General features: G+C 33.1%; 5 protein-coding genes across 6 annotated transcripts; 3 read left to right on the top strand and 2 right to left on the bottom strand.

Moving 5' to 3' along the window:
- Nucleotides 1-16,472: 16,472 nt before the first annotated feature.
- Nucleotides 16,473-17,679, bottom strand: LOC107632512 (uncharacterized). The gene is made up of 2 exons (XM_016336184.1): nt 16,951-17,679; nt 16,473-16,892 (listed from the first exon to the last, which is right to left on the bottom strand). Exons 1-2 carry the CDS (start codon nt 17,677-17,679, stop codon nt 16,473-16,475), a joined length of 1,149 nt encoding a protein of 382 aa, XP_016191670.1.
- A 4,654-nt stretch (nt 17,680-22,333) lies between these two features.
- On the top strand, nt 22,334-25,265 carry LOC107629616 (prohibitin-1, mitochondrial). Of its 2 annotated transcripts, none has more exons than XM_016332439.3 (6): nt 22,334-22,431; nt 22,643-22,821; nt 23,422-23,538; nt 23,833-24,003; nt 24,190-24,402; nt 24,641-25,265. In XM_016332439.3, exons 2-6 carry the CDS (start codon nt 22,654-22,656, stop codon nt 24,833-24,835), a joined length of 864 nt encoding a protein of 287 aa, XP_016187925.1. In that variant the 5' UTR covers nt 22,334-22,431; nt 22,643-22,653; the 3' UTR covers nt 24,836-25,265. The 2 variants fall into 2 exon arrangements, with proteins under 2 accessions (XP_016187925.1, XP_016187924.1); XM_016332438.3 differs by having other exon boundaries at nt 22,375-22,431; nt 22,648-22,821.
- A 296-nt stretch (nt 25,266-25,561) lies between these two features.
- On the top strand, nt 25,562-27,795 carry LOC107634184 (tRNA dimethylallyltransferase). The gene is made up of 5 exons (XM_016337755.3): nt 25,562-26,012; nt 26,102-26,256; nt 26,951-27,043; nt 27,202-27,314; nt 27,475-27,795. Exons 1-5 carry the CDS (start codon nt 25,767-25,769, stop codon nt 27,603-27,605), a joined length of 738 nt encoding a protein of 245 aa, XP_016193241.1. The 5' UTR covers nt 25,562-25,766; the 3' UTR covers nt 27,606-27,795.
- A 5,122-nt stretch (nt 27,796-32,917) lies between these two features.
- Nucleotides 32,918-35,745, top strand: LOC107629615 (protein RGF1 INDUCIBLE TRANSCRIPTION FACTOR 1). The gene is made up of 4 exons (XM_016332437.2): nt 32,918-33,189; nt 33,395-33,622; nt 34,136-34,351; nt 34,958-35,745. The coding sequence occupies exons 1-4, from the start codon at nt 33,187-33,189 to the stop codon at nt 35,195-35,197; spliced, it is 687 nt and encodes a 228-aa protein (XP_016187923.1). The 5' UTR covers nt 32,918-33,186; the 3' UTR covers nt 35,198-35,745.
- Nucleotides 35,746-50,179: 14,434 nt separating this feature from the next.
- LOC107634183 (glutathione gamma-glutamylcysteinyltransferase 1-like) lies at nt 50,180-53,391 on the bottom strand. Its single transcript, XM_016337753.3, has 7 exons — nt 53,211-53,391; nt 52,416-52,575; nt 51,702-51,858; nt 51,272-51,510; nt 50,949-51,112; nt 50,747-50,799; nt 50,180-50,456 (listed from the first exon to the last, which is right to left on the bottom strand). The coding sequence occupies exons 2-6, from the start codon at nt 52,485-52,487 to the stop codon at nt 50,751-50,753; spliced, it is 681 nt and encodes a 226-aa protein (XP_016193239.1). The 5' UTR covers nt 52,488-52,575; nt 53,211-53,391; the 3' UTR covers nt 50,180-50,456; nt 50,747-50,750.
- Nucleotides 53,392-72,089: the final 18,698 nt, after the last annotated feature.

The raw sequence follows: 72,089 nt of genomic DNA, 5'->3' as shown, positions 1-72,089 counted from the left end.
CACTGCCTGCAAGGGTAATCTTTTATGTATTTTTCAAGCCAATTGTAGCTAATTTCTAATCCTGCAATGAATTGAAAAGAGATATGGCTTGGCAGTACAGTCATATCCCGTATGTCACTATACTCTTGTCACTTCAGAATTATAGCACCTGAGCTTAGCCATTTTAGTTGGACACATTGGATTTCTATTAAAATAGTTCTAATGATGTTCATCGGTAATTCGAATGGTACCTGGGGAGCTAACATCAGATGTTAAAAGATGATCATATAGGTATATGGTGGGAATTAAGTACTTAAATCAGTCTGTTTTCCAATTAGCTGTGAGCCTGTGATGTCAGTTCATATGGACATATTTATTCAAATTTTGTTTTGGATATACATCTAAAGTTAGACTAATTAACCTAAGGTTAGAGGGGATATCGCAAGGGCTTTAATGTACATGGCAGTCGCTTATGGGTTTCAACAACTAGGGAAAAATCCAAGTCTTTGCCTTTCAGATACTCCAAATGTTGGTAGGTTGGGTTATTGTTTTCAACTTTTCATTTCACTGCAATGCTTAGACTGCTGATAAAAGTTTCCCAGGGAGAATGTATATGCTTTGCTCATTTCTCAAAATTTCAGTGTCGTTTATCTTGCTTCTTGTGTGTTTGGTTTTGTCAACCCAGGATATTCATTTCATTAGATAGTGATTTTATCATCTCTTATTTATCCGTGAGTGTAATAAAAAACTTGGCATCTGATATGACAAGCAATACAATTCGATTTTCATTTCTCGAATTGTTTTTACTTCTTTTATAATACGTTAAAATAAAAATAGTAACTTTTGAAAGAAAATATCTTCTCAATCTGTTTAATTATATCTTGTGTTGTCATTTTGTCAAATTGATGCTTAAGTATTTCAAGAAAGAAAATTGATGGTCTCTAGCTTTCATTACTTTTTTGAGCAAGGTAAATTTATGCTATACCTTAAAGTTGAAAGGAAAGTAACAATTGTGTGTTTTGTGTAGAGAACAAGGAGATGGGGTTGCTTTTCGCTCTATTACCACATGAAGTTTGCATTTCTTATTTGGCTACAGCATAAAACACACGAATATTGTAATATGTGTGTAATTTTGTCTTAGTTCTGAGCTTTAAATTTTCTGTTTTCTTTCATTTTTCCTATGTTTCCATCATTGTACATAGGAAATTTACATATTGTATCCAATAAGAACAATGTTCTTGGCTATTAGTTGTACCTGGGAGTGAGATAGAAATATAATTAACAAAAGTAACATACATGCATCATTAGTACCTCACCTAGTTCATATTTAGATTCATAATGTGTTATAAAAGTATGGGAGGGTATATATAAAGCCTGTGTGATGCATCTGATTGAGGGTAACTAAGCATGCTTCACATGGCTTATGCTTGCGGTTTTACTTCATTAGTTCTTAGCAAGAGATTTACTATATTAATATTTTTATAAATATATTATTTTATTTTTCAGTTAATTTTGTTGTTTTTGCCACAAGTTTAGATTTAATGGATGAAAAAATTAAGATTCATATTATTAAAAAATATATCTTTAAAATTAAACAAAAAAAATCAGCATTTTTTAAAAGGAAAATCCAATTTTTTTTAAATTTGTATTGAAATTAGCGGTGGCTTTATAACCGCCGCAACCAGTCCTAAATTAAAAAGCGTAAGAACATTGCGGCGGTTTGTAACCGCCGGTAAAAATCATCTAAATCCTAATACTCATATATCGTGGCGGTTTAAAACCGCCACTAAATTCGTGGCCACAAAATATTGATTCAGCGGCGGTTATACCAACGGTTGCTGGATAATCCCCGCGCCCATAACTAGGGCAGTTTAGTAAGCCGCCGGCTTTTGATTTTGCGGAGGTTTAAAATCACCGCCAATCATAAAAAAAACCGCCGGTAAGTAGCGCATCTCTTGTAATGTAATATTACACTAAATACTAATAAAATAATATTGCTTTTCTATTCGTCTAATAAAAATAGATGTGACATCGTTTTGATATATGTAAATATCTAAATGACATCACATCCGTTTTCATTAAACACAAAAAATATACGACATTGGTTTACTAGTATCTAACGTCGTATTAGAGTGTCAGTTCATTATTTTATTTGCAAAGCCACGATAAAAAAAAGAGTTGATGGACCACTTTAATATCCGAAAATCAATCTTAGAGACAATAATAGTATAATTAAAATTTTAGAAACTAAATTAATGTACAATATAAATCTCAAAAACAACTTTAGAGATGTAATCCTAACAACAAACATGAAATTAAAGGGTTAATAGTCAAATTCGTTCTTGAAAGATCACTCATTTTTAAAATTAGTCCTCAAATTATTTTTTTTGTTATATTAGTCCTTGAAAGATAAAACGTAAATCAAATTGATCTTTCCGTCAGTTAGATGATGACATGTCACGTTAAGTACCACGTGGCATAATGACATCGTAGGTTAATGCTACGTGTCACAAAATGATTGGTTAACGTGTTATGTTTTATATTTTAAGAACTAATATGATTAAAAAATTTATTTGTGAAATAATTTAAAAAATGAGTGATATTTCAATAACGAATTTGACTATTAACCTGAAATTAAATGATAGAAATCTTATATGGGACTCATTTGTTGGGTTATAAAAAAATTAATTAAAAAGCACATTTGGAACTGAGTAATGAATTCAAGTTATTATATTATTGTGTTTAGAATTTATATTAGCTTAATTGTGATCATAAACATGAGTGTTGGATTATTAAAAAATGTTAAACTTGTTCTTCTTCTTCTTCTTCTTCTTCTTCTTCTTCTTCTTCTTCTTCTTCTTCTTCTTCTTCTTCTTCTTCTCCCGCGCTTCTTTCCACGCCAGTTTACGCACGGAGCGTCTTCTTCTTCTTCGCCTTCTTCTTTCGCATTCCTCTTCCTCCTCATTCTCCTCCTCCTTTTTTCGCGTTCATTCTTCTTCACATGTTTTCTCCTTATCGTCATTCTTTTGTTGTTGTTGCTGCTATATTTTTTTTGTCTTTTCCTCATTCTCTCCCTGGTGAAGAAGCAGTAGAAGGTGAGGAGGAAGAGTTTTAAATTGTGCAGAACAGAAATGAACCGAACATGTTATTATGATAAAACAATTGTATAGTACTAAATGAATGGAACATTATCTATTATATAAATTCAAATTTGAACAGCTTTCTACATAATGAACCGAACACGTACTCATGGTGAAACAATTGTATAGTACTGAATGAACGAAACATAATCCATTATATAAAATCAAATTCAAATTGCTTTCTGCATAATGAACCGAACACGTACTCATGGTGAAACAATTGTAAAGTACTGAATGAACGAAACATAATCCATTATATAAAATCAAATTCAAACAACTTTCTTCATAATGAACCGAACATGTACTCATGGTGAAACTATTGTATAGTACTGAATGAACGAAACATAATCTATTATATAAAATCAAATTCAAACAGCTTTCTGCATAATGAACCGAACACGTAATCATGGTGAAACAATTGAATAATATTGAATGAAAGAAACATAATCCATTATATAAAATCGAATTCAAATAGCTTTTTGCATAATGAACCGAACACGTACTCATGGTGAAACAATTGTATAGTACTGAATGAACGAAATATAATCCATTATATAAAATCAAATTCGAAACACATCTGTCTACAATTTAGAGATTATCAATTGAATTCAATTCAATTCAATTCAGATTCAGAACACTTGCGTCCATTCAATTCAATTCAATTTAGTAATTGCATTCCATTCAATTCGATTGAAAAAATAATCTATTAGCAAAATATTGGTGTTGTTGGTGATGACGATAATAAAAGAGGAGAAGAAGAAGAAGAGGAGGAGGAGGAGGAGGAGGTATATGTAAATTTGAAAGAAGAAGATGACGTATGTGTGTATTTGAAAGAAGAAGAAGATAAAACACGTGTAGTGACGCTCTTTTAATGACTGTGGTTTTTATTTGTTGGTGTTGAACCTACTTAAATGAAACTTAGACGAAAAAATACTTAGATATGTAATATAGCCCATGTATCAAATATGACAAAAAGTTCAAGTATAGAAATTTGGTCTATTTACCGATTGATTTTGTTATTTCGGTTAGATAAACTATTAAAAAGAACTTTGAAATTCATAATCTTAGAAGATATAAACAACAGTAAATCCTGAAATATTAATAATGTGAAAAAAAATAAGATATTTGATATATGTTTTAAAAGGCTTTAAAAAAAGATTGTGATATAATTTTTCACAAACGTAATTAGAAAATAATATATTTTTCTATTTAAAATTTGATAAATTTATGCCAAAGAGTCTTTTATTATTAATTTAAATAAAAAAAGAGTTTAGTGATTAAATCTTATTTCAATTTTTTGCATATATCTTATAAATACTTATACATTATTTCTAAAAAAATCGAATCAAATGTATAAGTCATTTTCAAAATACAAAATTTGTTTATTATTTATAAAAAGATACATTTTTATGGTAAAATATCACATGTAATTGTCTTCAAAAAAAAATTGATAGTTGAAAATTATTAAATAATAATATAGTTAAATTTGTCAAATCATTTAATAATTTTAGCTATTAATTTTATATAAAAATAACTACATCTGAAATTTTTTTATTATTACATTTTTAAACTTTTCAAAAACTTATGTTTATCGGTATGAACTTTTAGATATTATATTGACCTTTAACTTTTTGGTTAAATATCATGCCGATGTGGGGATGTTAACTACTGATCAAGGGACATGATTCCATCATTTGTAGCTTAATGAGAAAGAATAGAAAAATGATAACATTTCAAATCTATCACTTGTCAAGGAGAACGAAGGAATCAAGATAACACACTTTGTACAAATCAAGAGAAACAAGAATTGATTTTGGAACTAGTAGCAACAACAGGAAATTAAAGGACAACAAATCTAATTTCAGAATTGTTGAGAATTTCAGGAAAAAGTCACAAGATAAAAACCAAGAGAGACTAAGAAGAAAAAACAATGAATTAGTTTGTTTATGTTTTGCTTAGGTTTTGGTTTGTAAACTTAGGTTAGAGTTCTTTAGTTTGGGGGTTCTAAAGAGAGCTAGGTTTAAATCTCTCTATATTGGCATATAGGAACTTAATTTAAGTTCCATTTTATTTGGAATTTGTACAAGAATTTGATTAGACTCCATTGTGTTTAAAAGTTAAAACAGAATATATGGTTGTATCATTTCCTTTACTTTCTCTGTCTTATTTCGGACTTTCTTAAATTCACGAAACAAAAACAAAAAAATTATACACAACTAAAAGACTTATATCTGATTTTGAATTTAAGAAAAAAAGTAGTTTTGATTCACACGAAGTTTTTTGAACTATACTATATATTTCTTTAGTCCCAAATCAGAGGGACTAGTTTACTAATAATTACTATAATAAATAATTAAACAATACATATATAATTGGCAAGCCATATCTTAAAGCAGGTAATTAGCCCATTTTTTTGTTTATTAGTTCAACTAGTTAGTTACTCATTAAACCGTTTAAATTATAATTAATAAATATAATTTTTAAAAGTATAATTTAATTCATTATTTAAAAAAACTAAATGTAATGAAATGTAGTTTGTTCTAGTGATAGACAGATGCTGCACATACAAAAAGATCTAAAGAAGAGTTTTTTTTGTTAATTTTAACAATCTGTACGCGCAGCGCGCAGGTTGACTTACAATTTAACTCCATTCACATCGATTTTGACTAATTTAATTCAATTTTCACCAATTTTTTTTAACAGTTGAAATATTAGATCAGACTAATTTAATATCTGATTCACTGATTTTTCGGTCAAAGTAATCAATCTAATCCGATTTTAACAATTATGCATGTGACCATATTATTTATTTACAAAATCAGGGTTTGAACAAGCTCTTTTGTTATTCTAAGTTTTGCAATATTAAGCTTAAACCACCGAAAAAAAGATAAAAGATTTACAAATTACAATATTAAGCTTAAATTAAAAATTATTAGTGAATGTTGAATGTTTATCGCCACAAGTCAATTTTCTAGATATGTAACAAATTCAAGGGATTATAATCTTGACAGGGGAAGAGTTTGTTTTATAGTCATGGAGATTATTGATATCCTTTCAGGATTTCCACCATGTTATGAGATATCCGTTGCAATGATTTATCACGTGCACCACACTTGTCTAATATCCGCGTACCCTTTTGTGGATCTGAACATACAAAATCAATGTATACGAATTATGAAGGCATTTCATTAAATTTAAATAACTAGAGGTTGAATCAACTTGGATCGGTCAAGTGGTCAGCTCACTTATCCGCTTAAAATCATGCTAGGTTGTGTTAGACTTGCGACAACCGACGTAAAACAAAATTGTTAAACACGATACAATAACATCTTTAATCTATGTAGTTGATCCCATTTAGTAGAAATAACCTTTGCTGAAGAAGATACTTGAATTTAGTATTGTGACTAGCAAATTACATTCTCTGTTTAGACTGTTAATTGATGCTATGCTCCTTTTTTTTTTTAAATGGGAAACGGGCTTAACGGCCCAAGAACAACAAAAATGAAACAACAATAGATCTTAGGAACTTGACTCCAGCTTCATCAGCCCTTGCATACGGCAGCAGCAGTGGTAAAACAATTTGGAAAATGATTGCAAATATTTTTTTAGGAATAAAGAATGCATTTGACCTTTAAAGTTATTTGTTTAATTCGTAGAATCAATCAATCATAGTTGCATTAAGATAAATTGTAAAACCACCTTTTGTTGAACATCGCATGAGGTGAGATACATTAAACTGTGCTACCTTTTTAAAGATTCATGTGATTAAATGTGGAGAGTGATCAGTGCATGCATGTGGTAAGCTAATAAGTAAAGGCAAAACATTTTTTTTTTGGATGACAAGCTGAAGAAATGGTCATGCATGGTCAACACAGGCTAATAGAGGTTTTCATTTCAGTTAGACAAAAACATAGCACACTGAAAGGGAACATTTAAATGAGAGAAACACCACTGGTATCATATATTGAACGTATGTCCTATTTCGAATTTGGATTTTTTTTTTTTTTTTTTTTTTTTTTTTTACGAAAAAGATAGGAGACTCGAACTTGCAGCTTCTTAGTTGAGTATTAGAAGAATATGCCATTTGAACTATTACTCATTGGCTTCGAATTTGGACCTATTAAAGGAATTTAAAATTTACATGTAATTCGTTTTAGTATGCAGAGAGTTATTTTTGTGTAATTAAGTAAACCTAATTAAAGCTTATAAAAACCTTCCTCTTCTCTTTCACATTAACCTACCCACCTCTAAGAACCTCCACAAGAATTTGTGTCCATTCAATTCCAATCCAAATGCTATCTCATTCACTTGCTCTTGAGAGAGTGTTCCACCACTCCCGAAACATATATACAACACAGATTTTGATGGCTGATGGTTCAACCATGCAACACATTCATGAATCTTCTCATTTTGGTTTTGGTTGGGTTGAGCAACGATGGATCCAACCGAAAAAAATAGAACGAAAAGGATAAGAATCGTTGTGTAAAGCTCTCATGGCCTCTGGTTCCAAATCATTGAAGGTATTCACTATGATACCATCAACCAAAGAGGCTTTCTGGCACAGACTGAGAAATAGTGTATAGATTTCACCTTATCGACGAAACAGAATCAGATTTGGAAGGTCCTTCACCTTGAAAGAAGCATAATCACAACCAGGAACAGCCATTGTTCGTTCCAAGTCAAGAAACTCGGGTTTGGATTCGAATTCGGAGGAGAAGCTTTCATCAAACTTTGGAAAGGAAAGAACGAAGGAGAGGAATTCTTAAAAAACTATGAAATTCTTAAAAAATAAAGATATTCACATTTGCAATACAAAAATATTCAAAAAATATATAAAAAAACATCCATTTAGTATGAAAAAGAAACATTCTAATACTTAGCAGAAGAAACATTCATATATATTAACTTATTTATTTATGATTTAAAATATTGGTTATTAAATGTTTCACCACATTCAAATTAGGAGGAGATACGTTCAATATCATTGCAACGTGAATCACGAAAACTGATTCAATTAGCTTCCGTCTCTTCACCTTCTTTCCCTCTCCAAATGCCTAAAATATGATAAATAAAAAAATAGATTCAGAACCATCCAATTTACAAAGAAAAGAAACATCCTAATACCTAGCATAAGCACCATCTATATAGAAGTTTTAGATTCACCCAGAGACATTTGACTGATTTTTGGCTGATACCCTCTTAATTCCCTAACATTGTTGATATTTTATATACATAAATTATCCAACACCATTTGCACAAATAAAACAAGAAAAATTTGGAAAGCAGGTAAACTCAATTGATTGATGCTGAAGATGACACAGGAAATTGAGTGATGATGAAGTGATTGGTTTCATATAAGACGGGCAATACTAATTTTATGTGTGAGTATTCAATCTAATCTGTTCAAGTAGAGTTGACAACTTAATTAGTAGTCGTAGTTGGTTTGAGAACGAAGTAGAGTGAGTGCGGACATGATATATTATAATATGTAATTAAAAATTATTATACATATACAATGAAGTTAATAGAGATCAAACTTACATCTTCTCACTTTTGTAATTTAATTTTAACATGAATTTTATTATGATTTTGTTACTTTTAATTTTAATATGAGCTTAATTTTGTATTTTCTATTTGGAAAAATAACCATTTGTACTCATGAACTTTACGAACACTGACAAAAGTACCCATTAAAGAAGAAAACTAACGTTGTATCCATCAAAGATGGATTCCGTACGACAAAAGTACCCAAATCCTAAATTTATGTTGACTTTTTAATAAAATTCCAGAATTATCCCCACCATTATCTTCAACCTCTCCTCTCTTCTTTCCCAAATCTCAAACACCTCCATTACCTAAAAACCCTAATCTCAATACCTAAAAATCCAAAATTATCATTTTCCTAACCCTAATCTCAATACCCCTTTCAACAAATTTCAACCCTCTCTTTATTCAATAATTTAACCTTTCTTCTTCTATGGTTTTAATGAACTTGCTGGATTTCTCTCTCTCCCCTCAAGAACAACACACTACTACTACTCATCATCATCAAACTCGTTTTGGGCTATTCAATTCCACTGCACAAGATGATGTAACTCTGCTGATGATGGAAATTGCTTCGATCTCACTCCTTCCACTCATGTCGCTACTACTCTCAACCTTCCTCCGTTTCCCATCTATCAAGAACCCTTCAACAATCATCATCACCTTTCTACTCATCAAGGTTTAATAATTTCTTTTCTCTTTTAATTTCTCTATTATTATTACAAATTACTCTTTTTTTTTTAATTTTCCTTTATTATCATAGATTGGAAGGAGAATAACTACATCAACCAAAACCTGCTATTGGAAACTTCATGCAACAACAATAACAATGTCGACAACAACTACCACCATCATCACCAACAACCCAAGCTGGAGAACTTCCTCGGTGGACACTCCTTCGCCGATCATCATCATGATTACGGTGCCAACTCATCGGGAGACTACCTCTTCCAAAACTGCTCTCAGCTAGAAGTTATAGCATGAGGAAGAGAAGGCTCCGCCAGCGGCAATGGTAGAAGCACAAACTCAATACACCATCAACACGTGTTGGTGAAAGAGATGGTAAAATTGATGAAAAGAATAAAGAGATGGTTGAAATTTGTTGAAATGGGTATTGAGATTAGAGTTAGGAAAATGATAATTTGGGGTTTTTAGGTATTGGGATTAGGGTTTTTAGGCAATTGAAGTATTTGAGATTTGGGAAAGAAGAGAGGAGGGGTTGAAGATAATGGTGGGGATAATTCTGGAATTTTATTAAAAAGTCAACATAAATTTAGGATTTGGCTACTTTTGTCGTACGGAATCCATCTTTGATGGATACAACGTTAGTTTTATTCTTTAATAGGTACTTTTGTGAGCGTTCGTAAAGTTTATGGGTACAAATAATTGTTTTTCCTTTCTATTTTATTAGTATGTTTATAAATTATAAAATGATTAAATAATATGTTTAATTGAAAAAAATAATAATTTATTGTGGATCAAGTCAGATATAGTCGAACCTGAAATTTTAGAATGTGTAAGGTTAGTGTTGATAAATTTTCAACATGTCAAAATAGAATAGAATTAAGTTTTAAAGAGAATTTAAACATTAAAGTAGAATTAAAATAGAATATAAATTTTACCTTACACTTACACTATCCATTCCCAATTCTAATTTCATGACAAATTGATAATACAGTTGTGTTCATCTTCATGCAAGGATCCCAAAAATCAAAGTAACTTTTAATAATAATAATAATAATAATAATAATAATAATAATAATAATAATAATATATGGTTAAAAAAATTATCAAAATAATGACTTATTTGTTTTGAATGATATTGTTAACAATAAAAATAGAGAAAATTCAACTTACATTTATTCAGTTGATTTTGTTGACCTTTGGCATAGTTGGTTTTGACGTGCTAATCTACGTTATATTTTTAATTAAAAAAGCGTTTAATTAATAATTGAATGATTCTAATTTAAATAAAAATATAATATTTGTGTCAAAATTGTTTGTTTCGTTGGGTAACGAACGGGTTGGGTGAACGAAATGGGTAAGAGAGATGAGGGAAATTGGACCTAGTTGTTGACAAATGGACGGACCTCTTGAGTTCGTGTTGAAAAGTGGAAGGCTGGAATATCACGACTTCTCGAGTTATGGTGTTGGAGAGGGGGAGTCACCTGCAAAAAGGATTCCGACGCTCAAGTTAGAATCCGTACAGATGGCAATAAAAGTGAGGAAATTGTGACGTACTTCGGGGAGGGGTAGGACTCTCCCCCTATATACTCTGTACCTAGGGCGGGTCCCACAGGAGAAGACCCGCCTTCCAGGAAGTTTCCTTCCCCCCAGTTGTCAGGTAGGGATGTTCAGATCCAAACCGGTCCAAAAAAACTACGAAATCAGACCGATCCAAACCGAAAACCGAATTAAACCACTCTATTTTGGATTTTTTTGGATTTTGGATCGGTTTTATTACGGTTCGGTTTGGTTTGCGGTTCCACTCTACACAACCGAACCGAACCGAACTGCATATAATAATAATAATAATAATAATAATAATAATAATAATAATAATAATAATAATAATAATAATAATAATAATAATAATAATAATACTCTTACGGTAGCACACTAGCGCCGCTTCCCCAAATGTTTGAAACCCTAATCTAAAGAAAGAAACCCCTCTGCCCTCTCTCACTCTCTTAGTCTTCGTTCTTCACTCTCACCATCATAGCATCACTCACTCTCACCATCACAGCATCACTCACTCTTAGTCACTCTCACTGACACATGTCGACGCCGTCCGCCGCTCCTCTTCTGAATGATGCCCTTCGTCGCCTCCTCTTCTCAGTGACGCTGCTGCCGCCTCCTCTCCTCGGTGATGCTGCTGCCGCCTTCTCTCCTCGGTGGCGCCGCTGCCGCCTCTTCTTCAAGGTATATTTTTACTTGCTTTTGTTTATTTTGTTTTGTTCTGTTGTTTTAAGATTTTGTTTAATTTTAATTTTTACTTGTTAATCTGTGTTAAATTGTGTTAAATTGTTCAAGGTATATTTTTACTTGCTTTTGTTTATTTTGTTTTGTTCTGTTGTTTTAAGATTTTGTTTAATTTTAATTTTTACTTGTTAATTTGTGTTAAACTGTTCAAGGTATATTTTTACTTGCTTTTGTTTATTTTGTTTTGTTCTGTTGTTTTAAGATTTTGTTTAATTTTAATTTTTACTTGTTAATCTGTGTTAAACTGTGTTATTCTTGTTATTAGCACTGGAGGTAGAGTGCTTAATCAATATAGGAGCTCTCTTACTCCAAAAACTGTTGAAGCTTTGATTTGTGCACAAAATTAGTTTCGAGCCAATTCATTGCCAATTGACCTTGAGGAGTATTTTGAAGAATTTGAAAAACTTGATAAAGGTAATGTTCTTTAATATTATGTTTTATTTAATCTTCACATAGTGATTAACTTTACTATTTGATAATATGTTTAAATTACTAATATTTATTTTATTACATTTTATTGTAGAACTTGAGCCAATTCCTCAACTAATAGATGAAGAAGACTCTGGTGATGAATCTGATTAGTGATCAGTGCTTCAACTTTTAGTTTGGAGTTTTTTATGTTATGTTTTTATTAAAACTTTGCTATGTTATTTAATTTTGTGTTGTTGAGACTTGTTTAGTTGTTTTGATGCTGAAGAATTATTATTTTATCAAGACTTGTTGAATATGTTGGATTGTTGGACAATTGGACATGTCGGTTTATAATGTTTTATGAAATTTTTGTTTTATTATTATTATTTAGATTGTGTTTTATTATTATGATGGATTGTTGGACAGGTTATATAACTTTATAAATTAAGTTATTATTTTGTATTTAAAAAACCACAGATCCAAATCGATTGTAATCGGATCGGATCGGATCGGATTTCCAAAAAAAGTTCATCCAATCCAAACCGCACCGCACATAAGTTAAGCGTTCGGATCGGATGACTTTTTCCTTCAAAACCGAAGAAAACCGCACCGCGAACACCCCTATTGTCAGGTGCCTTGCTGGAGGGGTGGAGGTGTCGGGTCGGCCTCCTGGTTTGGGTACTACGTGCCTGTCGGGTCGGACGCCCGGGTCGGGGCATTGCGCCAGCTGGGTCAGACCAGAACAGTGCCCCCAACGTGCCAGCTATGGTGGCTAGCGCCGTTGTTGGCACGTTCTGATCTCCTTCAGCCATATCGTCGTTGGGTCAGTCGCTCGTGATTGGGGAGTGCCTTCTACGCGCGAGTGGGTTTCATCGTTTCGAAGGATTGTCATTCGTCGCCTCGTTCTTTGCGCCCGTAATTAAGTGCCATTATGACTGATTTGAAAGCTTGGGGAAAGGTCCATTTTACCCCTGACCTTCGCGCTTCTCCATGGCAGTTACTCTTTTATCTTTTGGTTTTCTTCTCTTTCCCTGGCGCTTCCCTTCTTAGTTTCCAAATCATTATTGCACTGCATCCTCCATCTCCCCTTGAGCTTTCTGGATTTCACTGTCTTGGTCTGCTTCCTATCCAACTGTGATTGCCTTCCTTCAAATTTTCCAATACTCCTTTGAAAGTAATCTTTCTGGTAAGCGCGTTTCTCTTACTGAACATTTTTTCTTTTTCCAGATTGGATGACTGCCACTATTTCTGCTTCTTGTGTGTTGTGTAGTGCCTAGGCTATTAATGCGTATTGTTTCATGCTGCCATTAGTTAGGTTATAGAGGGGGTTACCATTTAGATTTCTGGTATTTAGCCTTTATTTTGACTGTAGATAGGCTTGTTGTGGCACTTAGTGTTAGTTTCCTGCGTTTGTAGTATTAGTTCGGGTTTTTCCGGCTTTCCGACCTTGTAGTCTGACTTTGAGTGGTGCCCCCACTGTAGGTATGGCGCAACTTTCCCTTCCGAGGCTCTGTGTTGACAAATATGCCTGGGTCACCTCAGATGTGAAGGATACGCCTTCGCAAATAACCCTAGAGGAGCTCACGGAGTTCCTCCTTCGCAACTAACTGTGCAGGGGTGGTGACGAGGAGGGACGCTATGAGGTGTTCGTCCCTGCCAACCATGAGCGTATATGCCAGCTTAACCTTAACACCCCCGAATTGCCGACTGAATTTGGATGTATAAAGCGATGTTCACCGTCCTGGGGGTTCGCATCCCCTTCTATCCTTTTCAAATGGTGCTCCTTAATCGGTGTGACGTGGCTCCATCACAACTACACCCGAACAGTTGGGCCGCCATCCGGTGTTTTGAGATAGTATGCGAATACCTGGACCTGCCGACCTCTGTGGAGGTATTTCTATAGTTGTTTGTCTTGACCAACCCTTCCAAAAAAGGGAGGCACAAAAAAGGGTTTATGTCCTTCTGGGCTGCTCAGGAACGACGAATCTTCGGGACATTCGAAGATTTGTTTCACGGTTTCAAGGACAAGTTTTTTAAAGTCCGACCTGCCAAGGGACACCATCCTTTCTGGTTAACCTTAGAGGGGGAACGGCGGATTCTGACCTATTGGAGCTTCGGGGCCGGGTCCAATGCTTTCACGAAAGTAACCTATAAGGGTTTGACCCAGTGGGACAAGAACATTGATGATGTGTTGCTGGCCATTTTTAACAAGAATAACATCAACCCTCATCTTTTGATGGGTGATCGGGAGATGGGTAGGAGTTACATAGGTGAGTGGTCGGTTGGTTGTAGTGTTACCCTCCCCCCCTTTTTTTGAGCTAACGAGTTGTTGTGTGTTGCAGTGGACATGGCCGCCGAGCACACTAGTCTTGAAGACTTGATGGCCCAATTTCTCCCTGGCCACAGCGAGGATAGCTCTGCAACTCATTCTGCCGAGCACCCTGCCTCACCTACTCTCAAGGTGGAGTCGGCTCCACGCACCCCTCTGGGACCAACTGGTCCTGTCGAAAAGGATGTCCCGGGTAGTAGTGGTGTAGTTCCTCCTGAGATAGAGTCGGCCGGGGGGTCCCGACGTGGCGATAGTCGATAACCCTTGCAAGCAGAAACCGTCCTCCAGTCCTGAGGAGTCGTTGACTGTTATGGAGAAAAACTTTGATGCTTGGGGTTTTATTGACTCGCAGCTCATGCTCGGTACTGAGGAATTTTTCTATGGTGGGGACCTCGGCGCCCAGGCTCGATGGATCTACCGATGTATGCTAAGGGCTGCGACTATCGCTAGGAGAACCGAGCCCATCTTGACTCGGGCTGGGGCGTTGGACGGGAAGTACCGTCAATCGCTTCGGGAGGTTGATAACCTGAGGTTGGAGGTCGGGGTTTTTAAGGAGAAACTAGCTGACTCGGAGGGGAAGTTGAAGACCTCCGATGAGGCAATAGCTCGGCTTACGGAGCAGGAGATGAGCTTAGAGTCTCAGCTCAACACTGCCCGTGGTGAAACTGCCACAGCCCAGGCCAAAATCACTGCTTTGGAGGCCAAGCTTGAAGAGGCCGAGTGGTTGGTAAAGAGCGCCAAGGATGAGGTCGCCGGGCTTAAGGGAGAGGTTGCCGGCCTGAAGAAGAAAAACAAGGACACAGTGAAGAAGGCAACGGAGGTGATCAATGGGACCGAGGAGGCGATTAAAGCCCAAGTCAAACTGCTTATCCCGACTTTGACACTTCTGCAATTGGAGCTTTCAAGACTATCCGGGATGGTCAAATTTTTGACATCCCGAAGAAGTGATGTACTTTTACTTGTATGTTATTTTGAACTGTGTAATGGTTATATGTAGATCTGTGGATCTTCGAACTCTTGTGTAATTTCCCCAACTCGTTTACCGTTTTGCTATTGGTAGTTGATAATTTGTCTATCGTTTTGGTAATTGGTGGCTTGTTTACCGTTTATTTGTTTACCGTTTTGTCTCGTCATTGATAATCGAGGAAGCCGGCTTGTGGCTTTGTATTAAAATTCGAATTTTGGCTTATCTTTGCAGCCGCGGCGTGATGTTAACGACTTCGCAGGCTCCCATGGTGATCAGTCCCGGGAAGCCGTAATCGCTGTAGATCGGTTAATTGGCAAGTCAAAATAGAAATAAAATTAGAAATAGAAATGGAATGAAGTGAAACAGTAGCATACTAAGTAATGACGAAAATTAAAGATTAACAATAATTCAACACAAGGCGATACAGGTGTTACTGAATCGGTGGGACGAGTGGTCGCCCTGGTCTCTAGGGGTAGAACCTTGTCAAGTTTGCCACGTTCCATGTTCAGGGTACCTCCTTCCCATCTAAGCGTTCCAGCTTGTATGCCCCGTTACCGACCACTTCTTTCACTCTGTATGGGCCTTCCCAATTAGCCGCCAGCTTCCCTTCCCCGGGGGTGGGTAGACCTATGTCATTGCGTCGTAGGACTAGGTCGTCTGGCTCAAAGCTCCTCCTTAGCACTCTGGCGTTGTAGCGAAGTGCTATTCTTTGATTCAGCGCCGTTTCCGACAAGTGTGTCATTTCCCTGGTTTCATCTACCAAGTCTTTTTCCACGGCCTCCTCTACTCCACCCAGGAGTAACCGTGGACTTGGCTCCCCGATCTCTACAGGGATCACTGCATCCACCCCGTAGGTAAGTCAGAAAGGAGTTTTTTTAGTGGAGGATTGAGGTGTTGTTCTATACGACCATAGGACCGACACTAGTTCGTCTGCCCACGCTCCCTTCTTCTGGTCGAGTCATTTTTTCAGGCCCTGGAGGATGACTTTGTTTACGGCTTTGACTTGGCCGTTGGTCTAGGGGTGTTCTACTAACGAGAACCTCTGTTTTATCCCCAGGCCCACGAGGAACTCCCTAAATTTCTTGTCCACAAACTGTGTCCCGTTGTCCGATATCATGGACTACGAGATTCCGAACTTGGAAATTACCTGTCTCCATACGAAGTTGCGGAAATTATCTGATGAAATACTAGCCAGTGGCTTTGCTTCAACCCACTTTGTGTAGTAATCAATGGCCACGATAAGGTATTTGACCTGTCCAGGGCCAACTGGGAAAGGTCCTAGGAGGTCAATCCCCCACTGGCTAAAAAGTCGGGAGGCCATTAGTAGACTAAGCTCAGATGCCGGGGTCTTGTGGAAGTTAGCATTTTCCTGACACTTCTTGCATCTATTGATGAATTCTTGGGAATCTGTCATCATCGAGGGCCAAAAGTACCCTGCTCTCACGAGCTTCCGGGCCAAAGCCTTTCCCCTGATGTGATGGCCGCAACAACCCTTGTGGACTTCCCTAAGGACGTAGTCCGTTTGGTCGGTTTGTAGGCACTTCAACAGGGATTGATTCAGTCCTCTCTTAAATAGCTGGCCTTACACTATTACATACTTGGCTGCCTCCCTTCTCAACGCCTTCGCCGCTTTCTAAGAAGTCAATGATTGGGTCGATCCATGAGGGATCGATGTCTGCTCGGGACGCGCACAAGGCGACTGTTGGCTCTTTCACTAAGCCCTGAATCAAGGAATGGTTTCCCGTTCCAGGCTTTGTACTGGCCAGGTTGGATAGGAGGTCAGCTTGTGTGTTCCTTTCCTTTGGGACATGCTGTACCACGACCTCTTCAAAGTCCTTGCTCAAACCCTTAACCTTTTCCAGGTATTTTTGTAGCAGAGGGTCCTTAGCTTGATACATTCTGTTGATCTGGGAGGTGACAACCTGAGAGTCGTTGTTCACCTTTACCCTTGTCACCCACACTTCTTTTGACAATAGCAGGCCGCCGATAAGGGCCTTGTATTCCGCCTGGTTATTGGAGATCGGAAACTCGAACTTGATGGATTGTTCGTATACCATCCCCGTCGGGCTCTCTAGAATTATCCCTCCTCCCCCAGATGTTTGGTTGGAGGCTCCGTCAACGTGGAGTTTCCACCGTGTGCCCGGGGATTCGTGAGGGTCTCCTGTGACCTCCACGAGGAAGTCGGCCATGGCCTGGGCCTTGATCGCATGTCTGGGCTCATACTGCAGGTTGTATTGAGATAGCTCGATTGCCCAGGTTTTTGCAAGATCTGACGTATCGCTTGATCTGTCCTGACGACAACGCGATGACCTTGGAAGTATTGTCATAGCCTTCTGGATGAGGTTAATAGTGCATATGCTAATTTTTCCAACTTACTGTATCTCAGCTCCACCCCCTTGTAGTGCCTTGCTAACAAAATATGCCGGTTGTTGGGTCTTTCCTTCTTCCCGTATCAAGACGGCCGCCAAGGCTTCGTCGGTTACAACCAGGTACAGACAGCGTCTCAGAGTCCTTGGGTTTGCCGAGAACTGGGGGTGCCGACAGTATTCTTTTGAAACGGTGGAATGCCTCTTCGCATGCTGGGGTCCATTCGAACGCTATTCCTTTTTTCATCAAGTTGAAGAACGGGAGGGCCTTAGCTGCTGATGCGCCGAGGAAGCGGGATAGGGCAGTAAGCCTTTCGGTTAACCTCTGTATGTCCTTGACGCATCTTAGGCTCTTCATTTGCAGAATTGCTTCGCACTTCTTAGGGTTGGCTTTCACTCCTCTCTGAGTTATCATGAATCCCAGGAACTTTCCGGCTTCCATGGCAAAGGCACACTTGAGAGGGTTAAGTCTCATGTTGTGTCGCCGGAGGGACGCGAAAATAGTCTCTAGGTCACTGATGAGGTCTTCCGACTGGGTGGTCTTCACCAGGATGTCGTCTACGTACACCTCTACCGACCTGCCAATAAGACTGCTAAAAACCTTATTCATCAGTCTTTGATAAGTAGCTCTTGCGTTTTTTAGTCCAAACGGCATCACCTTATAGCAGTACGTACTCCCTGGCATTATGAACGCCGTTTTTTCCTCGTCTGGCCGGTGCATCAGTATCTGATTATAGCCAGAGTATGCGTCCATGCAACTCAGAAACTGATACCCTGCAGCCGCGTCCACTAGAGCATCAATGTTAGGGCGGGAGAAGGAGTCCTTAGGGCATGCCTTGTTGAGTTTAGAGTAGTCTACACACATCCTTCACTTCCTATTGGCCTTCCTAACCAGGACTACGTTTGACAGCCAGGTCAAGTAGTCCAGTTCTCGGATGAACCCCGCTTCTAGCAAGCTGGCCGTTTGCCTGGCCACCTCGTCAGCTCTCTCCTGTGACATCTTTCTTCTTCTTTGTGCTACGGGCTTGGCCTCTGCCTTCACAACCAGGTGGTGTGACATGAATTGGGGGTCAATTCTCGGCATGTCAGTTGGGGTCCAGGCGAACAGATCGCCGTTTGCTCGTATCATCTCCACCAACGGCTCTTTCAAGTTGTGGGGGAGGTTTCTGTTCATAAAGGTGAACTTGTCTTCCGAGTTGCCAACCCTGAACTTCTCGAGGTCTCCTTCAGGCTCTGGTCTCGGCTTGTCGTCGACCCTAGCATCCAGATCAGCTAGGAACACGCCGGGTGCCTCCTTTAACTTCTTCCTTAGGGAGAGGCTAGCATTGTCGTGCGCGACCGCCATTTCTAGATCTCCCCTGATGGATCCCACCGACCCATCGTCAGCCACAAACTTCGTCATTAGTAGCTTGGTACATATTACCACTCTAAACTTGTTGATTGGTTTCCTTCCCAAGATAAGGTTGTAGGCCGTGGAGTCCTTTAGAACAACGAACTCCGCCATTAACGACCTCTTTCCTTGACCTCCTCCTATGGAGATCGATAGGGAAATTGTTCCATCAGGCTTGATAAATTTATCCCCCAAGCCGACCACGCCGTGCTGGTGGGTTTTCAGGTCGGCTTCTCAGAGGCCCAGAGCGTCAAACACATTTCCGAACATGATGTTTAAGTCGGCTCCGGTATCAACGAGGATTCGCCTGACCAAATCAGTTCCCACTCTTGCTGTGATTACCATGGGAGGGTTGTCCGATACGTCGTGGAACCATTGGTCCTCTGGTCTGAATGATATTGTCGGGACTCTCCTGGGGGAAGGCGCAGGACTAGACAATGACACGGCCAAGATTTTGGTGTCTTTCTTGTATGCCGACTTCGACCTTGGTGCAGCGTCTCTCCCAACTACGACGTTCACGATGGTGAGGCCGCGTTCACTGTGCTCTTTGGGCTCTTGCCTTGGTTTCACGACGCGGCCCCTATCATCGCCAAATCGGTCGCGATCTCGCCTCTTGGGTTCTCTTATGAGGTGAGAGAACTCCGCTAGCTTACCTTTTCGGATCGCCTGCTCCAGAGCGTCCTTCAGGTCAAAACAATCTTGGGTTTTATGGCCGTAACCCTTGTGGTAATCGCAGTAGAGGTTCTTGTTCCCTCCAGTTATATCCTTGAGCTGGCGAGGCTTCGACAAGATGTCTTTGTCGGCTATCTGCTGGTACACCTCGACGATCGGGGCCATCAATGGAGTGTAGTTAGTGAACTTCCCTACCCGGGAGAACGGCTTGAAGGTTTTAGCTGGCCTTCCGTCCTTGGAGCGCTCCTTAGGCCTTTCCCTGTTACTGGGCTGATGAGCAGGGTGATAGGTGGGCTGCCGTTTGTTGGCTGCCACGACTTGGCTGACCTCCTCTTTGTTTACGTACTCTCTAGCCATATTTTGGATTTCTTGCATTGTCCACACGGGCTTGGTGGTAAAGTGTTTTCTGAAGTCTTCATTCAACAGCCCGTTTGTCAGACACAAGCTGGCCACCGAGTCGGTCAGGCCGTCAATCTCCAGGCATTCATCATTGAACCTGTCCAGATATTTCCTAGTCGGTTCCCCACTTCTTTACGTCACCCCTAGCAAGTTGATCGGGTGCTTAGCTTTGGCAATGTGCGTGGTAAACTGAGCCAGAAAAGCGCGAGTTATGTCAGCAAAGGTTGTCACGGAGCCTTGGGGGAGGGCGTTGAACCAACAGATTGCCGGTCTTGCCAAGGTCACGGGGAAGGCGCGGCATCTCACTTCATCACCCACACCTTTCAGATTCATCATGGCCTCAAAGGCTGTTAGATGTTCCTGAGGGTCTTGGGTTCCATCGTATCTCATGTGCGTTGGCTTATCGAAATATTTCGGTAGTCGGACCTCGAGAATAGTGTGATGAAAAGGGGTTGCCTCCATGATTACAGGGTGTCGCCGCCTCCTTGGTCTTTCTCTGCTATCTTCTCGCTCGGTATGCCTCGCTGGAGATCGAGTGTAGATTATGGGGTCTTGCCGTCTCCTCGGCACCTCCCTACTTTTCCCTTGGCTTTCTGGATCGGACCGGGGTGTCGGTGTGCGCCTGGAGCGGTCTCTTCGGGGGCTTCTTCCTCTGGTTTCCCCCTCCTTTGAGGAGACTGGGAACGAGGTGGCCTCGGGGTGGGCTGGTAGCGCTCCCTGTTCGCTAGCTCCCGCTCCAGGTTCTGCACCCTGTGGCGCAGCTCCTGCATTATTCTAGTGTTGTCGATCCCCGTTCCTCCGAAGGGACGCCTTTCCTGGGAACGAGAGGGAGGCTCATCTCGCCGAGGGGGAGATCTTGTGCATTCGCGGGAGGAAGCCAAAGAGGCTTCCCTACTGGTTCGGTGAACCAGTTCCTCCACACGTGGCTCGCCTCCATCCTCTCCTTCCACAGGACCCAACAGAAAATTCATTCAGGCCAGAGTCCCCATAGACGGCGCCAATGTTCGTTTCGTCGGGTAACGAACGGGTCGGGTGAACGGAATGGGTAAGAGAGACGAGGGGAATCTGGATCCGATTGTTGATGAATGGACTGACCTCCTGAGTTCGTGCTGAAAAGTGGAAGGCTGGAATATCGCGACTTCCCGAGTTATGGTGTTGGAGAGGGGGAGCCACCATCAAAAAGGACTCCGACGCTCAAGTCAGAATCCGTACAGATGGCAGTAAAAGTGAGAAAATCGTGACGTACCTCAGAGAGGGATAGGACCCTCCCCTTATATACTCTGTACCTAGGGCGGGTCCCACAAGAGCAAACCCGCCTTCTAGAAAGTTTCCTTCCCCCCAGCTGTCAGGTGCCTTACTGGAGGGGTGGAAGTGTCGGGTCGACCTCCTGATTCGGATACTATGCGCCCGTCGGGTCGGACGCTCGGGTCGGGACATTGCGCTAACTGCGTCGGACCGGAACAAAAATAAAAAAAATTAAAAGACTTTTTAAACAGGTGACTAAATAAAGTAAATTATTAAAACTTGTCTATTATAGTGAATTTAGTGATATGTTTAACTTTCAAATATCTTCCTCCTATTATTTTTGTTGAATAATTATTTTAGATATCTGAAGTTGGATGTGTTGAGAATCAAGGATGAGACATGTGAAATATTTATATTATTAAATATAAAATTTGAATCTTGCTAAAATGTATTTTAAAGATATATTTTAAAAATATTATAAAAATATTTTAGCAAAAATTATTAAATACATAAAAAATTAATAAATTATTATTAAACTCATAAATTAGCTAAATCCATATAATTAAAGTAGATAACTAATTTAATAAGAAAATTGACTAAGCTTCATAATAACATAGATTAATTACCATATTTGGCAGTAAATACTCCAATTCCTAACAATTTTTCTTCAAACAAATTAGTTTTCTAACAAAAAGAATTTCATAAATTGTTATGTTAATCTTTTAGAATATTAAGAAAATTAATTCCTAATAAAATGAAAGAATAATTTAGTCTCTTTTTTAAAAATGTTTGGCAATTTAATTTCTCAACTATATTAATTTTTAGAAAAATAAAAAAGGCAATTTATAATATGTTTTTTTGGTCGCTCCATCTCTTTCTTGAGGGAAAAGAAAAAAATTCCAAGAAACTATCGGGTACCCGACCCGGACAAGATAAGACCCCCCATAAACCCTAAAACCCTACAAACTGAAACTGCACACCTTCCCCTGACTACTCATTACGAGACGGTATGCGTTTTTCTCTCAATTTTCTTTTCGATTCCTTTCTCTCTTGTCTTTTGATCTAACTCATTGTTGTTTTGCTTTTATGCCCGTTACATACTTGTACTTTTTCTCCATCTGAATCTGATTTTTTCTTTTTGTTATTTTAAAACCCTTTTTGATTGATGTAGTTCTATGTATTGGTTAATTTCTTAGCTAATTGGTGTTTGTGTGTTAGGGTAGATCAATATGAATAACATGAGGGTTCCAAATGTTCCTGGTGGAGGGCTTTCTGCTCTGCTCAAAGTTAGCATCTTTGGTGGTCTTGCTGTGTATGGAGCTGCAAACAGCTTGTACAATGTTGAGGGAGGGCACCGAGCTATCGTCTTCAATCGCATTGTTGGTGTCAAAGATAAGGTTTGTTTCATCTTCAATCACTGTTCAATTGAAATGTTTGTGATGTGTTTTGCAACTTGCAGCACTTGTTCCATTCTGAAAGGGTATTCTGTGGAAGTATTTTGTTATGAATTTCTGGCTTGATGTAAAGTTTTTGTTTTGGGAACATTGGGAATGAACTTGAAGCTGTTTTGCTTGTCTTTCATGTTTTATGTATCATCTCTAGAGTCATATAGGTTCAAGGAAAGATTACAACCTGGGTTTGATCTAGCAACATAGTATTTTACTATTTGTCGATGTTGAGCTGGGATAACAGGTCGATTCAGTTCATGATAAGTATAAATATTTGGCTCGGCTAGTCCTTAAATGCTTGCTTCTGAGTGAAGCACGGAATTGTTGGAACCCTGTCTCTCTTTACTGTATGCTTCTGTTCAGTTTTCATGTCACATTCAACCTTCTAGGGTTGAAGGTGAAAAGCCTTATGGTAGACTAACAGTCTTCTTGTGAAGCATGAGTCAAAAACAGTGTCAATGTGCTTCTGTATATCTGAATCAGTGTATTTAAAAGTCCTGCATATGGTAAACTGGTTGTTATGTATCAACAAACTATGCTTGTCTGTAGGTCTATCCTGAAGGAACACATTTTATGATTCCTTGGTTCGAGAGGCCTGTGATCTATGATGTCCGTGCACGACCTCATTTAGTGGAGAGTACATCAGGAAGTCGTGATCTCCAAATGGTAAGTCTTTTCCTTTGCCCTCCTTATTTGGTGTTTCATGAACATGATCCTGCAGTGTGCTTGAATATAGATGTGGTTGTAATTAACCCTGTTTTGCCCTTTTCACATGGTACACTTTGCTCAGATTCCTTTTTTTTGAACTAATTAAGTTCTTACTTCATTAGTTTATGCCTTAATGGAGGGTTCTTTTATTTTCCCCTCCAAGGCCTCCCTATATTTTGTGTAGCATACTCCACAATTTTTTGTACTTTGTGTTCCTTGTTTCATGCATATTTATCTTCCTTTTTTCGCCAGGTGAGAATTGGACTTAGGGTCCTTACCCGTCCTCTACCAAGTCATTTACCAACAATTTACCGAACCCTGGGTGAGAATTATAACGAGAGGGTCTTGCCTTCTATTATACATGAAACTCTGAAAGCTGTGGTTGCACAGTACAATGCCAGTCAGCTCATTACTCAGAGAGAGGTGAGTATTTGTACACATTCTCTTCTCTTTTCTGATTTATATCTGATGCACTGATTGTTAGTTATATGATCTTCACTTCTCAGTTGCAATTTGTATTCTCGGGAATTAAGTAAAGTAAATTTACTTTTGATTTAATACCAAAGTGATAGTACTATCTGATTATTAATAAAACATACTATTTTACAGAATGTCAGTAGAGAAATAAGGAAGATCTTGACTGAAAGGGCCTCCCATTTCAATATTGCATTGGATGATGTGTCAATCACAAGCTTGACATTCGGTAAGGAATTTACAGCTGCAATTGAAGCTAAGCAGGTTGCTGCTCAAGAAGCTGAGAGGGCTAAGTTTGTGGTAGAAAAAGCTGAACAGGACAAAAGAAGTGCTGTTATTAGAGCACAGGTAAAATAGTTGGCGCAATCTTATGTTGGGACTGTTCTTACTTAGTATAATAGTTGGCTTCCATGCTTTAGTATTTCTGAATTGCCAGTTATTATACGGCTATACCAAACCATACAAAGTCTGAATATCATGAAAATTAAACAACAGAGAAGTAGTCCTTTTCAACTTGATTCTTAGTCCTTTTTAACTTGATTCTTTTGTACATTTTAAAGGCTTATTTTATTTTTTCCTTAAACAGGGAGAAGCCAAGAGTGCACAATTGATTGGTCAAGCTATTGCCAATAATCCTGCATTTATCACCTTGAGGAAAATTGAAGCTGCAAGGGAAATCGCTCATACAATTTCAAATGCTGCTAACAAGGTTTACTTGAATTCAGATGACCTCTTGCTGAATCTTCAAGAGATGAATTTGGAGCCAGCGGGGAAGAGATAGTTGTGAGGTTGAGTTCACTTTTTCTCGTCTATCCTTTTTTCTTTGCGGCTTCATTAAACCAAGCTGTTAGGGGAAAAAATTGTGATCATAAAGTGTACCATGTGAAACAAAGGATGTTCTCTCAGGTTTTCAGTACCTGTATTCTTGAACTGTCTCTATCTTGTGTTGGATGTCAAGGAATTACTTTTTGTTTATTGTGGGATAATGATTATGCTGTTACTTGGTAATTGGCATGGTCCTGTGTTTGACATTTGCCTTTTGACCAGAGTGGTTGGCTTTATATTTAGGATGCTTATTGAGGCTAAAACTACAAGTACCAATAATTGGTTTCATCTACACCATTGAGATAGTAATAGTTAGTTGCCTAATCCTCAATTGTGGTAATATAGAGAATGGTGCAAAGTATTCTGTAATAAGTAATCTAGTTTCGGCATTCATTTCTCTTAATTTTGCATGCTTATTTGACATTCTTTTTTGGGAGGGACAATTATACATATTTCTGTCAAATCAAATCCTGCTATTAAGGTAATTCCGAATTTTGTTTTTCTTAAAATATTTTATATTCGAGTTAACTACGAAGGGAATTAGTAAGTCAAACACTTATACTGGGTTAAATTCAGTTCCAGTCAAATTTAGTTAGAGCGTGCTTACTTTAAATAGTTAATAGAAGACAAAATAGAGTAATATCAAAAGTATTTATTTAAAATCAGAAATTGCTTCATAAATACAGTGAATAATTATCTCAAAGAAAATTGAGTGCAAGGAGTTCATTCTTTGTTAACTATATCATCGTGTGAAATTAAATAATTGGGCGAGTTTCACCAAATCTGTTAGGAACAGTAATGCACAAGAAAATAATAGGAAATTTGATTGGAGTCCAATCAATGGTTTAACAAAAGCAAACGGTAGATGAATGAATGGATAAAGAAGAATGAGCAGTGAGATGGTTGAGATGTTCTTCTGGAGCGAAAGCAGCAGTAACCCTAATTCGATTCAATTTCTGCAAAACCAATCCAATAATAATAATCTGGTACTCCTTTCTGGCCCTCCTTCAAGTGGGAAAACCTCTTTGATTTTCCAGTTTGCATTCAACGTCGCATTACACTCTTCCAATTCAAATGTCATCTTCATTTGCAACGGCCACAGGTTCGATTCCAAACCCCCTTTTCTCTCTCAGGTAAACTACTCACAACTAACAACTACCAACTCTCTTTAATTTGAAACCCAAATCCACCTCCTTCATGCATTCTTTTTCTTGAATTTCAGGGCATTGATTCATCTTCTGATGTCTTCCACCGTATTCAAATGAAGTATGTGAATGATGATCAGGACATCAGGAACTTCTTTGCTGCCTTCCACCTGTTTGATACTTTGCCTGCTGCTCTTGTTATCGACGATTTCGGACATTTCTTTGACAACAAGTAAAGCTCCCTCTTTCTCTTTCATGTTTCCCATGCACAATGCCCTATGGATTTAATTTCTATGGATTTGACCTTAAAAACATGTTTTATGCATACATCCAATCATGTATTACCGCGATAACGAAAGTGTTCAACACGAAGATGTTAATAGCCAAAAACTATTAGGTAGCATTTGGTGGAGAGACAGAGACGGAAAGATCGAGACGGAGAGACAAAGACTAAGAGACAGAGATTAAAATAAATCTCAGTATTCTGTTTGGTGTAAAGTGGGAGATAGAAATTGAAACAAGAATAAAACTCTAATTTAATTTGTACAAAGGGTAAAATTGGAATTAATTAATTGAAATGAGGATATTTTAGGTATAAAATGTTATTAAAGTTTCAGTCTTCATCCCTAAAAATTTTAGGGACAGAGACAAAAATTTTAGTATCAGTCTCTGAATCAACAAACATGATACTGAGTCTCAGTCTCCCAATCTCTGTTTCAATACCTCAAAACAAACGCTACCTTAGATAACTTGATAGTTGATATGTTTGACTAAACTACTTAACATAATACTTGTCGAATCTTAAGAGTCACACGAACGCAAACATCTGAATCGACAATGTCTATTTGGTGTACTGTGTAACAAATTTAGTAACTGATATAGTTAATATTTTCCATTATTTTGGTTTGGTTTTAAATTATGTGAAGGAGTTGCCAACAGCGTTATTCTAATCCTCGAGGAAGAGAATTAGCAATGGTCAAGACTCTAGCCTTATGCCACAATGCAATCACTTATGCAAAGTAAGTATTGTTATTAGTATATGCTGCCATCACTATAATGTTGTTGGAACAGCAGGGAATGTTACAACTGAATAGAATAAGGTTGTTTTTTCATTTTGACAATTGAACAAGGAGTAACAAGATATGGATGAATGATATGCTTCTTTTTCTTCTGGCAGTCAAAAAAGTTCTTGCAAGCTTGTCCTATCTGATACTCTTACACACCATGGTGATTCCCCAAGGTTTCAATTCATCTACAACAAATGGGTACACACCACTTTTACCATTAAAGGTTGTTGGTTATCCATTACTCCCTTACCTACATTTAGATTCCATATCATTGTTTTTTTTTAAATGTCATCTTTCTTTTCATGTGTGTTTATCAGCTGATACACGAGTGTACTAACTAGTTGTCATTGGTATTTTTAATTATTTGTTATTTGGTGTTGCAGAAGGGGATGTATGTGGATCATTTATTCTGAAAGAGAAGAATAGCAACACAGGTAAGAATAAAGCTGCAAAATATTCCATAGCTCTTCAGTATCTGGCCTTAGATGAAATTGTAGAAGATCAAATAGAATAGCACATAGGTTACGTTATTCGTATTCATTTTTGTTTAAAAATTATTAAATGGATTGTAGGATCATATGAGATGGGTCTTATACCCATTCAACAGTTAAAAAAAATGTTAACTGTGTGTACGAGATAAAATGAGTATATTTTTCCAAGTAATAAATTTACCTGTTCAACAGTTACAAGTGATTGATGAGCTATGCTGTGTCAATACAGTTATGTCTATAATTCGTTACACTGAACTTGGATATCCTGCATGTTCAATGAAACCCTGTGAGTGTGAAACTCTGTTTTCAAATATTGGTACCTTAAAAGGGGACCTCTGCTTCTAAATTATGAATTAAAATGCTATTATTGTGTTTCTGAAATGTGACACTTGGTAAAAGAAACAACAATAGTAGGTGTTTAAGCAGTACTTATCAGATTAGCAATTTTGATTAATTCTTCAATTTGATCAACAGAATTTCTACGAAAATCTTAGGATTTGCTAAGAGTGTGCTACACTGCCCAGATTTTAGTTACTAGAGAGTTTTCAGACACAATTGGCAAGTGACAACTTTAGGTCAACCTGTTTTAATGTCTCCGTTGGATTTCTTATTTCTCAAACTCAGGGGCCATGCTAAGAATGAACTAATTAATATGGGTTTTGCAGCTCAATAATTTTTGGGCACTTATTAAGATTTCTAAAGTGAAAATTAAAATAATACAAACCAACTTAGGTTGATCGAGTAAATAGCTTGCTCGTTTGGTTAAGCAAGTGTCAGAAGTTTGAATCCTGCTTTGTACATATAATAATTCATTGGCTAACGACAAACCCTTAAAAATATTAGTGTAATGAAAATATTTAGTTTGAAACATGTGATTAGACTAGATGCTTTAAATCTAATCTTAGGGTTCCACACTAAGTAAGTAGTACATTTAGTTTGAACAAGCTAGGCTGAACTATAGGGCAGGTAAAGTGATTAGCATTTAGCAGCATCTATAAAGAAAGATTAGCTTCTTGTAGAACCCTGCATAGATAGGTATTCCCCTAGTGCTAGTGTTTTTATTGTTTTACTTTTAAAAAATTATGTGGTTGAAATTTGAAGGTAGTGACACTAGAGTAGAACTGGTGGCAAGTGGCAATTACTAATAATATATGTTGGGCCATTGGAATCATATTTATGTTCATAGCTCCGTCATGTCTATGATTTTGATGATCAGCATTCAGCAGCAGTGGCACCACTGCATTCAATACCCTAATATTTTGGTTTGTGTAAGTGTCAATTTCAATTCAATGAGTGTAATTTTGGTATCCATCTTTCTTGGGAATAAATCAGCTACTGTTTGACAATTGTATGAGCCGTTCTTAGGAAGGAAATTGAATAATGTCTATAAGCTAATCATATTTCTACCTCTCCCATTTCTAATGAAACATATAGCTTATTACTAGCTACTTTCAAGTTTTGACAAAATCCATTATTGGCGGTTGGTTTATACCAATAATTTAAACATTTAAGTAACAAGATTTTGGGCAACACAATGTATCTTATTTATTTATTGGTATTATGTAGTTGTATCATATTTTTAAGAATAAAAATGTTATCTTCGCATAAAAATCAATTACTAAATCAGTTACTATATATTTATATATATTTAAATATATTAATTTATATATTTTTTAACTAAATAATTAACTGTTAAAATAATTAAATCTTCCATTGTAATATAATTAAACCTGTAATGATAAATAATCAAACTTATTTATCATAGTATAATAATTTTTTTTATAAAATATCAAATATGTATTATATATATAATAACTGATTAGTTGTTAATTTTTAGTGTATTTGTAATATGATTGTTTTAAGAATGTATTTTGGTATATTATTAGACTATCAAAAATTCTAGATTAAATTATTCTATTAGTTTTTATAGTTTTTTTTTGTAATTAAGTTTATATATTTTTAAAAAAAAATTAATTAGATTTTTATACTAATTTTGAATTTGTAATTATATCTTTTTTAATAGTAAATGTTATAATTCATCTTACACTATTATTAAACATGTTTCAAAATATTTAAACGTTTTGGGAACAGCAATAATATGATTATAAATTTAAAATTAATATAAATACTCAATTAAAAATTTTAAGGTATAAAAATTCAATTTCAAAATTATTAAAATGATAGGAAGTAATTTAACCTAAAATCTAAGGATGCACAAATATTATGACATGGACAATATAGTAACATAATTGTTTTCAATGAAGCTTTTGTGTGACTGAATCACTTGTAAAAGCATATAAATTTGCTTGGAATTGGAAGAAGCAATGGAAGAATCTAACAGATGGCAAACCCCATTTTTCTGATATTCCATCAAATAGGTGACTCATCTTGTCCTCTACATGTCACAATCTCAACCTCCTAAGTGTCAATCAAGAAAAAAAAAAAACGGACATTGTTGCCAAACTCAACCTACCCTAGTAAGTAGTAACCCAAAATTTTTCCTTCTAACTAGTCATCTAGTTTAGTTTACTTAACAAACGTTTGCAGAAGATGACAACATGCGAATTTTAATTTGCTGTCTTTTTCGAGGTTCTTCTACTTTATCAGAGGATAAATTAAAACTAATCTTCATATACACTATTCAGAAGATTATTTAAAAAAAAAAAAAAAAAACAAAAAATTGATCATTATTACATTATATGGAGTACAGTACCAACTCGGTCCCTGTGCATTTCCCAAAATGACAAGACGACCCTTAACCAAAAACACGTTTCATTACGGTCCCTGACCCTGTACTCCGTCTGCCAACCTGGTCTTTCTGTCAGTTTTCTGGCGAAAACTCGACGAAATTGCTGACGTGTCAGGTTAAAAAAATGGACAGGGACCTAGTTGTCTCTAAATTTAAATTGGTTAGGGGTTTATTTGTCCTTATTATTCTTTAAACAATATTTTTAATTATATTTTTATTCATTATATTAATAATCTTTTTTTAATAAAGAAGTACAAACTAATTAATAAATTATTTAAATTTAAAAATATCATTTATTATGAAACCAAATAAATAATTTTTAAATATATAAATAATAAACATTAAAATTCAGTTAATATATTAATAATAAGGGTAAAGTATATTTTTTGTCCCTGAAGTTTGATAAAAGTTTCAAAAATACTCCTAAGTTTTATTTTGTTTCAATTTTGTCCCAAAAGTTTTCGATTTGCATCAAATATACCCCTGACGGCTAATTTTTCAAAAAATTTAAGACCAATTCAACAACAATTTCATAAGAACAACCCTCAACACAAACAAATCAAGCATAATTTTCATGCATTATTGTTAGATTGGTTTTAAATTTTTTAAAAATTTAGCCGTCGAGGGTATATTTGATGCAAATCGAAAACTTCTGGGACAAAATTGAAATAAAATAAAATTTAGGGGTATTTTTAAAATTTTTGCCAAACTTTAGGGACAAAAAGTATACTTTACCCTAATAATAATAATCCTATGATATACTATTAGTATTATAACTAATGAACACATTATTTGATATATAGTAAATTTTTTTTTTAGAAGTAACAAATTTAATTTTTTATCTCTTTAAACTAAATTAATAATTCTATTATGTTTTATTTCATTTAGTATTAGTAGCCTACTCATAGTGTATTTTAGTGTAAAGATATCAAATAGAATTATTAATTTAGTTTAAAGAGATAAAATTAAATTTGTTATTAGTCAAAAAAAATTTACTATATATTAAATAATGTGTTCATTAGTTTTCACTTTATTGTAAAAATTAGCTAGATCATAATACTAATAGTATATCATAGGGTTATTATTATTAATGTATTAACTGAATTTTAATGTTTATTATTTATATATTTAAAAATTATTTATTTGGTTTCATAATAAATGATATTTTTAAATTTGAATAATTTATTAATTATTTTGTATTTATTTATTAAAAAAAGAATATTAATATAATGAATAAAAAAAATTAAAAAATATTGTTTAAAGAATAATACGGACAAATAAACCCCTAACCAATTTAAATTTAGAGACAAATAGGTCCCTGTCCATTTTTTAACCTGACACGTCAGCAATTTCCGTCGAGTTTTCGCCGGAAAACTGACAGAAGGACCGGGTTGGCAGACGGAGTTCAGGGTCAGGGACCGTAATGGAACGTGTTTTTGGTTAAGGATCGTCTTGACATTTTGGGAAATGAACAGGGACCGGGTTGGTACTTTATTCCATTATATGATCAAGCTTTTAATGACCAAATTCAAATTTACTTAATATTTTAGTTAAGTTTTATTAGCATTTAATAATTTTTTAGAATAGATAAATAGATCATTTAATAAAGTTTAATTGTATGTATTATCAAATGAAATACATTTCATTACCATAAAAAAAGTTTAGAAATATTCAATTATATATTAAAAGTATTTAATCCGAATTCTTCAAAATCTTATATACTCCATACTATTCTAAGATTAAATAATAGAATGAGGCTATTTTAAGATTCAAACTTGAAAGTATGTCAAAACTGATTTCATTAGTAATTTTTTTGGTGTCTTTTCATTTAGTAATATGATTATTAAGAGTTTAGCAATTGAGTTTAAATTAGATGCATTCCATTCATTTAAACGCATTCATAACCACAATACATTGAAAAGAATTTACCCAAAATTCTAAAATTTTATTTTAAAAATATCAAAACTCAATTACAGTTATTTTTATATAAAATTATTAAAATTATTAATTAAAAATTATTAAATAATTTAATATATTTAATTAAATTATTATTTAATAATTTTCAATTATTACTTTCACATTAACATAAGTTTTCAACCCAAAAAATATGCATTGAAGTTAATTCACTGAATCTAACCTAAGTTCAAATACAGATGCATATTTGTATTAATTACTTTCTAATGAAATATGGTTGACAGACACTTAATGACAACAAATTAAATAAATCAAACTTCAATATCAATCAAATGTATGTGTACACAATTCATACACAACTCAACAAATAAATAACCTCATAAAACTAGTTTTATCCATAAAAAAAATGTTTATCACTAAAAGTGCAAACAGTCATCACAAAAAATTAGCAGATATAAACAAAATAGCGAACGAATATAAGTGATTTATATGAACAAAAAAATTATAAATAAAAACAGAAAGGTCACACACACACCACATCAGTTCCTTGTAAAAAACGCATCCTTTTGTGTGTGTGTGTTTTTGGTTTGGGTTCGGAGTGAGGCTCGGTTGTGGACTTTTAGAAGATCAAAGATAATATAAGTACTTTGACCTTTTTACCCTTTTACCCTTGTTCTACCCTCCATCACCCGCCACTACAAAAGTGTAGCCCCCACTTCCCAAGTTCCAACCTTTTCCTCTTCTTCTTTCTCTCTCTCTACCATAGTTTGAGAAAGTTCTCTTTTTTTCTCTTTGGGTGTGTTCTTTCTGCCACCAAATTAAAAGTCCAAAGTGTTATATAGCACTTAGTTCCTATATGATAGAGCAGGATCAATAGCTCACAAAAAACACAAAGAAGAAATTTTGCAAAAAGAAAAAGAAACAACTAGAATCTCATCATCATGGTTAGTACTTTATTTGCAGTACAATAGAATTTACATATATAGTACTATCAACAATCAATGCAAAAGTATACAATTTAAAAATGGGTTTTTTCTTTAAAAAAAAAAAATCAACCTTTTTTTATTAAATTTTGGGTTTTGATGAATCTATTGAATTATTCACTGACTTTGCATTTTTTTTTGTAAATGGGTATAATATGGAATTTAGGGGGGTGGATTCAATGAAGAATATGGAAGAATAACAATGGAAGAAGAAGAAGAGAAGAATAAGTGGCCACCATGGTTGAAACCACTTCTGAAAACAAGCTTCTTTGTTCAATGCAAAGTCCATCAAGATTCTCATAAGAGTGAATGCAACATGTATTGTTTGGATTGTGTTAATGGTGCCCTTTGTTCTGCATGTTTGGCTTCACACAAAGATCATAGAACAATTCAGGTAATTAGAAAATTTTGGTCAAACCCAAAAAAAAATTGGTCAATGAATCTACCATGACTCAATCTGATTCAATTCTCAAAATATTTAAAGTATTTTGGTGTTTGTTAATCTGATGTAGTTTCTTGTTCTTGCATTGTTATAAGATCCAGTTCCCTTTTGATATGCACAAAATAAAATAAAATAAAATAAATCTGTCTTGGTTTCATCGTTACCCGCACGTGCCATTTAATGCTGAGTATGTTGCAAACTCCACAAAAGTCAGAGTTTTAGTTGCAAAATTTTGCACTTTAGATTTTGATTTTTTTTTTTCCATAATTCCCAATTGAATAATTGTTTATATTGCTCAATTTTGTTGTCCACTGGTTCAGCTTGGTATAGATAATAGCTTGATTTATTTTTATTTTATTTTTTTGGTATTATTTTCTTTGAGCTAGAATAAATAAAAAATGTGGATAATATCCTCTGATGTAGATTTTTTTTTTCAATTTGTTTTTTCATATTTAATTTTGAAAGATAAGGAGGTCTTCATACCATGATGTGATAAGAGTGTCTGAGATTCAGAAATTTCTGGACATAACAGGGGTCCAAACCTACATTATTAACAGTGCCAAGATTGTGTTCTTGAATGAGAGGCCTCAACCTAGGCCTGGAAAAGGTGTCACCAATACCTGCCAAGTTTGTGAGCGCAGCCTCCTTGATTCCTTCAATTTCTGCTCACTTGGTTGTAAGGTACAATCCGATCTTATCGTAACTGATCCAAAATATTTCTCATTTTAATGTTTGATATATTCGATATATATTCATAACTTAACGTGTATTTAGATGTACTGTGTGTTTTGAAGATGGTGAAAACTCAGGTACAGTCGACTTTGCGTGAAGTTGATACTTGAGAGCCGTTAGATGATTTGACTAAATTTTCATCTAACAACTCTCAGATATTAACTTCACGTGAAGTCAATTTCATCTGAGTTTTCAAAGTTTTAATACATTAGTTAATTCAATGTATCCGAATGTAAATTCAAGATACATATTGAGTTAAGGATATATCAGATTTTGAAAATGATCGATATTACAAAATAAAGTGAACAGCTTTTTTAGTTTCTGAATACTGTTGATTTATTTTTAGTTTCAAACATTTTTGTTATTTGAATTTAGTGGGAAAAAAAAAATTCACCAACCAAACCAGTGTTAATATTTTGTTGTAACATAGTTGGTGAGCATGATTTCCTAAATCTTTGGAAATGTTGCATGTAAAGTCACATAAGAATATGAAGATGATGAGCATTGGTGGACATAATAAAAAAACCTCTTCAAGTTTTCAATTTTTTTATTTAGATTGTTGGAACCTCCAAGAAATTCAGGAAGAAGAGAATGTTGGGGGAGACAGATGGTTCTTCAGATGGAGAAGGGTCAATGAATGGCATTGGCAATGGAAGTGCTAGGAACAAAATAATCCAAAGTTTTACGCCGTCGACGCCACCGCCGACGGCGGTCAACTACAGAACTTCTTCCAAGAGAAGAAAAGGAGTTCCACATAGATCTCCAATGGGGGGAGGACTTCTAATAGAATACTAAAAATGTTACACTACATTATTATTATTATTATTATACTTGACATGTTTGGTTTTTCTTTTAGGAAGCTCTCAAATCATGGTTCTGTTCGAACCATGTTTTGGAGCTAAAAAATGAAAAACCAAACATTCTTTATACTGAAAAGAAAAGATATAGCATGTGGTGTCCTAAGAAAATATGCTTTGAATTTTTACATAGTTTTACAATGCCTGAGCCTTGATCCATGAGGCCGGTGATGGGAACTATTATTTTATCTTTTGTATAGAACAAGAAATAGGATGAAAAAAATGAAAATTACCCCAAGAAAAAAGGAAAAAAAGAGAGGGAAATTATGTGTTAGAAAGGAAATAATGATATATAGTATATAGTGTAGAGTAGGGAGTATTTTCATGTTGATATATAAGAATGGGATTATTGATGCATATATGTTTTAATAATGTATTATATGGTTAATGTAAATAGTGGCTTGTAGAAAGGAATTTGTATAGCATCAAAATTAGACAAATAATAAAAGGGTTATGATGATGATGATGATGATATTCCTTAGCTTATTGGGTTTTGTCTTTTTTATCCTAAAAGTTGAAAGTATATTTGTTTGTGTGGTGTTCTGGTGGATGGATGAGTGGTTAAACTTTTAATTTTGATAATCAATTAGCTTTTGATATTTTTATCTTTTTTTTCTGCTTTTGAAGCTTCATGACCTTCTCATGAAGTTAATGGAATAAATCAAGTGTGATGCATATAAAGTGCATTCGTGTGTTTGCTTCTTTTCCAAATCGAAGATTGAATTATGAACACAATGTACTTTTAGATTAATTAAAAAAATAATAATAAATTACTATTTCCATAAAAATATTTTCATGTGATTTTTGAAAAAAAAAAAAAGAAAGATGGTTCTTTTTATAAAAGAAAATATCACACAAAAAAATTATGTACAAAATATTCTCTACAGATTTAATAAAAAATTTTATTTTTTATTGATTTATCCTTAAATTTTTTTACTTTAGAGTTTATGATTAAGACTTTATAATTTGAAGAAAATGTTAGCATTAATTAAGCTTATCCTATTGTTTAAGTTTCCTTTCCTTTTTTTTTTCTTTTTTTTTTCCCTTTTAACTTCTAGGTTAGGCTTCCATTTTCCTGCTTTCCATGGGTCAAATGTATTAGGTTTGGATTAAAAATCTTTTAAGGCGGTTCAGTTAGATACGTACATTTTTTTTTATTAATGTGACCTTTTTCTTATATTTATGTGATCTTAATTATTGAAGAAGTTTGGAAATTTTCATTTGACATTTTTCCCCATCTTTTAGGCTGGTTTAATTTGTGCGTCGTTTTATTGGAATGTTTGAATCCATGTAAACGTTAATATGTTTCGGGAAAAAAAAAGGATATTGTTATTTTTTAAAAATTAATTTGCTATTAAAAATGAAAAAAATAAAAGATAAAAAATAAAATATTCTAAATTTTAAATTATCAATTCTATTTTTAAACTCTAAATTTTAAATTTAAATTAATGATATAAAATATAATAAATAATAGATAAATAAAATTTATTTAATTAATAAAGAATAATGCAACACTTCTTATTTAGCAAAAATATTTAAGACTGAACTATGAAAGTGAGTGGAGTTAGAAAATTTTTTTAGGAAGGTCAATACTTCCGAGCTAATTTTAAGAAAAAATATTTCTTTAACTTATAAAATATTATTTAAACATCAATAATTTAGTGTGGTGTGGTGTAATTATTCATGCATGAAAAATGACGATGTTAAAAATATCATGCAATACAGATACATCTAAAAATACGTTGAAATAAGTTTGGTGGATCTTAAGTAATAATAAAATAAAATCATATATATCGAGAATTTGTCACAAAGATAGCGGTTAATAATAATAATAATAATAATAATAAGATAAAATTAAAGTATTAGTAGCATATATATAAGTAATAATAAATAAAACAAATCAAAGCTAAATATTTTTCCTTTTTAAAGTTGATATCGTTACTTTATCAAGAATGAATAATTCAACATTGTGCAATAAATTGTTAAAAAGGGTGACTATACAAATTAATGCTTATAAGTTTGATCTCAATCCACAAATGCTTGATTATGAGATTCCCCCACTTCAACAGTAAGATTCCTTTACTGAAACTATTTCAATCATTACAACCATTATTAAAAAAACCACAACAATGTGAATCAAATGAAACTGAACATTGTACTTTGAAGAGGCAGGGAAAATTTGTACAATATATGATGTGGTTTCACTTTTTTGTAACGTCTATGATTAAAATAAATTAATTTAGTTTTTAGTAAAAAAATGGTTCTTAATCTCCGATAATCATAATGAAGAAAAATGTGAAAAGAAAAATACATTATGTAAAGAATTTAAACTTTTTGAAAATTTTATTTAATTAAATTTTGTTATATCATTATAAGTATCTAATTTTCACAGAAAGAGAAAAAAAAAAACAACTTAAAAGCTATATATTTGTATAATCCTATGCTTATACATGAATCAAAATATATTAATATTAATATACTTGTAGCAGTATCACTTCCGAATCAATATACAAAGCATTCCCATAACTTTTGTTAAAGAATAAAGATATATTATAGTGGATGTGAATTTTATATCAGTTTAATTATAGATTTAATATCATTATAAAATATGAGACCTTCATTAAATTAATTTTTAAAAGATATAAATATAAATCAAATTACTCATTCTATTAAATAAATAATAACATATCACATATTATTTTATAAGATATCATTGTACATGATAATAATCATATATATTTTTTTATTATATTTTTTAATATTAATTTGAGGCGTCTAATATTTGAAAATTAAATTGACACATATAAGATCTTTAAATGGCATTTTAAGAATTAATCCTTTAATTATAGTTATTAAAAATGAGGGGAAATTAAAAAAAAAAAAAAAAAAGAGATAGAATTTTGGATGGTGAAGGTAGATGTGAAATAATGGAGATATTGAGGGGTATAAGTGTAAAAGTAGGTTTTTGTCGCTATTATATATATTTGCGGGAATCCTTACCGGTATTACCGGTAAAGCAAGCTAACCTAATCTATTATCTGACCCCACACTCCGCTTCTCCGCCGCCTCACCAAAACCCTCTTCATAACCACTTTCCAAAAATATTTTTTTTTAAAAGAAAAAATCCAATAAAATCACAGATATCCTAAGTATTATTATTAGAGGTTCCATTAATCTGCTATAAATAGATAGGGACTCGCAATTATTTTCACATTCATAAGATTCGATATCCAGATTTCTACTACTTAAGATTTAACTATTTATAACTTGTAATTAATTTTAGATTTAATCATTCTCTTCATTTTTTATAATTTTATTAAATTTATAGTTAAATTTTTTTTATTTTTTAATTAAATTTTAATATTATTTTTAGTTTTATAATTAAATTTTTGTCAATATAAAAATATTAGAGATAATAGAATATTTTTTATAAATTAAAAATATTTATAATTAAGAATTTAATTAGATATTTGACTATATATTTTTTAAAATGAATATTTTATTAATTTTAATATTTTTAATACAAAAATAATTTAATTATAAAATTAAAAATAATATGAGAATTCACAATTTTAAATAAAATTATAAAGACGAATATAATAATTATACCTTAATTTTATGTTGGTAGATAAATTATAAATATATGTTTAATTAGCTTTGAATATGTAACTATATTATATATAGTTTGAAATTCAGAATTTGGAAAAGGTAATAAACATATGATATTTGGAGGACAAAGTTACGAATTATAATATTGATTAATTAGTCAATATCTAGCAACATCTATAATTTAATTAATCTCCATTATTATTAGCTTATGTAATAATTAATTAAAAAATATGTTTTGATTTTTGTTTAATCCATTAATGACATACTGCTACTAGTAGAATATGCAATGCATTGTTTTAATAATATTGTTACGTGGTGCATTATTTTCAATCAAATGAATTGAAGTTTAATAGTAGTTTAAGAAAAGTATTTGGTTAAACATAAAGTCTACTTCAACACGAACATTGTTATTGCACATCACTTTCCTTGGTGCTTGGGTGCTTCCTTCCTCCCAATCACATCCTGACACGTGTCCTCAATTATTGCACATTCCTTTCGAGTTTCAACCATCAATTTATTTCTTAATGAACCAAAAACCCTCATTGCGCCGTACTTTATTCGAAGCATTTTCGAGCATCAATAATAATTTGAATGAAAACAAGAATATGATGCTGATGACACGAATGAACAACCTTGCTATATATTTACTAATATCTTCTTCTTATTATTATTAGGGTAAATCAATATTTTGGTATTCTAAAAATTTTGAATTTTTTTTTTTAAATTTACATACCAAATGTCTTATGCAATACTAATGAATCTCCTTTGATATTGTTATCAAAGATAAATTAGTTTCCATAAATAGCTTTGGAATTAAAGAAACAAATACGTAATCATTAAAATATATATAAAAAATATTTACAAAATATGTTGATCATATCAATTTGATGAAATATATTAACATTATTTCTAACATGGTATGCTAAGCATTTTTTTTTTTTGGTTTCTTACGATATTTCTCAGCCTGACAAGATAAGGACTAATATATCGCGATACTAAATTCTATTTAAGGGTTTATCGTTGGCCAATGAATTGATGTATACACAACGCGAAATTTGAAGCCCTACCACTTGATACGCTAAGCATTTACTTAGTACTATAATATAATTTTATATAAGAGTTTAATTAAAAAATTATTTTTTTTTCAGCTAATATCGACTAATATTTTAAAATTATTTTTTATTTTAAATTTCAATCTTAAACTATCAATTCTAAATTATAATTATTTAAAAAAATAAAAATAAAAAGTAATTCTACAATAAAGTCTAATATATATTATTGAATTGATGGTGAGGGAAGGCAAGACATTACACAAAACTTGTGCCGACTAATTTGCTAGAAGAGGTGAAGCATGTCATCAGCTTCTTCAGGTGTTGTTAGAACCTCTTTCATGAGCCTTGATTTCATTCCAGTCCTTATTGTTTCAAAGGAATTCATGAAATAATGATGATGAGTGTGAGAGCATAGAATCAAGCCCATGAAATACTCAAGGATTTTATGGGTATCAAATCTTTTTCTATTCCTAAAAATAGACTAAAATGTAGTTAATTGCTTTTGCCGACTAATATTCTTTTTAGGATTATATTATAACTTGACTCGTCTATTTGTTATTTTGTCTAGAATCATATGACCAACAGTTTGCAATTAATATATAGTTAATATAGAAAAAAAATAAAGAAATCAATTAACTAAGGTTTGGTTTAGTAAACTTTTTTAAAAATGTATTTGTGCTTTAAAAATGTATAAATTTTTTATTTTGTATTTAGTAAATAAAAAAGATTATATACTTATAAGTCGTATTTTTGAAAACGCTAAAATAATTTTTTTTAAAATTAATTTGTATTTATCAAAATTAAAGAGTCTAATATAATGTTATATATTAATATATTTTATGTATATTACAATATTTTTAAATTTTAAAAATTATTTTATCAAATATAATTATTATTTATATTTATTAAAAATTATTCTTAATTCGATTTACCTAACATAAATGTTATAACTTTTACAAAGATTTTTTTTAAAAATTAATTTTAATAAATTATTTTCGAATAATAAAAACTTTACCAAACCAAAATTAAGGATATACTTTTTCTTTCTCATTTTGATAAAAGAGTAAAAATGATGATATTAATTACATATTAGCTAGAAAAGTGTTAGTCAGCTATACATTTTTTTAAAAGAAAATTATACTATATTATTACCATAAAATTTTGTAGTCCATTTAAATTATTTATAAAATCACCAATATTCGTTCATTATCTCTTCTCACAAAGTTAAAATATATTGGATATTGCCATAATTTTTTAGTGAATATTATTAATTAATTATTTAGTGATAGTATAATAGTGAATTCTTACAATGTATGAACATTAATAATTCTTTGTATTTGTGTATTTGAAAAGATATATCGATAAATTATTGAAGTGTTTTTATGGTGGTGGGTCGTTGATGTGGGGACAAAGAATATGACCGAGGCCTATGTTGTATGTGATTTTGGAATAACATTTATCAAAAATTGTATAGTCAATTGGTTGTACAAAGACGAAACCAAATGAACCAAACCTATGTGTTTTCAGCATTTGGGTCTTGCCGTTTGCATTGCAACTTGCAAATTATGTTTGGGAAAGCAAAATGTAATTGACAGCACTTATTAATAATATATCTACATACACATACATAAGGATATGGATGCAAATAATTATTAATAATTTAAATATCCAACCTACTGGATCTGATTGAACTTGTATAATATCTTCAGCTGTTCAAAAATGATTATTATTTCTCTCAAATGTAAATGGATGTTATTGCACGATATTCATTAAAGATTAACTTAAATTTAGAAATAAAAAACCTTCGCTCATTTTAGCATTATTGAGAATTTTTTAGTCTTTATTTTTTATTGTTTTAGACATTAAATGCAATGAGTAGTAGTCCATCTTTGGAGTAGTTGAGGATAAGGACAATATAATATATAATAAACAGTCCAATTATTTGTGTATTTTTACATTTATAATGGGATTATTATTATTATTATTATTATTATTATTATTATTATTATTATTATTAAAACTCCGAATATATATGTAGATTTTTTAAAATTATGTCATGGGAAGCATAGTTTTAAAAAATGTGTAAAAAAATTAACAATGAAAATAAAATTAAAACTGATTTTAAACATTATAAACAAATTGAATCAAATTAAATATTATAAATAATTTTAAAATGGTTCGGAATGTCAAATTTATTTTGGTAATAGTTCTAATAAGTTATATCTAATTTAGATTTTACAGCATATCTTTAGCAACAAGGTAACTTTATCTAAAAAAATGTTACATTAGGTACAGACATTAAAGTATAAAAAGTATGCATTAACCACAAAAAACATCTCCAAAATATTCTGGTGACGATAAAAATGATTTTAGTTTTTGTTATTGATAAAAATATTTTTAATTAATTTAAAAACGTATTAAAATTATCTATTCGTAAAGATAGATGCGGTATGTTAATGTTTTAGTAATGGAAAAGTATAGGGAAATAACGAGAATATTAATGTAAATAATAAATATGTTGGATGTTCAATTCAATAGGTATGCAGATGATTATGTTGATTATTCTTAATTGGATGGTTATTTCTTTTTTATTCGATTTACTTATACACAGTTAATAATGGCTGGATGTTCAATTCACTAACTGTGCATATGGTTATCCTAATATTAAGGTTTATGCGGTAATTTAGAGGTGGAGTATTTTTTACTTTATTGGGTCAATTCTAAAGCTCATTGTTCACATTGTTTACAAAAGTTATTGTCTACCTTCAAAAGCCGTTTAGTAAAATGTGGCAAATAAAGTGACTTATGTGGCAAATGGAACAATGACGTGGCCCGCACCCTCTTCTTTTATCTCTTCCCAAATTTCTCTCTGTTTTCCCCCTTTTCTACTCACCTATTCTCTAATTCACTATCCGCAGCACCTCTGTCAGTCATGACAGAGCCGTTGACAAACCAACACCTCTTCTTCTTTTTTCATTTTTTGCACTCGTTTTTTTTCTCTCACATCCTAACCATCAACACAGCCATCAACACTCTCATCCTCACCTTATAGAACCTTCTTCTTAACAAAAAAAATTCTTAATTTTTTAAATCTTAAATTACACTGATTCTTAACAAAAAATCCTCAAATTCTTAGATCCCAAATTACCATATTTTGTTGAAGTGCTTGTATAGAATATTGCGAAGAAAAAAAGAAGACAGTGATGATGGAACTACAAAGACAAAAGAATCAATACTGCTTTTTCAATTATAGAATTCTAATTCCCAAATAAAACACGACCTGATCTGAAATTATTATTCTCTCAACCTCCATCCCTCCACTTTTAGGGCACCATAGACACCGTTATTGCCAAAAACTATTGTACAACGGCTACAACACAACAATCATCAACAACAAATGAAAAGCACATAAAAAATAAGAGAAGATCTAAGAATAAAGAAGATAGAAGAATGCAATGGAGGATGCATGAGTCAACGTCGACAACACCAGCAAGAACAATCCCACGTTCTTTGTCTCACGTCTCACTCTTTCCAATGGCCTGCCTCCGGCAAGCTATTTCTCCCTTAGAACCTCGTGATGGCAGCAGTCTAATCGGCACTAGCGGTAGACGAGGCACGGCTACGACGAAAACAACCTATTTTGTCATTTTTAGCAAATCGATGGTGGTTCGATATTTAGTAGTCTGGGAGCGAAACCTAATCCTCTGTGCGAGTACCAGTTTTCTAAAAGTGTATCAAAGTATCTTCTATTAGATAAGTATTGATAATAAAAGTAAAGAAGATTTATAAATTGGTAAAGGAAATGTAAAGGATAAAGTTTTTAAAGACTAAATGTGCAGAAAGCAAAAAGGCTTGCATTGAAATTTAAAAGAAAACAATGAAATGCCTTTGACTGAATCGAAAGACTTTGACATAGAAATTTGAAATGCAGACGGATAAATTGAACAGTAGAATTAGAGAATACTTAATAGATAAATTCACTTGAAATGTTTAACTTTACAGAAAAGTAAATTAAAAGAATAAAGAAGGTGGAAGGAACCCTACAGAAAAGTTACTCGATTGCAAACTCAGGAATTTCCTGGGATGTGAGTGTGCTTGAGTGTTTTTTTTGAGTAAAAGTTCCAACCCTTATTTCCTATTACTTCTTAGTATTTATAGGCTAATATTACATAACTAACAATTACTTTACAATTAATTATAATTAAATACGAAAATACAAATTTGAATTGCAATCACTATTGGTAACCGTTTCCGCCGCGTGATTGTAGATATTCCCCATAATTTCCTCGTGTGAAAGAAGCTACTAACTCTCCCGCTTCCATAATTATTCGACCAGCTCATCGAAAGCCTCACTCGATCTTCTCAAATCGAATCTTCTACTTCGATCAGGCTCACTCAATTAACAAAATAATCGAAATCCAAATCAATGTCGATCACTTCCAACCTCATGCTCATACATTTATCTTTTCGAGAGACCCTACCTAACTCATTCTGAATCAATTCATTCTGATCGAGAATATTTTTCGATCAACAAATTGCCCCCTTGGATTAATGTGGTTGCCTTTGATAACATTATCGAAGAATAAGACACTTAATCCAAAAAATGTCAGTTTTCAAATCAGTAATAATTGTCATTTAAACTCCCCATTACTATTGATCCACTCGGCACGTCTTCCAAAAACTTGTTATTTCTCTCTCCCACTTCATCTTCTTCACGAAGTTACCTTCGTTCGCATTCCTTCCATAATAACGGCTACAGTGATACTTTAAATTCATCACTTTTCTCCTTTGTTCAAATCTTTTCGAACCTCATTACTCTCTGAATTTTTTCTATACCAAGAATTTTCTCACAAAATCTTCAACCTTCATTCTCCCTTTTTTCCTTGACAATGGCGGGTTCTTCTTCTCATGCCACTACTCAAGATAAGGGTAAAGGTCACGTAGTAGCACCACCATCTCCACTAGCTCTTCGTATTCTTAATCAAATCAATGATGAAATCATTGACGATCCCCATCTACAGGTCAATGATACCAGAATCCTAATCCCCTTTACAATCGGTGCAGATACACACTGTTTTCTTGGACCGATTGAAACTCTTGAGAGGACAAATAAAAAACTTTCTTTCTTTCCTAATGCTGAAGGGGAAGATTTATTGATAAACCAAGCTTTTAACATTTCTCACTTCATCAACCAAAAATCCTTCCGAGATAATCCAAAAATCAATCCTCGAGGGTTTGATTTCACAACTTGGTACCAACGCTTCGAACCCACAAAGGGTGCTATCTGGGGAGCCCTAGGAATACAAGAACTGTTAAGGCTTTCTCACTTTTCACTCACTACATATCCTTGGATGATTGGAGCAGTGACTTGTTTCTGGAACAGGACTACCAACAACTTCCACCTTCTTTGTGGAATTATCGGAATGTCTCTCCTCGATGTAGTTGCTATTACAGGACTCCCAATAATTTTTTCAGATTGTACCATTGACATGCAATCTCAGCATCAATACAATGTCACCTTTAACACTTCTTACAGTGAATTTATTGTCCACAACATGAATAAAGATGGTACAGAAATCACTGATAGTGAACATATAACCGTTTTATTCTATGGGCTAAATACAATTTTATTCTATTCTTGAAGTATACAAATGTCAAATAATTTTAGCATATTTTTAAATTAATTAAAAATATTTTTATCAAAAAATTAAAATTATTTTTATTAGCACTATAATATTTTGAGACGTTTTTAGTGGTTAACCCTAAAAAACATACAATACATCCCTTGAACCCTTATAACCATAGGATCTGTTTACTTGTTTTCCCCTAATGACTTCCCCACATTTTTTTCATACAATTCTAACTGTATTCTAGCGAAACGACGATCTCATTTTTGCAACATGCAATTATGTAGCAATAAACACACGTTTATAATTCCTAATAAATAATAACCACACCTAATGTACATAAATAAATAAATAAATAAAAGTTTAATTACTCTGCAGCAGCCTGCAGGTCCCTATAATTTTATCGAATTTTTAATTAGGTTTTTATATTTTTTTTCTTTTTAATTGGATCTTATACCTTAATTTTTTTTCAATTAAGTCCCTGTCATCAGTATAACGTTTGAGATAATAGAATATTCTTGATAAAAAAGAATATTCTTGTCATTTAGTTGGAGTGGCTAGGTGAACTAATCTAAATTTTTTCCAAATACCCAAAGAACCCCTCGCATTGCATTCCTAAGAAAAAAAGAAACCCTAAGTTGCTCTCGTCTCCTGCGTCTCCTGCATTGGTCCGTCAATACATCTTCCTATCTTGCTCAAATCTTGCGATACATCTTCCTATCTTGCTTAATTCCGTAACCCAAAACAAGAAAAAGGAACCGTCAATTTATACATCTTCACAAAATTAAACTATTGCAAATCACACTTTCACACTTTCACAAATCACACTTTCACAAATCCCCCATTGAAAGCAGAATCTATTTAATAAAAACAGAGGCAGAATCCATTTAAAGCAGAACCATCACAGCAACAACAGTCAACCAATGCTATATTTAAAAAAAAAAAACATAAACATCAACTTTTAAAACTAAAAAAAGGAGGCTTTTATTTGTCACCTACTTGCAGAAAGTTCGAGTGCAGGGGGGTGGAGCAGAGACACAATGCAGTGATGGGAGGCCAGGCGCTCGGAGGCTCGGCAAGGTGCGGCGCGGTGACTCCAGGCGAGGGGCTTCACCGCGAGGGACGGAGACGCCTTGGCCGGACAAACAGTGGAAAAGACCTCCGACAACAACAACGCAGATGGGCCCAGCGCAGAGGAAAGGCGACGGAGAGCACACCAGCAAGCGTCCGTTGCAGTCGATGCCAGACACAGACGCCGACGACGGACCAACGCAGGAGACGCAGGAGACGAGAGAAACTTAGGGTTTCTTTTTTCTTAGGAATGAAATGCAATGAGTTCTTTGAATATTTGGAAAAAATTTAAATTAGTTCACCTAGCCACTCTAACTAAATGACAAGAATATTTTTTTTATCAAGAATATTCTATTATCTCAAACGTTATACTGACGGCAAGGACTTAATTGAAAAAAAATTAAGGTACAGAGACCCAATTGAAAAGAAAAAAATATAGGAACTTAATTAAAAATTCGGTAAAACTATAGGAACTTGTAGAGTAATTAAACCATAAATAAACCCACATTTATGAATTTTTTTTTTCGGATCAAGTTTTTGGACTTGCCACCCAACTAGAGTCGAACACCTCCACTATTTACTTCTTTCAGTCCTGCTTTTGAGAATATTTGTCTGCCCAAAAGTGAAAAGCTAGCGCCCAATCCAAATTGATTCTAAGGCCCAATAAAGATTGATCTGTCGTGTTTATCTTAGTTTGAGCTTAATTAATTACTTATGCTGATTGTTTCACCCAAAAAGCAAAAAAAAAAAAAAAAATTATGCTGAACAAAGATCTTCAACTAAATTTAACTTACTTAATAGTTAAATTAGTTCTTGAAAAATAAAATATTCTCTAAATTTATTTTTAAAATGTTTTATTAATTAACTTAATTTTTTAAAAATTACAAATTAATCATATTTGTTTTTCAGTTACTTTACTCATAATTTTTATTAACAATTAATAATATAAAATATTAATTGATAGCGTACATAACACCTAACATGTCAATTGAACGCTGACTAAATATATTTATGAAAATTTATTAATTTAGTCGCTAGATCATATTGGGAATAGAGTTTATGTATTTAAAAAAAGACTAAATTAATAAATTTTCATAAACATATTTTGTCAATATCCAATTAGATATATCAGGTATTATATATATTGTCAATTAGTGTTTTACAATATCAATATTTAAAAAAAATATATTAATAGAATGACTAAAAGACAAATATAATTATAGACTAATTTAATTGAAAAAATTTTTCAAAGACAAATATAAAAATTGTCTTATTTTTTTATAGACTAATTTGACTATTAACTTATATTTTTAGAATTCCAAACTCATTTCACCTCCAAAGTGGATTTCAGATTATGTCTATAGAAAAATATATAACTAAACATTTTTTCATTATTAACAATTCTTGGAGTTTTTACTTACAAAAACTATCAAAAATAATTATTGTCCTATTCTTATTTAATATTATTAATACAATAAAGCTACGCGGCCAACTATTTCATTGATCAAGTTTTAATTAAGTTAGATACGAATGCGCCTCTTTTTTCAACGTGATTTTTTCTTCGTCTTTTTCATTCTCTTATTTGATTTCTTCTTATCCTTCTTTTTTCCTTTTTATCATCCTTCATTATCATTATTGACGTCGGTTTCTTCTATATATATTATGCAAAACTACTAAACATACAAAATTTAATGCAAAATACAAAAAATTTGATCTACAGCAACAAAATGTTGGTACATAGCATAAAATTTTTTAAAAGACTACATGTCCAGAATATTAAAACACCCAACTAACAAAATGCGCATACCATATATTTTGGTACAAAACACAAAAAAATTTGGTGTACAACACATAAATTTTTTAAGGACCATATGTCCAGAATATTGAATTACCAAACCAACAAAATATATTTGTATAAAAAAAATTAATGTGCTATATGCAAATAATTCTCTGCTATGTGCAAAAATTCCTGTGTTATTATGTGCAAAAATCTCTATGTTATATCGATAAATTATATACTATGCGCAGAAATTTTTGCATTATGTACAAAAATTTATATGTTATATCAATAAGTTTATGTTCTCTCTAACCAAAATTTCTATGCTGAAGAATCATAGAGAAAGAGAAGGAAGTGATGTATGCGCACATTTTCTTTTGCTGGGTTTGTGCAACTTAATTGAATTTGGTTAAAAACACGCTTATACTTATAGCATCACCATTATTAATATATGTCCTTTATTTTTAAAAGTAATAAATAATCACAATGACTTTGAGCTATTTAAAAACGTACAAGTAAATCGCATTAGATTTTGAAAATTTAATTTTGATATGAAGACATTTAATTTAAATGCCGGTGAAGATGGAAAAATTTAAAAAGAAAACCTAAATTGCTCGTCCCCAATGCGATTTAAGCATGTAGTTCTTTGGAACAAAAGTGACCCCTGCCATTGCAATTTACACTGTTTTGAAGAAGAGATAAAAGGCAAATGATCAAGAGATGTGAGATTCAAAGGCAAACTTACGTAACCAAAGAGAGCTAATAACGTGATATATTAGTAGCCACAAAAAAATGATAACTTTTGTTCACCACAATAGTGAAATTACAATAACTATAGAAGGAATAACTCTTGGCCGAAAGAAAAAATTTCTAAGATTTTGAATATATAGACATCCAATAACATCAGCCCAAGGGTGTGTTCGATACAAGAGCTTTTTAGTACACAGTGACAGTGAGGTTCACGTATTGTTCTACCATCAGTCCATGCATCCAAAATTCCACAATTGAATTATCTGAAAGATTTGAGGAGATATTCGTGAACTCTAGAGGATTTACACCAAATGTATAGTAAGTTCTGGTTTTAGACTTGTACGAGTGACACCACCTTCATTTACTATATACAACAATCAAAAGTTCAACAATGAAGACGAGACAACAATAGCGGATGATCGACCACTCGAACAACTGTATTCGAGACGATGGAATCACACTATCCAGCATCCACCAAACTATGAAAATTTCAGGGAAGTAAGAGATGTTGTAGGGGATATCATTCAAGATGAGGAGGATGAAGATCCACTAAATATTCTGTATAATATTGATGAAGACTGTTGAGAATTGAAGAAACTTAAGTTTCTTGAAGAACAAGAATACTATTATGAGCAATGAAACTAAAGAGAAGATGAAATGAGAAATTGTGTATTGAATGTGATAAACTGATTCTGTTGAGTTTGTTAGAGAGGACATGCTATTTATACACACAATGCAGCCTCTAGATCTAGATATTTATGCACTATAACAGAATTGGTTCACTCTGCACTACCTAAAGCCAACTAAATCAAAACCTCTCTTTTACACTCTTCAGCACTAGTATACTGACCAAGGAAGTGACCTTCTTATACAAGCTCCTGGTTCTGTTTCAGAGTTACATCAATATCAGAGAAATTTTCCACATTGAATCTAGGTGTGATGCAACAAGTTGATCATGATCGGAGTGGGTTCACATATGAAGGAGAGTTCGTGATCAAACAATGATTTCAAAGCAAAGATGAGGCTATGCTTGTAGTAATGTGAAACATACATTTTGATTAGTGAGGTGTGAAAAATCCTGATTGATTTTGGTTACATTATAATGTATCTATCTATAAACAAGATCTGCCTTGAATTATATGAAAGGTGATTAACAATTTCAATACCCTTTTTTTCTGGATAACAAACTAGTTAACTACTGTTGTCTCTAAACGTATAAATCATATGACAAATTGATGTAAAGCTTGTCAGCAAAACCTGCTTTCCCATTGGTGCTTAAACTTGGAACCACACCTTCTGGCTTCTTGATTTCTGCAATCCAATCAATGCATTCCTCAAAATTGGATAGAAGCAGCGTGATTATAAGTGAAAGAATCATACAGAGGTCTTTCAAATCTTCTGATTGTTAAACAGAAGAGGAACATCATTATGATATCAATTACAAAGGGAACTGGTTTATCCTTTATCCGGAAATGAAAAGTGAAATCTCTGTATCCACACATGCACATTTAAAAAAAACTCTCAAACAATTTAATATTATTATTTTTTATATGATTAAATTAAACAAGTTTTGGGTCAATATACAAAGGAAAGAAGAATACCAGATTATTTAAGCATGTTAGGTTCCTTGTGAGGCCTTGATACAAGCAAGAACCTGAAGAAAATAACTAGAAAAAATTACCAACATAATTAACATCAAAATTGATCAATTAGTAATTAAGCCTCAAGTAATAAGTGCTTAAATTGGCCAGCAGGCACATAAATCAATCAGATAACTTTGTCCAATAATGTCAATAATCCTACCCCCTTGTTTTTCCAGTTGATTCAACAATATAGTTCATGCCTTCCCAAATAAGTGAAAGTGGAACCCAATGGGGAGGATACTTGAACCGCGCAACATCCAAAATAAGAACCATGTCTTTTCCAGCGTGGTAGCCACCTATGGGAGAATAGTGCCCACCTGCTGTCTGCCATAAAAATTTTAGTTACCATTATTAGCATTATGTCTTTTTTTAATTAGAATGACATATATGCACCAACATTATCTTGTCTTATTTGGTTACCAAAAAGCATATTCAGTCATCAAACAGAGAAAGTAAAATTTTAGAGACCATCAACATACATACTTGTTTGAGAGCAGCTCGGTGATATGATGCAATTATATGACAATCATCAGTAGTTGAACACTTAGTGACATATTTGCGAAAATCATCGATAGTGATATTGCTTGCACGAAATGCCTCAACTTTTGCTCCGGCACAATGACCTAAGGATGCAAGTTTCTCGAATGAGATGCCATTAGCTCTGACAGTTTCCAAAGGTCCACAATAATCCAACATAGATTCATCAAACCATCTCCAAGGTCCTACACAGATAAATTTTCCAAAGACAAGGCAAAACTTGAAAACTAGGATTTATTGAATATAATAATGTTAACTGTAACTACAAATTAGAGATGAGGACAATATAACTTATAAAATATATAAATAGATTAATTTTGATTGATTAACAAATTTAGAATGGTTAATATTTGTGGAACAATGAAGGCATACCAACCTTTCCATTTCCTTCCAGGATCAATGGCAAGTGAGTTTAAGACCATGGTTAGACTTGTCAGACCACAATAAGTAAGTTCCGTTTGAGTTTGGAAATGGGAAATCAAACTGTTGAAGCCTTGCATGGTTCCATTTTGATAGGCTTCTAGGAAAAGTTTCTGTCACTCAATGAAAAAACAATTAATATAGCAAACAAAGAACAGGCAATAGCAATAGCAACATAACAACAATTCACTAACACTAACAATAGAGTTTTTTTTTTTTTGGTGACTCACTAACAATAGAGTTTAATTTTAATGTACTGTCAGTGTAAAATATTTTACACAATCCTAAAATTGTATCCGTTCTTTTGAAAAACCATTAATGCAGATAATTTAAAAGGTAGTTATTTTTGTTGAAATGGCGTTACGTAATTGGATGCACATGAAAAACTACTTTATACTAACAATACATCAAAATTAAATAAATAAATAATAATAATAATAATAATAATAATAATAATAATAATAAACTATTTTTTTTGTCTATGATTAGAATATTTAGTGGCGAATTTGACACAGTTAAAGAAAGATGAATCCAACATCAACCACAAACGGCAGGCTTAAAAAACATTGTATCTATACGTGAATAATTCAAGTGTAAGTTAGAAAAATATAGCCTGCATCAATAAATTGCCATTAACAGGTGATAAAAGAATAGTTTGAAACAAGCATACCTTCCCATGGTTGGAAATAAAATCAATTGCAGGGGGTGACGGAAGGAGTCGTTTGTAAAATCCATTCAACATAATTTCTTTTTGAGTTGCTCAATACAAATAGTTCTATCTAATCCTTTCAAGGTTGAGCTATCGATCCCTTCTTGCCAATGTGAAATCCCTTCATCATGATGTTTAATTTGGGTATCAAATCAATTGTGTTATCAGATAAAATCTTTACTATAATATATAATAGCACAATAGTGAGCAGTGGTTTTGCAATTCAATTCTTTCCTATCTTCTTAAAATCAGAGCGAATAACAAATTGAATTTTTAGAGTATGTTTAAAATCATTTGAATTGGAATAGATTTAATTTGTAAAAAATTTAGCTATATTATTAACACATTTATCTGTTATATTTATCATGATCACTACAAGAAATTTCTAGAATAGCAACGGATTTGGCAACCAAGTTTCAACCAAAATTGGTTGCTTATGAACAAGAACTCCCCACAATAATAAATCCATTGTGCATAAAAGCAAGACATGCATATGAACAAGAACTCCCCACAATAATAAATTACTACTTATCTGTATGTTCTGAAAATTCAAATTAAAAAAAAGCAAGAAAAATATATGATCACATATGTCTCTTCTAACACCTCAGCTGAAGAGGTCAACTAGCAAGCCCCTTCTTTGTTTACTTGAAAAAAATTCCAGTTTCATGATAATGCTAAAACTATAATAGGCCAAAGCTCACCGTACAAGTTAATAGGCAAGAAAACATCAAGATTATAAGAGAATAAAGGAGAAACCTTTTCGTCTGATGGAGGCATAACAGTAACCTGGCGAGTGGCTGGATGCAATGTGATACGGAGGGAGACAGAGGCTGACGGACGGCGACTCGTCAAAGCTGGACGCGAGGCTGACTGAGGCTCGAGCGGGTTCAGAGTGGGAGGAAGGGTGCTTGAGGTTCACGTTTTCTTACAAACCTTTAAGGGAAATCGTATAATTTGCAACTTTTAAAGCTAATTTGGAGTAATTTGTTCACAAAACAACCTCTGATTCTAATAGTAAATGGTGAAATTGGTGCTTTAAAGATCATTGATCTTCAATTTAATTTTTGAAATAATTTTTTAATTAAAATTGTCCTCCAAAAGATTTAAAATTAATCGGTCAGTACTTTCGTCTAATTGGATATTTGATTAAAAAAATCTTTTAAGAATTAAATTGGAGATTACTTTATCCTTTAGAAATCAATTTAACTATTTACTCCTAATCCTAATGGATTCAATTTTGTTTAACAAAAATATATTATATTAATCTCTATTAATACTTAACGAAAAAAGGATGAGAATTAATATATAATATTTTTGTCAATCTCAAAAATATAATTAGTATAACTAAAATTTAAAAAATTATTTTAATGCATGCGGTCAATTTCAAAGTTTATTTTAGAATTTAATTTTTCAAATATTTTTTTTAGGATTTGTTTGAATGTTATTCTTGAAAAAAGTATTTTTTTAAATGATACTTTTTTTTAAAATTTTTTACAAAAATAAAAATAATTTTATGTTTGAATATTTTATTTAAAAAGATCTTTTTATTTATTAATTATATTTTGGTAAAATAATATAAAAATATTTTTTGTTTATTTATTATATAAAAAAATATATTTTAAAAAAAAATATTTTTAATAAAAAATATAAATTCTAACTTTTCAATTTTTTTATTAGTACTTTTATTTTTATTATTAAAAATTTACTAAATACACTAAAAAATTAAAAAAATATTTACTTTTTTATCAATTTAATGGCATTTAAACAAGTACTTAATTTATTTCTATTAAAATGGTACAAAATTAACGAGGTGATATTAGAGAAAATTAAGTTGTCTCAGTCCTTTATGGTGGATGATGATCCATTTATTGATCCAATTTGGAAATGAATCATCATACAGAGCTATCATATTAGAAATGATTTGATTTATGGTCATACTGTATATAATCAGATATGATTTAATTTTATTTGTTCATTAAGAAATATACTATTTTTTATATAATTAGAGTGAAAAATAGATCCAGTCGAACAGAATTATAATTATAATAAATTTAGTTTATGTCATAAATAGATGATTTAAATTTAGGTTTATTATTTTTTTTAGACTTTTTTAGTTTTTTAGGTTTAAATCCAATTTATTTAAAATACGATAAATTCACAAACCTATTTAAAAAACCTGTTTCGTATTCTAGATTAATTTTTTTTAGTTTTATTTAGTATTTAATATGAGTGAATATCTAAATTAAAAGTAAATATCTAAACTAAGAATAATTTATTATTATAAAAAATATTTTAACGAATCAGCACAACAAATTTTATAGGTTTTTTTTTAAATCTATTTTCTAGCTTTTTTAAGTAATAATTTTTATAAAAATCTAAATCTAACCTATTTAATAAAATAAGTGGTATTGAGTCAAATCTAAAATGAGTCAAACTACAAATTTCTGTTGAGTAACCTGGTCCACTTTTAGCCCCACATAAAATGATTTGATTAATGATTGTTGTTTTTATTTTGTTGAGGTCTGTTATATATACAAGTCTTACAAGTTGCTACACATACGGGTCTTTTAATGCATTATTCAACTGCTTCTTGTTTTCAAAGCATCTTCTTCCTCTTCCTCTTCCTCTTCCTCTTCCTCTTCTTCTTCGTTTTTTTTTTTTTTTTTTTCGATTTTCATGGTTTCTGAAATCAAGCTTTGAAATCGTTTTGAAGATAATGAAATTTCAGAAATACACCCAAACGATTACAGAAATACACCCAAACAATTATAGAAATACACCAAAAGGATTACAGAAATACACCCAAACGGCTACAGGAATTCACCCAAATGATTATAGAAATACACCCAAAAGATTACAGAAATACACCCAAAGAATTTAAGAAATACACCCAAAATTCGTTGAAGTACACCTTATGCATAATTCAGAACTCTTTCTCTTTCTCCTCTTCATCTTCTGCTGCTGAGAAGGCAAAAAACGAAAGAAAAGGAGAAGAAGAAGAGTAAGAGGAAGAAGAACGTGCAGCAAGAAAAAGAAGATGAAGGAGAAAGAGAAGGTAAGAAACGAAAGAAAAGAAGAAGAAGAAGAAGACAAAGAGGAAGAAGAACGGTTCGAAACGCGTTTTGAGCGTTAATTTTGATTGGACTTGTAAGGCTTACAAGTCTTAATCGCTTGTATGCGAAGAATTTCTCTAATTGAAATATTATACATTTATATATATATATATATATATATATTATTTTATATATTTTTAATAAAATAATTAGATACAAGAACAATTAAATCTATTATATAATAAAATAATTAAGTTTATGATAATATAATAATTTTTTTACAGCAATATAATTATTTTGTTTAGACACTAAATACAATATTCCAATATGATAGTTAATTAGATAATTGATATATTAATACACATTTAAATTCTTAAAATACGAAATAAAAAGGATAATAACTATTATCAAATTGAAGATGCCTCTTTGGTTTTCAACTTTTTATTTTAAATATTTTTTATTTTCCTTCTACATTTAGACGAAACCTCTTTAATTTATAAGGATTTATGTAGATAAACAAGACAAATATTTTCTTGCTCTTTAATTTAGTTTCATCTATACCTACGAAAAAGTTTCTTATTGTATATATTATCAATTTTATGAAATTTATTTATTAATTTATTGATTCATTTATTACTTTGATTTATGTTCCTTAATTCTATATCTTGATTGCTATAAAAGCATATTATTCTATATTTTGTAAGTTTTTTGTTGTTGACTATATTTTGTAAATTGTTCTTTTCTCATCTTAGCTTCCTCTAATCCTCTTTCATTCTATCTCTCTATTGTGACATAAACTTTTTTTTTTTTTTTACGCTACTCTTTTTTACATCTTTTATTTTCTCTCTTTGCCTTCTTTTTAATTATTTATTTTATTTTTATTCCTAACTAGATTTATTATATTTCATCACATATTCTTCTTGAATTTAAATATTTTTTATTAAAAGATAAATTTATCATTGATTCTTTAATTTGTTTATATCTAATTTTAGGAATGTATATAAGTCAAGAGGAGAAGTCAAATTTATCTTAATCTAGACTTAGCTTTTAAATAATAGTTGGGTCTATTTTTTAGACTTTTATCCAACTCTAAACTTAATAAAATTATACTATTTTTGAGTTACATTAAAATCAGGTCTAGACTAAAAAAGTCTAGATCTTAATAAATGTTATATCAAAAATTATGATGTACTTATTTATAAAGGAAAAAAAAAAAATATATATATATATATATATATATATATATATATTACCGTAAAATTGATATCTATATTTAAACTTAAGTTTGTTTATAAATTCTAATTTCATATTTTTTAATTTATTTTTAATTTATCAAGTATGATTAAATCAATAAAATAATAAATTTATAATTAATATAATATAATATTAAAATTAATTTAAAATATATATACTTTTTTAATTTTCTTAGAATATACATAAACTAAGTAAATCGAATTCATTTTAATTTAGATTCGACTCTAAATAATAATAGAATTTATTTATGAGATTTTTATTCAACTTTAGATCCGATAAAATTAATCTCCAAAATATTTAAATTTGAACCGAATCTTCAAATCAACCGCATCGTATACACTATACACCCTTATCTGATTCTTTATTTTGTGCGTAATATTGCTGAAATATGGACTCATTTTGCCCATTACTAAATATAAGATTTGGTGGACTAACAAAACTCTCGTTCTCGTAGTTATTTATTGATTTTGGAGATTTTATTTTATTTTTTATTATTTTATATTATATAATACATGTTAATAATCAATGAAATCACCGCATATATAACTTTTGATATTTATTTGTAGATACTTTCTGCAACTTAAAATAATTATTTTTTTTATCTGCATATTCAATTTTAACTTTTAAAGATATTAAACTATTTATTTTTATTTATTTTTTTTAATTTTTTTATTTTACTCTCTTAATAAAAATAAAAACAAAAAAATTAAACAAAGAAAAAAAATATATAATAATACAAAATTACTTAGAAGAGAATGAACTTACATTCAGGGACGGATATACGGGAGCGAGTAGAGGCCTTGCCCTCCAGTTTTTTTAAAAAAAATTAATAGTAATAAGTTATTAAGTATGATTTAATTTTTTAAAAAATTTATTTAGTATTTAGTTTAATATAAATAAAAGTCTAATCTAACTTAAATATTAATGATTTTTAATATCTAAAAAATAAGTAACAATATTTAAAAAATCTGAAAAGATATTATTACTAATATTTTTAAATCAAATAAAATTTTTCAAATCTCATAAAGTGGATTTTTTTTCCTTTTGTGAGCGTCCTTCTTGATTCATTTGGTATTAATTCTCTATGTTTCAATTACTACAACCGAGAGATCTTTTTCAGCTATGAATGTTGTGAAGAATAACTCAGAAACAAAATGAAAGATAAATTTCTTGCTAATTATCTTTTAATTATATTAAAAAAATTGCTGAAAAATTTAACACAGATTCTATTATCGATGAATTTTATGATAAAAAAAATCGACCACTTCGTTAATAAAAAATACATACATATTTTTTGTATTTTAAAATATATTCTCTATTGGTATATTTTTGTAAAATATTTTACATTATATAATTTTTTGCATACTTTTTTAATATTATATATGTTATTGCCCCATGATAATATTTCTGGATCCGTCTCCGCTTAAATTCATTCAACAAAAAAAGAAATAATAAGAAAAAAAAGAAAAAAAATGCAACTTTAAAAGAAAATATTTTGTGTATTTACAGTCAATTTTAGTGTAAAACTAAGATATTTATAAGCATTGTTTAAAAATTTTCGTTGTATATATACTGATTAGTTCTGCATAATTCAAAATTCTTCCTCTTTCTCATCCCCATTTTCTGCTGCTTCTTTTTTTTCATCATCATAACCATCTTCTTCTTCTTTATTTTATTATTCATATTTTTCTTTTTGTTTTACCTTCTTATTTTTTTTTGTTTTACTCTTTTAATAAGAATAAAACAAAAAAATTAAACAAAGAAAAAAATATGTAATGCTCCAAAATTACTTGGAAGAGGATGAACTTATATTCATTCAACTAAAAGAAATAAAGAAATAAGGAAAAAAAAAGAAAAAATGCAGCATTAAAGAAAATATTTTTGTGTTTTTACAACCAATTTCAGTGTAAAACTAAGATATTTATATGTATTGTTTAAAATTTTTGGTGTTTTTGTACTGATAAGTTCTGCATAATTCAAAACCCTTCCTCTTCCTCTTCCTCTCCCTCGTCTTCTACTTCTTCTTCTTTTTCCTTTTTCATCATCATCGCCATCTTCTTATTCTTTTTTTTCTTATTCATCTTTTCTTTCTTATTTTACATTCTCAAGTTTTTTTTTTGTTTTATACTCTTAACAATAATAAAAACAAAAAAAATCAAACAAAGAAAAAAAAAGAACATATAATGTTGCAAAATTACTTAGAAGGTGATGAATTTATATTCATTCAACTAAAAGAAAGAAAGAAATAAGAAAAAGAAGAAGGAGAAAGAAAATATAGCATTAAAGAAAATATTTTTGTGTATTTATAGCCAATTTCGATGTAAAACTAAGATATTTATATGTATTGTTTAAGAGTTTTCGATGTATGTGTACTAATAAGTTCTGCATAATTTAAAACTCTTCATTTCCTCCCCCTCATCTTATGATGCTTCTTCTTTATCTTTTTTTTTTATCATCATCATCTACTTCTTCTTTTTTTTTTCTTATTCATCTTTTTCTTCTTGTTTTACCTTTTAAGTTTATTTTTGTTTTACTCTCTTAACAAGAATAAAAACGAAAAAATCAAACAAAAAAGAAAAAAAACACATAATGCTGCAAAATTTACTTCGAAGAGGATGAACATACATTCATTCAACTAAGAAAAGAAAAAAATAAGAAAAGAAGAAGAAGAAAGTGCAATATTAGAGAAAAATATTTTTGTGTATTTATATTAAATTTTGGTGTAAAACCAAGATATTTATGTGTATTGTTAAGAATTTTTGGTATATTTATACTGATAAGTTTTACATAATTCAAAATTCTTTCTCTTCTTCCTCATCGTCTTCAAATGTTTATTCTTCTTATTTTATTTTCTCATAATTCTTTTTGGGAGGAAAAAATTAAATAAAGAAAAAATGCATAATGTTACAAAACCAATAGAAAGAGAAAGAGAAAAAAAATGCAGCAACAATAAAAAGAAAAAAAAGTAAAGGAAGAAGGAATGTGAAGAAAAAGAGGAAAAAACACAAAAAAGAAAGGAAAAAAAAAGGAAGAAGAACGCGAGATATAAATGTTGGAGGAGGAATGACGTGATTTTATATGCGAATGGCCGGCCGACCGATCCGACGGCCTCACGCGGCTGAACTGAGAGGCGACTCGAATGTCACCTCCTCTTTCATGAAGCACCTCACAACCATTTCATGAGGTACCTAACAGCCAGAAAGTAAGTTTCCTAGAAGATAGGTCTACTCATGTAGTTCCCGTTCTAGTACATATTATATAAGGGGAAGGCCCTACCCCTCCTCGATACGTCACCTATCCTTTACCCTAACTGTCGCCTTTGTATGAATACTGATTTGAGCGTTAAAGTCCTTTTACAGTAACCCCTCCTCCGCCTCGAATTGCCAACTCGGTGGGATCTCATACCCGATATCTTCCTCTTTACAACAGTCCGGGAGACCCAATATGCGAAGGTGAATCGGAGCCGACCTCCCGACCGTTTTCTAAAAAAATTTGTAATATAAATTGTGTTATTTATATTATTTTTTATTAGTTTAATATTAATGATAATTAATTATAGTAAGAGTACATAAGGAGTAGATAATAAAGTTAACTACAGTATTTTTCAGTTTTTAATTTTTATTTATTTTAAAATTTTTAAATGAATGAAAATAGAAAACTAAACAAAATATTTTATAATTAATTTATGTACTTCTTATGTACTCTATTATAATTAATTACCATCAACGTTAAACTAAAACTAAAAAAAATATTTTATGATTAATTTTATATATTCCTTACATACTTCTATTTTAATTAATTACTATTAATATTAAACTAAAAAAATAAATTATATAACAAATTATATGAGAAGTGCCCCCAATTATAATGAAACAGTGAAAATAAAATTCATAAATTTAATAAATTCATAAAAAAAAATAACAGACACAGGTTGAGAAAACATGGCGAATTGGCAAGTGAGGTGAATTATCCAACTTGCTACAAGCACCTGAGAAAAAGGGAAGTAAAGAAGGTAGCCCACTCCAATCTCTTATTTGTAATCCTCTCTCTACTACTATAAATTATGTCTTCTATTCCACTTTTATAACTGCATTATCAATTGATGAGCTCAATTCATGTTGTTGTTCCTCGTATGTAAAAGTTACAAAAGAAAACTCAAAAAAAAGTTTCACAGAGCAAAAAGAAAATGATGTGAAACGTGATAGCAGAAAGAAGAGAGAATCAGAGAATATAGGAGTGATTATTAAATTTGGATAAATTAAATTAGAATACAAAATTACGTACTCCATGCACAATAAAAAAATATATAGACCTCACAATTAATTTTGTTCTTTTTTTTAATATCCCTCAAACTGAGGTATGAATTCTGAAATAGTTTCATGAAAAAGTTTTTAAGATTCAATCAAACAGTAAAGTAACGGTCATAATATAAAATAATGTGATAACCAAAATGAAACTGCACAGTACAAGAAAGTATAATGAAACGATGAAGAAGCACTTACCATGCCATGCTGAGAAGTGAAATCAACGGTTGTAAATGACGGAAGAAAAAGCTTGTAAAATCCCCTATGTTCATGGTAAGTGATGTATATATAAGAAAATGTGTAATATAAATTGTGTTAGTTAAATTATTTTTTTATTAATTTAATATTAATGATAATTAATTATAATAAAAGTATATAAGAAGTAAATCAGGTTAATCACAATATTTTTTTCAGTTTTTTATTTTCATTTATTTTAAAATTTCAAATGAATGAAAATAGAAAAATGAACAAAATATTTTATAGTTAATTTTATGTACTCTTATTATAATTAATTACCATCAATATTATACTAAAACTAAAAAAATATTTTATGATGTATTCTTTATATATTTTTATGTACTCTTATTATAATTAATTACTATCAGTGTTAAACTAAAACTAAAAAATATTTTGTGATGTATTTTTTATATATTCTTACTATAATTAATTACTATCAACATTAAACTAACAAAAAAAATAAACTATATAACAAATTATATGAGAAGTGCAACCAAATGACCAATTACAATGAAACATTGAAAATAACAATTCAAAAAATTAATAAATCCATAAAGGAATAAATATCAGAAACAGGTTGAGAAAGCATAGTGAATTGGCAAGTCAGGTGAAGTATTCAACATGCTACAGTTCAATTCATGCCGTTGCTCCTCTCTCTACTACTATAAATTATTTGTCTCCTATTCTACTTTTATAACTGCATTATCAATTGATGAGCTCAATTCATGCTGTTGCTCCTCGTATGTAAAGGTTACAAAAGAAAACTCATAAAGAAAGCTCCACAGAGTAAAAAGAAAATTATGTGATAGCAGAAAGAAGAGAGAACTAGAAAATATAGAAGTGATTATTAGATTTGGGTAAATTGAATTAGAATATAAGATTATGTATCCTGTACACAATGAAAAATATATATAGACCTCACAATTAACTTTTATCTTTCTCTTTAATATCCTCTCAAACTGAGGTATAAGCTTGAATCTGCCAAATAAATGATGGAACAATGGTCTAGTGAAGGAATATGTACTGCATAAAAGGATTTCTGATTTACCAGGTCTCTAAGGAAGTGAAGGTCCAACTCCAAATGTTTGCATCTACTGTAAAATATAGGATTGGCAACAAGAAGACATGCATTTTCATTGTCACAGTATAGAGTATGTGGAGTAGGCTGACGAACGAATATGTAATTCACCAGAAATTGCTGTATTGAGATAATTTCAGTTTGAGCTCCACACATATCTCGGTATTCTCTAGACATTTTTTCATTGTTCAAGAGTTGGATTGTGAAGAAATTGAGACATACGATTTACAGCAAATATAATATCGGGTCTAAAAAAATTAAATAATACAAAAAAATAAAAAATTAAAATTAAAATAAAAAAAATTATATAGAAGTTGCTGTATTGAGATGATTTCAATTTTAGCTCCACACATATCAGTATTCTCTAGATATTTTTCTAGTATTGAAGAGTTGGATTGTGAAAAAATTGAGACACGATTTACAGCAAATATAATATCGAGTCTAGTCATTGTTAAATACTGCAAACCCTCAACTATGGATCTATATTTCATTGGATTATCAAATGGTTCTATATCATTGGTAGCTTTGAATCAGTAGCCATTGGAGTTGGTAATGGTTTAAAATTGGCCATTCGAGATTTGGATATCAACTCTCTAGCATACTTTGTCTAAGATATCATGATATCTCCGTGAGGAAGATATGTAGCTTGAAGGACCAGAAAATAGTTGAACATGCCAAGATCTTTCAAAGAGAATTTATTATTCAATTGAGCTATCAAAGACTCAATTTCTCCCGAATTGTTACTTGTAACAATTATATTGTAACACCCCAATTACCTTAAGCTTTACCTCTAGCCGTAAAGCAAAGGTTAATCAGAGGATACGACAGTTCTAAGACTTATACATACATACATACATACATACATACATACATACATACATACATACATACATACATACATACATATAAGGGAATAATATATTCTAGAAGCCCGATGAAGGATTAAGCTCAAATTACAGAATTACAAAAGCATGAGACGTTCACACGAAGCTAACGCATAAGATGCAAGGTATAGGTATAAGAGAATAAAACATATATAGATATAAGAATATAATAATCCTAGAGAACTAGCCGCAGCTTGCGGAGTTTAAGCCGACTAGATACAAATAGAAATATACAGAGTTTTAGAATTAAAACAGCTTATACAACCTATCTCTCAAGTAAGCCTCTACGGCCATAAAGATAAAACACAAAAGATGTGAGAGTAACTATAACAAAGCAAAATAAATTAAACCAAGGAGGAAACATACTCCGCTCTGTCACCATATCTGCAATCTCACCGAAGTAGATTACGACCTGCATCTGAAAAATAACAACAAAGTATGGAATGAGAACCGGAGGTTCTCAGTATGGCAACAGTGCCCAATGATGTAAGATGTAAGGCTCTGGGACGCCGAAGGCAATCCTAGAACTCCACATCACATACTGATATTCAAGCTTAGAACAAAATAAATAAAAGAACTTAAACCATAAACCAGGGTTATCTAAGCTTAGGGGGATTCTAACTAATACTAATCACACCGCTGTATCCCACAGCCTTCGCCAACCTTACCTCCGTGCGATCCCATCGCTACCGCCTACCTAACCTCCTCAGCACCAGACAATCACAATTAATGCAAACAAATAAAACACAAGTAGAAGCATATAAAGCAAGTAGTTCAAGTAAGCAAATAGACATGTTATACAATTAGGCAAATTCACGTAATCAAAGCAAACAAGCACGTAAAAGATGTATATGATGAATGCCTATCCTATTGGCTCGTGATATCACTTTTCGGTCCATAAATGCCAACCCGACACATCCTTTTGGATGTCGCTTTTCTGCCGCACCCACGAATATAGTGTCGGACACAGTCTATTCACCCACGGATATAGTGCCGGGCACACTTGCATGTGTAACCCAAGGATATAGTGCCTGGCACACTCTTGCAGCAGAAAAGATTATCAATCATAGGTCAATCCCAAGGGCATAATACCCTGCACACTTATCATACTTAACCCAAGGATATAGTGCCTGACACACTTTCATTATTCAACAAGATCATCATTCCTCTTTGAGTCTTCAACTCATCATAACCATCATCAATTCATTACTTCCATTCCGGGCTCATTAGTTCATCAATTTTCCAATTCATTGTCAACAATCACCATATGCACCACTCTTCCTTCTCTCTCAACTAACTCTTCTACAATACACCAGAAACCTAAACCTCCGTTTGCTAGCTTTTCAGAGAAAATCTCAAATCAAACCCCCTAGGACCTTTTTCATGTTCTAGTACCCGAAAATAAGTCAAAGAGTCTTAAAATGGTGTTATAGAAGATTATAACCTTGTCGGGAAGGTGAAATAGTTGAAAACAAAGTTTAAAATTATGAAACAGGGCGTGTGCGTCCGCACAAGGGTATGCGTGCACACACCCAAGATTTTGAAAGTGTGCGTATGCACAAGTACTAAAATTTATAAAGTCTGTTCACTCGCACAAGATGTGCGAGCGCCCCTAACAGACGTTCCTTCCCGACTTGTGCGTGCGCACAGGGCTATGTGTCCGCACAGGTCATAATTCTTCATTGGTGTGCGCGCGCACAACCTATGCTAGCGCTGCTACCAGAGCCCTTTCCCTTACCTGTGCGTACGCACAGGTCTGTGCGTCCGTACAGAATAACATTTTCGCAGGGTTGTGCGTGCGCACAAGGCTGTGCATGCACACATATCAGAAATCCTGAAATTCTGCAAATTTGCAGAATTTCAGATTTTCAATACCAACTTTGAATGATCATAATTTCCTCTACAAAATTCCAAATTTCGCAAACTTTATATCAAATCGAAGGGTTTTCAAGAATCTTCAAATATAAACCAAATTCAACAAATTTTGAAAATCGAGGCAAAAATTATGATCAGACAAAGTTCACCAAAATTCTTTTTCACCCAAAACCTCAAATCCTCAAATTTAACCATCTCTCAATTCAAAACCAAACCAAACCATGTCCAACCATCATAAACCACTACTACATACAACATCTTACCATTTCATATCATCCTTCTCAATTTCACACCTAAATTACTAAGCCATTACATCATATCTCACTACCAATCCAAAATTTCCAAATTCAATCATAAGTCCACAGTCATAATCATCATCAACCAACAACAACCTCAACAACCAAAATAAATCTCAACATTCATCATCAACCCTCATAATCACTAAAATACCAACAATCATCATCAATTCATATAATCATTATTATTATTATTCCAATCCCTTCTACACAACGCCACTATCACATTAATATCCATCATTATTCGTCCACAATAACAACAACACTCCTCAAAAATAATAATTCACACATTCATCAATAATCAATATTTTTAACAACATCAACAATAATTCTCATCATCAAACATATATCACAAACATCAACATATTCAATCCTATCTTAGGGTCAACTAGCCTAAGTGTCCATAAACATTACATATTACATAAAAGAAACCAAAATCATACCTTGGCCGATTTCCAAATACACCAAACACCAAAACGAAGCCACCAAGCTTGATCCAAAGCCTCAACCAACTTCAACCAACACCAAAGCTCAAACTAACAACACATATATATACCAACATCAAATCCTAAGATACACAAAGCAACTAAACACAAGGGTTTAGTAAAACCTTACCTTACCCAACGTGAGTAGGGGTAAAATCCAATAATTATCCGCTACTAGAGACTACCTAAACAACCAAAACCACAAAATCTTCTCATAAACTATACATGAAAACGTGCAGAATCTAGGGCTGGAAACTGGGATGTGAAGAGAGAGATCTTACCAGATTTGCTTAGATAGAAATGTAGAGCTTGTCGAGAGCTTCACGTGGTCGCAAACGGCTCGTCAATCGGAGCTCCGGATCAAAAGTTATGGCTCCCGGAAGATGGAGGTGAATAGTGCACTCTCTCTTCTTCCTCCCTTCTCTCTTACCAGCGCCCCTTTCTCTTTTTGGGGAGCAAATGAGCTGAAAAGCTCATTAAAGGAAAGGAGCTTATATATGTTGGACCTTGGGCCCGGTTTGGGTCCGGTCCAACCCGTTAGAGTTTACCTTTAAGATTAATGTTCGGTTTTCGATTCCAAATTATTTTTATCTTCTCAAAATAATAAATCAATTTTCAAAATCTTATTTTTCCAAAATACGCAGTACTGAACAGACCAGAGCCGGTACTGCCGGCTTAATCGCCAGTACGCATTTTTACAAAAACTTTTCGAAAGAAATACATTTTCCAACTTAGAAAAATTCACCGAAACCAAATTTCTCATTTATATTTTCAAATTAAAACTTCTAAATTTTGAATCTATTTCGGGCACTAAAATTATTTTATTAAAACGGTTTTACGTGAAAACGCAAGTTCTTACATCCTCCCCTCCTTAAAAAGATTTTCGCCCTCAAAAATCCGAATCACGCGTTGGGATATATATATACATATATTCCCCACGAAGCATCATACTTTCAACGTTACTAATCCAACAAGTTGCCAAGGCACCTCGTTCACCATCATCCTACCGTGTCGACGTTCTCTTTCGCCAACTCCTCCATAGAATAGTTCACTCGGATAGGCAGAAAATGAGCGGATTTGGTTAAGCGAACCACGATCACCCAAACCGCATCATTGCCCACTTCCACTGAGGAATCTCAAGAGGATGTATCATTCCTGACGGCTTCTGATGCTCTATCTTTGCCTTCTGACACGTCAAACACTGGGATGCCACTGTAGCTACATCACCTTTCATCCCAAGCCACCAGAACATCTTCTTTAAGTTATAATACATCTTCGTGCTTCCAGGATGAACAGAAAATCCACTGTAGTGAGCCCCCGACAACAAGTCTTGTCTCAAACTTCCGACATCCTGTTTGCAAACTCTCCCTTTATCTTTCCACAATCTTTCACCCTCCTTAGCAAATTCTTCACGTCTCTTATCACCAACTGGTTGCAACAATTTTTTGAAGTTTCCGCTCATCTTACTGAGCCCTCTGAATCTCCGTCTTAAACGTGCTTGAAATCTGCAACTGGTTCAAACAAGCTCTTCCGGCCACCTCACCAATGTCCAGCTTAAGATCCACATACTTATCCACTAACTCCTCTTCCTTGATTCTCACCCAAGCAATTGTTAAGCATTTCTGACCCAATGCATATGCGACCACCTTCGCCTCTCAAGGATGATAACTCAGTTCAAAATCATAATCCTTTAGCAACTCCATCTGTCTTCTCCAATGCATTTTAAGCTATTTCTGATCAAAGACATACTTGAGACTCTCATGATCAGAAAAGATGCTAAACCTCACTCCGCACAGGTGGTGCCTTCAAATCTCCGGTGCAAACACAATCGCCGCTAATTCCAGATCATGAGTTGAATAGTTTACCTCATGCAGTCCCAGCTGACGCGATGCGTAAGCTACCACACTCCGGTATTGCATCAACACGCAACTTAAACCCTTCAGAGAAGCGTCATAGTATACCTCGAATAGTTCATGTGGTTCCAACAAGATTAAAACAGGTGCTGAAGTTAACTTCTGCTTCAAAGTCTGAAAACTCTCTGCACACTCCGACATCCAAAAAAAGGCGTTTCCTTTCTTGTCAACCTAGCCATCGGTAATGCAATCCGGGAAAATTCTTCAATGAATCTCTGGTAATATCCGGCTAAACCCAAGAAGCTTATGACTTCCGTCACCGTTGTCGATCTTTCCCATCCCATCACCGTTTCTACCTTATAAGGATCTACGGCTATTCCTCCCTTGCTCACCACATGACCTAAGAGCTTCACTTCTTCCTTCCAGAACTCACACTTCGACAACTTGGCGTACAACTTTCGCTGCGTCACTCTGATTATCGTCACTAGGAATCCGAAAATCCTTTCTTTTAAACCAAAATATCGAATTTGTAATACTTTTCAAAACCTTTAAAACAAGTCCAATCTAAATGAGTTCATTGTTAAAACCTTGTCAAAAACATTTTATTGGTAAATTAATCATTTTAAAGCATGATTTTCCTAAATTCATTGTAACCCTTAAATCAAAACCTTTAAATTTGAATCCATTTTGATAAGTTAGATTTACAACCAAAATCACAAGCCAACCAAGTCTTAGGACTCACTTTCCTTTTAAAATCGTATCATTTGATCAAAAGTTCAAATCCTAGTTTTAAAACCAAATCAGTTAAACCAAAGCTCCAAACCAGATTTGAAAATCACTCTAAATCTTAAGACGGCAAAAATCATAGTTAAAAACCGCAAGGACGTTAGTCGGTATTTCCGTTGCCACTAGTGCTGAACCGCACCCATCGCCCATACAGGGAACCGCCAAGACTTCTAGTCATACCTGGTAACCATTCTAGCACGCCAACTCGGATCATTCGTCATCACAAGTCCGAAATCCTCGGCTACCGCCGCTAGAATCCTCCTTTCCCCATGGTTTACTTCGAACAAAAATCTAAGCTCTTAAAATTCTAACGACGACTTTACAAAAGATAGAACCAAACCAACCTCAGGTCCAGGCAATATAAGACTCAAAGCATACGCTTACCTCTCGTCGGAGGATCCGACCCCGTCGCCTCACGTGCTTCCAAAGCAAACACATGGCCTGGTTGCTAACTCTTACCCACACCTCGGTTCCTCCCTCTATGGCAGTCCTTAGCAAGGTGCCCTGGTAATCCGCAAGTGTAGCATCGACCATCTCCCTTTACCATGTGGAACTGAGCGTTGTTGTTCTTTCTGAAATCCCCTTGACCTCGCAGATGTTGAGGAGTGTGTTCATTTCTTTTAAAATTCTATCCCCTTGGTCCAAGGTGATCGTCACGCTCCCTACTAGTATTTCCTCCAGAAGTCTCCTTTGACGAAGCTACCATTTTTGCATATTCTTTAACCACTCTTGCTTTGTTCACCAAATCATAGAAAATACGAATCTTCATAAGAGCCACAGCAGTCATGATGTCGTACTTCAAAACCCTTTGATACGTGATACACTTCCAACTTTCATAGGTTTTCGGGGCACCCTGACACGCCCTAGAGAACCTACAAAGTTCCTCAAATTTGCTAGTATAATCTGCCACAAACGAAGAACCTTGCTTCAGCTGCATCAATTCCATCTCCTTTGCTTCCCTTGCAAACTCAGGAAAGTACTTCTTGTAGAAGGCCGTTTGAAATACATCCCAAGGAACATCTGCCTTCCGGAGTTGTAGCAAGCGGCATTTTGCCTGCCACCACTGCTAGGCCTCTTCCTAAAGTTGGTAAGCAGTAAACTCTACGTATTGGTTATGCGGGACATGCTGCGCTTGTAGTGCACGTTCCATAGCTTGGAACTAGTTATCCACTTCTGTGGGATTAGTTGAACCTCGAAAACTCGGAGGATGAACCTTGAGAAAGGTCGCCAAGGTTATCGGAGCACCTCCCATGTTATCTTCGTTTCCTCCCGCATTCTCATTCGCATTTCCTTCCCATTTCCATTTTCGTTTCTGGCCGGTTGGCCTAACATCTGCACAGCTTGCAGAGTCGCAGTAGCGGTAGCCCCCATGATGTTTGCAAGATTCGCCATTGCCGCCATGAACTCGGCATGGTTGTCGGTCGGCCGCTCATCCCTACTCTCTCCTCGTGAACGCGTACGACCTCGTCCGCGAGTGGCCATTAGGGTTCCTGTCTACACCAGACAATCGATATCAAGGTGATCAGTCTCAATATCAAAAGCCTAGTGCTTCATTTACCCCAACCAGGCACTCACAAACAAGCATGCTATGAAATATCAAGTAGATATCCTAATAACATCAAAGAAAAGACACACAGAGTATGCAATGAAGCATAATCGGTCCATCCCTCAGGCTCACAAGGACGAACCGCTCTGATACCACTAAATGTAACACCCCAATTACCCTAAGCTTTACCTCTAGCCGTAAAGCAAAGGTTAATCAGAGGTTACGACAGTTCTAAGGCTTATACATATATAATATATTCTAGAAGCCTAATGAAGGATTAAGCTCAAATTACAGAATTACAAAAGCGTGAGACGTTGACATGAAGCTAACGCATAAGATGCAAGGTATAGGTATAAGAGAATAAAACATATATAGATATAAGAATATAATAATCATAGAGAACTAGCCGCAGCTTGCGAAGTTTAAGCCGACTAGATACAAATAGAAATATACAGAGTTATAGAATTAAAACAGCTTATACAACCTATCTCTCAAGTAAGCCTCTACGACCATAAAGATAAAACACAAAAAGATGTGAGAGTAACTATAATAAAGTAAAATAAATTAAACCAAGGAGGAAACATACTCCGCTCTGTCACCATATCCGCAATCTCACCGAAGTAGATTACGACCTGCATCTGAAAAACAACAACAAAGTATGGAATGAGAACCAGAGGTTCTCAGTATGGTAACAGTGCCCAATGATATAAGATGTAAGGCTCCGGGACGCCGAAGGCAATCCTAGAACTCCACATCACATACTGATATTCAAGTTTAGAACAAAATAAATAAAAGAACTTAAACCATAAACCAAGGTTATCTAAGTTTAGAGGGATTCTAACTAATACTAATCACACCGCTGTATCCCACAGCCTTCGCCAACCTTACCTCCGTGTGATCCTATCGCCACCGCCTACCTAACCTCCTCAGCACCAGACAATCACAATTAATGCAAATAAATAAAACACAAGTAGAAGCATATAAAGCAAGTAGTTCAAGTAAGAAAAAAGACATATTATACAATTAGACAAACTCACGTAATCAAAGCAAACAAGCACGTAAAAGATGCATATGATGAATGCCTATCCTATTGGCTCGTGATATCACTTGTTGGTCTATAAATGCCAACCTGACACATCCTTTCGGATGTCGCTTTTCTGCCGCACCCACGAATATAGTGTCAGGCACACTCTATTCACCTACGGATATAGTGCCGGGCACACTTGCATGCGTAACCCAAGGATATAGTGCCTGACACACTCTTGCAGCAGAAAAGATTATCAATCATAGGTCAATCCCAAGGGCATAATACCCTGCACACTTATCATACTTAACCCAAGAATATAGTGCTTGGCACACTCTCATTATTCAACAAGATCATCATTCCTCTTTGAGTCTTCAACTCATCATAACCATCATCAATTCATTACTTCCATTCCGGGCTCATTAGTTCATCAATTTTCCAATTCATTGTCAACAATCACCATATGCACCACTCTTCCTTCTCTCTCAACTAACTCTTCTATAATACACCAGAAACCTAAACCTCTCTTTGCTAGCTTTTTAGAGAAAATCTCAAATCAAACCCCGTAGGACCTTTTCCATGTTCTAGTACCTGAAAATAAGTTAAAGAGTCTTAAAATGGTGTTATAGAAGATTACAACCTTGTCGGGAAGGTGAAATAGTTGAAAACAAAGTTTAAAATAGGGGTGCACAAGACCCGGTCCGGCCCGAAGACCTGGACCGGACCCGATGACTTCGGGACTAATTTGGCCCGGTTTCGTTATGGCCCGATCAGACCCGAGGTTTCAATATATGGCCCCGGTTATTTATTAAATCGGGTTCGGGCCAAGCCTCGGGTCACTCGGCCCGGCCCGTTGGACTCGTGTAGTTGTTTACTACTTAATATTTTGTTGTTATTGGTTGGTATGACACTATAAATTATTATTATTATGTTAATCTTGTGTTGGTTGTTAATTTTGTT

Source organism: Arachis ipaensis, chromosome B3 (genome assembly GCF_059453495.1).
Source record: "Arachis ipaensis isolate K30076 ecotype BB chromosome B3, ASM5945349v1, whole genome shotgun sequence".
Classification (NCBI taxonomy): Eukaryota; Viridiplantae; Streptophyta; class Magnoliopsida; order Fabales; family Fabaceae; genus Arachis; species Arachis ipaensis.
The sequence above is the reverse complement of the archived record's forward strand: the minus strand, read 5'-3'. Positions and strand labels throughout refer to the sequence as shown.

Excerpts from the sequence above, each read along its gene's own strand:
- LOC107632512 (XM_016336184.1), bottom strand. The coding sequence starts at position 17,679 with ATGACAATACTTCCAAGGTCATCGCGTTGTCGTCAGGACAGATCAAGC. Across the intron at positions 16,893-16,950 it reads TTGAGAAGGGAGGCAGCCAA|TGCCTACAAACCGACCAAAC; the intron begins GTATGTAATAGT and ends TCCCTGTTGAAG.
- LOC107629616 (XM_016332439.3), top strand. The coding sequence starts at position 22,654 with ATGAATAACATGAGGGTTCCAAATGTTCCTGGTGGAGGGCTTTCTGCT. Across the intron at positions 24,004-24,189 it reads AGCTCATTACTCAGAGAGAG|AATGTCAGTAGAGAAATAAG; the intron begins GTGAGTATTTGT and ends ACTATTTTACAG. Across the intron at positions 24,403-24,640 it reads GTGCTGTTATTAGAGCACAG|GGAGAAGCCAAGAGTGCACA; the intron begins GTAAAATAGTTG and ends TTCCTTAAACAG.
- LOC107634184 (XM_016337755.3), top strand. The coding sequence starts at position 25,767 with ATGAGCAGTGAGATGGTTGAGATGTTCTTCTGGAGCGAAAGCAGCAGT. Across the intron at positions 26,257-26,950 it reads GGACATTTCTTTGACAACAA|GAGTTGCCAACAGCGTTATT; the intron begins GTAAAGCTCCCT and ends AATTATGTGAAG. Across the intron at positions 27,044-27,201 it reads AATGCAATCACTTATGCAAA|TCAAAAAAGTTCTTGCAAGC; the intron begins GTAAGTATTGTT and ends TTCTTCTGGCAG.
- LOC107629615 (XM_016332437.2), top strand. Across the intron at positions 33,623-34,135 it reads AAGATCATAGAACAATTCAG|ATAAGGAGGTCTTCATACCA; the intron begins GTAATTAGAAAA and ends TAATTTTGAAAG. Across the intron at positions 34,352-34,957 it reads TCTGCTCACTTGGTTGTAAG|ATTGTTGGAACCTCCAAGAA; the intron begins GTACAATCCGAT and ends TTTTTTATTTAG.
- LOC107634183 (XM_016337753.3), bottom strand. The coding sequence starts at position 52,487 with ATGTTGAATGGATTTTACAAACGACTCCTTCCGTCACCCCCTGCAATT. Across the intron at positions 51,859-52,415 it reads TTATTTCCAACCATGGGAAG|AAACTTTTCCTAGAAGCCTA; the intron begins GTATGCTTGTTT and ends ATTGAGTGACAG. Across the intron at positions 51,511-51,701 it reads TCCTGGAAGGAAATGGAAAG|GACCTTGGAGATGGTTTGAT; the intron begins GTTGGTATGCCT and ends TTATCTGTGTAG.